The sequence below is a fragment of the Balaenoptera physalus genome, assembly GCF_965194825.1.
Source record: "Balaenoptera physalus genome assembly, chromosome: X".
Lineage (NCBI taxonomy): Eukaryota > Metazoa > Chordata > Mammalia > Artiodactyla > Balaenopteridae > Balaenoptera > Balaenoptera physalus.
In genome coordinates, this window is record NC_138903.1 from 125,847,822 (window position 1) to 125,919,910 (window position 72,089).

Sequence of the window (72,089 nt, forward strand, 5' to 3'; positions counted from 1 at the left end):
GGTATTCCTTATAATCCTCAAGGACAGGGCATTGTTGAACGTGCAAATCAAGCTCTGAAGCTCACTCTTTCTAAAATACAAAAGGGGGAATATACTAAGACACCCCATGCCTTATTAAATCATGCCTTGTTTATTTTAAATTTTTTGACAGTTGATCGAGCAGGTAACACAGCTTTTGAACGTCTGATGGCCGCTTCCACAGCTCAAGGAGCTTCGGCACAGGTGCTGTGGAAGGACCCTCTGACAAATATATGGAATGGACCTGATCCAGTTTTAATCTGGGGTCGAGGTCATGTTTGTGTTTTTCCTAGAAGTGCTGACTCCCCTCGGTGGCTTCCTGAATGTCTTGTTAGACAGATAGATGACAAGAAAGACCCCGCAGATGGTTCGGAAGATGCGGCGCCTCTCGCTGAATGCGAAGACTGTTCGAGGGATGGATTCCAAGAGAAGAGGTCGGAAAAGGAAGCGTCCAGCACGAAGGACTCGGCAAAGTGATCCTCCGACTTGGGGTCAATTGAAGAAATTGGTGGCTCAAGCTCAGGAATTAGTGACTGCTCAAAGGACTCCTTTTACCCCTATGACAATGGTTTTGGCTATGTTGGCTGTTCTTTCTACCTCTTCTGTTCAAGCTGATGATTTATACGGGGCTTATGTTCCTGACCCCCCTTTGCTACAACCTGTTTCCTGGATGGATGCCGATTTCCCTGTATTTTATTTTATTTTATTTTATTTTTAAATTTATTTTTATTTATTTATGGCTGTGTTGGGTCTTCGTTTCTGTGCGAGGGCTTTCTCCAGTTGTGGCAAGTGGGGGCCACTCTTCATCGCAGTGCGTGGGCCTCTCACTATCGCGGCCTCTCTTGTTGCGGAGCACAGGCTCCAGACGCGCAGGCTCAGTAGTTGTGGCTCACAGGCCCAGCTGCTCCGCGGCATGTGGGATTTTCTGGGACCAGGGCTCGAACCCGTGTCCCCTGCATTGGCAGGCGGATTCTTAACCACTGCGCCACCAGGGAAGCCCCTGTATTTTATAATGATACCATTTTGGGGGATTTTATTGGAAATATTAAGATGGCAAATATGTCTGTGAATTATTCCAATTGGTTTAGTTATTTTCCTATATGTTTAAGTCCGCTAAATTTGAAATCAGGATGTGTTAAAGCTATAGCTTTCGAACATACTGTGCAATATGCTGGAAAGGCAGAATCACAATATGCAACTAATAACAGAGTTGCGTATCGCTTTACTGGTTCTTCTCTTACTTTATATTGTAGGCAGATAGTAAAACGAGGAGATTCATCTACATTTGTGTATTGGTATAAAGATCATCAATTAATTAACATTCAGGAACGTATTACCCGAGTTAACCCTAAAGATCCTTTTAATCATTCTATACTTATTAAGAATTTACAAAAAAAAAACAACAACAACAAAAAAAGAATTTACAACCTTCTGAGTCTGGACATTATCTATGTGTAGAAACTTCTACAGGAGGGCAAGGCACCTTACTGGTGGGTCATCAAGTGACCGTGTTTTCCCGGCATTCGCCGGGTCTTTTGCCTTGATTTATCCCTACTGCTTTTCCTCAGTCAAGTTTTGAGGTTTGTAATTCTACTTGGATGTATGTAACGGCGCATAAGTACAATGAATCTGACTGGGATTGGGAAAGAATCAAAATGCATATTCTTAGTGTATGGTCTGACAGCAAGATTAGTTTAGATATACGTAAATTAAATGCAGAAATTCAAGCTATACAACAATCACATCTAGATGAAAATCATCCAACAGAAATTATAAAAGGGTTGGTTAGTCAACTACATTGGCTCAATCCCCAAAACTGGATTCAGGGTGGCTTATCTCTAGCCATTATGTGTTTTCTTATGTTGGCAATTATCCCATGCTTTGTAAAATTTGTTCTGCAAAGATATGTTCATCTCAGTACTGAGCTCCATGGTTTGCGTTTACAACAACATGCTTTAAAAAAGAAAAAAGGGGGACCTGTGGGAGGCATGCAGTCTTAGCTGGAGGTAGCTCCTGGTGGAGACAGTATGTCTCTCACAAAAAGCAAAGTCACTTACGGGCTTTGCCCCCTTGACTTGGAGTGCACTCTTTGTTCCAGGCCTGAGGGATGTAAAAGAGATTAGTGAAGCTATCTCAAGCCAGGAGACCTCAGGGAACTGAGAGTCCTGGTTGTTCCTTATGGCTGGGGGCTGTGCGTGCCTGGTTAAGGGAAGTTATTGTTCAGGAATGATCATTGTAAACTTGCTGACATCCGTGGTGGTGATTGAACTGAGACGATAAGCAATTTTATGGGTTCATTGTCGGATAATGGGTTCCTCTTCTGTCTATATAAGATTCAGTAGATTCTAAATAAAGTGCCTTGCAACCATCAGTTGTCTTGGTCCTTCTGATCCCATACTCGCGGTGCTATTCAGTCCCTTGCCCCTCTCCGTCGGGACCTGGAAGACCCTCTGCGGTGGCTGGACCATCGCAGTGGGTTAGGTCTGGCCCTTGGGCCAGGTGTGTCTTCTGTCTACTACCCAGTCTTCTGTCCATTATACATGGCACTAGCCTATGTTCCTATGTGTAGTGAATCACTTTTCAAGGGCTCAGAGGATACACGCTTCTCTGAGGTTAACCAGCAGGTAATATAAGAAGACACTAAGTACCTTCAAATCAAAGGAAGTGAGGTATTAATTTTCCTCTCTTTCCCTAAACTCTTCTGGTAGATTAGAAGAAAAATTCTTGGAATCATGTAGCATATACTCTTCAGTATGGCTCCTTTCCTGAACATAATGTGTGTTTTATATCACTGTTGTCCACAGCTGTAGATTGTTCATTCTCATTGGTATACAGTATTACATCATGTGGGTGTTTTGTAATATATCCATCCATTATGAGTATTGGGGTTTTTTACAGCTTTGACTAATTATGAATAATGTTCCTATGAATGATCTTGTATATACCTTTTGAATGGACATTTAATTTCCTTTCTCTTGGGCCTGTACCTAAGAATGGCTTTTCTAAGTCATAGGGTTTTTGTATGTTGAGCTCAGTAGATCCTGCCAAATGGTTTCTCACAGTGATTGATTCCCATCAGTATTCCAACCAGCAGTGTGTGAGAGTTCTTCTGCTCCATATCCTTGCCAACACTTGCTATTTTCCATCTTTCTCATTTTTTTTTTGTTCTTGTAGGCACGTGGTGGAATATTTTGTGGTTTAAAGTTTAATTTCTCTGAAATCTTAAGTCTCTTTACATCCAAATACCCTCCTCTTCTTTTAATTTCCATTTATTTACTTCAACTGGATCTTTTTCATGTGAAAGTTTGCATTCTGGATTATGCTGATTGTATCTCTACTGTGCTGTTTGTTCTGTTCCTCTGGCCCATCCTACTTCCTTTAAATTGGTAATTACTGTACATATAGAGGCTTGCTCAGATTCAGATTTGTGGAAAGAGTACCTGAGAAGTGGTGTTGTACTTCCTATAGCCCTACGTCAGGAGCCTCATCATGTCAGGCTGTCTTTCCTCCTGTGCCCTTGAGACTGATCACTGGGTCCAGGTGTTATCATCCTGGTCCACCCATTATGAAATTTCCCATCTGCCTTTTTTTTTTTTTTAAATTGTTTTTTGTGTTTTTTTAAATTAATTAATTTATTTATTTATTTTTGGCTGTGTTGGGTCTTCGTTTCTGTGCGAGGGCTTTCTCTAGTTGTGGCGAGCGGGGGCCGCTCTTCATCGCGGTGCGCGGGCCTTTCACTGTCGCGGCCTCTCTTATTGCGGGGCACAGGCTCCAGACGCGCAGGCTCAGTAGCTGTGGCTCACGGGCCTAGTTGCTCCGCGGCATGTGGGATCTTCCCAGACCAGGACTCGAACCCATGTTCCCTGCATTGGCAGGCAGATTCTTAACCACTGCACCACCAGGGAAGCCCCCCATCTGCCTTTTGACTCATGGCTTTTGTAGCCCCTTAAAGATTATGGCCTAGATCTACATTTCATTAGTGGTTGTAAAGGATGATGTTTTAATTTAATAATTTATTAGCTAGAATTCTTCTGTAAAACAAAAGTAGTAAAATAAAGAAAAGAAAGAAAGAAAGAAGAGAGCGAGCAAACCAAATTCACCAATGATAACAAGTGCTAAAAACTATAGAAAAAAAAATGGACAGACATAACCCTAGGACAAATTGTAAAAGCAAAGCTATACAGAGAAAGTCACACAAAGAAGCATACACTTACACACTCACAAAAAGTGAAAAAGGGAAGAAATATATATATATATAAAAGGAAGAGAGCAACCAAATCAATAAACAAATCTACCAATGATAATAAGCTCTAAATACTAAACTAAGATAAACATAAAACCAGAAACAAGTTAGATGCAGAAAGGAAACCTCAAGTCTACAGTTGCTCCCAAAGTCCACCACCTCAATTTTGGGATGATTCGTTGTCTATTCAGGTATTCCACAGATGCAGGGCACATCAAGTTGATTGTGGAGATTTAATCCACTGCTTCTGAGGCTGCTGGGAGAGATTTCCCTTTCTCTTCTTTGTTTGCACAGCTCCTGGGGTTCAGCTTTGGATTTGGCCCCGCCTCTGCGTGTAGGTTGCCTGAGGGCATCTGTTCCCTGCCCAGACAGGACAGGGTTAAAGTAGCAGCTGATTAGGAGACTCTGGCTCACTCAAGCCAGGGGGAAGGAGTGGTACAGTATGTGGGGCGAGCCTCTGACAGCAGAGGCTCGGGTGACTTTGCACCAGCCTGAGGCACGCAGTGTGTTCTCCAGTGGAAGTTGTCCCTGGATCATGGGACCCTGGCAGTAGCGGGCTGCACAGGCTCACAGAAGGGGAGGTGTGGATGGTGACCTGTGCTTGCACACAGCCTTCTTAGTGGCTGCAGCAGCAGCATTAGCATTTCATGCCTGTCTCTGCTGTCCGCGCTGATAGCCGTGACTCGTGCCCATCTCTTAAGCTTGTTTAGGCGGTGCTCTGAATCCCCTCTCCTCGCACACCCGGAAACAATGGTCTCTTGCCTCTTAGGCAGGTCCAGACTTTTTCCTGAACTCCCTCCCAGCTAGCTGTGGTGCACTAGCCCCCTTCAGGCTGTGTTCACGCTGCCAACCCCAGTCCTCTCCCTGGGATCCGACCTCCATATCCCGAGCCTCAGCTCCCAGCCCCCGCCCGCCCTGGCGGGTGAGCAGGCAAGCCTCTCAGTCTGGGAGTGCTGGTTGGCACTGATCCTCTGTACGGGAATCTCTCCACTTTGCCCTCTGCACCTCTGTTGCTGTGCTCTTCTCCATGGCTCCGAAGCTTCCCCCCCCGCCCACCCCCCATCTCCACCATTGAAGGGGCTTCCTAGTATGTGGAAACTTTTCCTCTTTCACAGCTCCCTCCCAGAGATGCAAGTCCTGTCCCTATTCCTTTGTCTCTGTTTTTCCTTTTTTCTGTTGCCCTACCCAGGTACGTGGGGATTTTCTTGCCTTTTGGGAAGTCTGAGGTCTTCTGCCTGCGTTCAGTAGGTGTTCTGTCGGAGTTGTTCCACATGTAGATGTATTTTTTTATGCATTTGTCAGGAGGAATGTGATCTCTATGTGTTCTCCACAATCTTGAAGGTCCCCCCTGAGTTCTTTATATATTTTAATATAAGTCCCTTATCAGATATATAATCTGCAAATATTTTCTCCCATTCTGTATGTTGACTTTTAATTTTGTTGATGGTTTCTTTGCTGTGCAGAAGCTTTTTAATTTGATGTATTCCTACGTGTTAATTTTGCTTTTGTTGTCAAAGCCAAAAATCTTTGATAACAACATTGTTAAGGATATTATTCCCTATGTTTTCTTCCAGGAGTCTTACAGTTTCAGGTCTCACATTCAAGTACTTAATCCATTTTGAGTTGATTTTTGTGTATGGTGTAAGACAGAGGTCCAGTTTCATTATATTGCCTGAGGTTATCCAGTTTTCCCAACACCAGTTACAGAAGAGACTTTCCTTTCCTCATTGTACATTATTGGTTCCTTTGTCATAAATTAATTGACATATATACATGGGTTTATTTCTGGGGTCTCTAGTCTGTTCCATTGATCTATGTGTCAGTTTTTAATGCCAATACCTTACTATTTTTATTACTATAGATTTGTAATGGTGTTTGAAATCAGGAAATGTGATGCCTCCAGCTCTATTCTTTCTCAAGATTGCTTTGGCTATTTGGGGTCTTTTGTGGTTTCATACAAATTTTAGGGTTGTTTTTTCTATTTCTGTAAAAAATGCCATTGGAATTTTGGTAGGGATTGCATTGAATCTGTGGGTCATTTTGTATAGTGTGGACATTTTAACAAAGTTAATTCTTCCTATCCTTGAGCACAGAATGTATTTTCAGTTATTTGTGTCTTCAAATTCTTTCAACAAATTTTTATAGTTTTGGTGTCCTGATCTTTCACCTTCTTGGTTAAATTTATTCCTATATATTTTATTCTTTTTGATGCTATTATAAATAGAATTGTTTTCTTAATTTCTTTTTCTGATCGTTTTTTGTTAGTGTATAGAAATGTAAGTGATTTTTGTATTTTAATTTTGTATCCTGAGGTTTTACTGAATTTTTTTATTAGGTCCAACAGTGTTTTGGTGGAGTCTTATGGTTTTCTGTATAAAATATCATGTCTTCTGCAAATAGAGACAATTAAAATTTTACTTTCCAATTTGGATGCCTTTTATTTCTTTTTCTTGCCTAATTACCCTGGCTAGGGCTTCAAGTACTATGTTGAATAAAGTGGTGATACTGGGCATCCTTGTCTTATTTCTGATCTTAGAAGGAAAAGTTTCATCTTTTTACCATTCAGTATGATGTGAGCTATGGGCTTATAATATAGAGCCTTTATTATGTTGAGGTATGTATCCTCTATACTAAGTTTCTTGAGAGCTTTTATCATGAAAGGGTTTTGAATTTTGTCAAATGCTTTTCTGTATCATTGAGATAATCATATGATTTTTTTCCTTCCTTTTGTTAATGTGGTATGTCACCTTTGATTGATTTGCAGATGTTGAACTATCTTTGCATCCCTGTAATAAATCCCATTTCATCTTGGTGTATGACCCTTTAATGTATTGTTGAATTCAGTTTGTTAATATTTTGTTGAGGATTTTTGCGTCTATGTTCATCAGTGATATTGGCCTATAATTCTTTTCTTGCAGTGTCTTATCTGGCTTTGGTGTCAAGGTAATGCTTGCCTTATAAAATGAGTTTGGAAGTGTTCATTACTCTTCTATTTTTTTGGAAGAGTTTGAGGATTGGTATTAATTCTTCTGTAAGTCTTTGGAAGAACTCACCAGTGAAGTCTTCTGGTCCTGGATTTTCCTTGTTGGGAGGTTTTTGATAAATTATTTAATCTCCTTACTAGTAATTGGTCTGCTCAGATATTCTGTTTCTTCATGATTCGGTCTTGGTAGGTTGTATGTTTCTGGAATGTATCTCTTTTTTCTCGGCTATCCAGTTTGTTGGCATGTAACTGTTTATAGTAATCTCATGATCCTTTGTATTTCTGTGGTATCATGTGTTGCATCTCCTATCTGATTTCTGATTTTATTTATTTCAGTCCTTGATACTAACATAAAATTGTGGAATTCCAACTTACACCAACCCTAATAAAAATGTGATATGTCATGTACTAGCATCATTGCAATTTTATGTGTGACGAAGGGCAATTTATATGAAACTTATGAGCTTATTTCCTCATATACCTCAGCAGTGGTTAATTCATCCAGGGAGTTGTAGCCGAGGACTCAGACCCTCCTGGGTCAGCCTTGATTATATGCATAGCTGCATTCCTAGCCCAGGTGCCACTATTCAGAGACTTTATTAGGGGCCTTAACCGAGGCACTTTCCAGGTGCCTTAGAAAAGACCTAATGATTTTGGGGCCTTGGCTGAGGCACTTTTCTCCATCTTGACTCAGTAGTTTTCCATTTTCAGTCCTTCCCTTTTCTCCAAGGCCCTGGGTTTGTAAAGAGGCAGGAACCCTTAATTTGCAGCGCCTGAGCAGTGAGACAATCCCCCTGTGTACCCCTCATGTCATCTGACCCTCACCTGGTGCCATTCTGTGGGGGGGAAATGGAAAACTGAGGAGCTGGTGCCTCTTTCTACTTCTTGCTTGTACTGTCATGGTAAGTGAACAGAGATTTGGTTGTTTCTTTCAGTTTGGCTCATTGTCCTAATTGAATACCTTGATATGTGGCAACTTAACAATATTTTTGTGTGCATGTATGTGTATAAAACTGTTGTAGTCATCATTCATAATGGTAAAATCTTGGAATCTTTCCATTTAAGATAAATAATAAGACAAAGATCTGTGCTACCAACACTTCTATCAAAGGAATTACTGGTGCAATTAGGTAAGAAATTAAAATAAAACATATGAAAGTGGAAATGGAAGATGATATGATTGTGTATTTAGAAAATGCAAAAAACTTGCATAAGAACTATTAGAATTAATAAGTGAATTTATCATATTTACTGTATATAAAGTCAGTATGTGAAAGTTTGTCTTGGTTCTATATACTTACAACAAATGATTTAAAAATGAATTTAAAAGAAATACAATTTATGATAGCATCAAAAATATCAAACACTTAGAAATAACTCTAATGAAAGATGCATAAGACCTCTAGATAGGATGCTGTAAAACATGACTGCAGTAAATGAAAGACCTAAATAAATGGAGGAAGAAACTTTGTTCATGGTTTTAAATTCTCAATATTGTAAAGATATTCTTTCTATATTGATATATAGAGCTAATGCAATTCGAAGTATAATCTGAACGTGTTTCTTTGTGGATATTGACAAACTAATTCTAAAACATACATGGCAATGCAGATGCTAAGAACAGGCAAGACAATCATGAAGATCAAATTTAGAGAACTTCTACTACCAGATATAAGACTTACACAACTAAAGTAATACAATTTTTGATTTTGGTGTAAAGATAAACTTATAGACCAATGGAAAAGAATAGATGTACCAAAAGGAGATCCATACACAAAAATCACCTGATTTATGACAAAAGTGCCACTGCAATGCAGTGAAGATTAGATGATCTTTTCAGTAAGTGGTACCAGATCAATTGAACACACATATGGAAAGCAGTGAAGCTTGAGCCCTTCCTCATAGGATACACAAAATCAAATCTATATGATTCATAAGCCTAAATGTAAAAGGTGAAAAAATGATCTTTCTTTAAGGAAAATATAGGAAAGCATACTTTTGATCTTTGAGTAGGCAAAGATTTTTTAAAGTGGTCCCAAAAAGAACTAACTATACAATAAAATTTAAATTGAACTGTGGTAAAATTATGAATTGTTTATCAAACGACATCAAGAGCAAGAAGTAAGTGACAGAGTGAGAGAAGATGTTTGCAATACATATATTGGACAAGGGCCTCATATCCAGAATATATAAAACATTTGTGCACAGCATTAAGACAGATACAACACCATGAGCCAAATACTTGAACAGGTACTTGAGTCAAAAGAATATACAAATGGACAATAAATATATGAAAAAGTGCTCAACCACATTTGTCAAAAAAGAAATGCAAATTAAGCACTTGATATAGTACCACTATACAGATACCAGACAGGTTAAACAAAATAACAGTACTGAATGTTGATGAAGATACACAGCAACAAGACAATTCATGAGTTATATGACTATGTATCATTACAATAAATATGTAAATTTACTTTGAAATATCTATGAATGCTGAACATATGCATTCCTCATGACTCAATAATTCTAGTGTTATGTATATATCCTAAAGAAATGTGTACATATGCACTTAAAGACATGTTCAAGAATGCAGAAGCATTATTTATAACAGTCAAAGATTGGAAACAACTCATATATATGCAACAATAGTAGAATGAATACATAAATTGTAAGATAGTCATATAATGGAATATAACATAACTAAGAGAAAAGAACTGCTACATGCAGCAACATGGGTAAATATCAAAATCGTGTGATGTAGAACAAACGAAGCTAGACAAAAAAGAGTACAAGAATAGAGGAAGGTGTTGAATTTATTCAAAATGCAGACTACTATACAACAGTTAAAATGAACTAACAAGAGCAACATCAGGGATAGAAACATTTACAAACATTATATTATCTAACCCTTACAATACTCTTACAAATTAGATATGTTACCCAGTGTACAGGCGAGGAAACTAAAACTTAAAAACTTTAAGTTGCCTGGAGTTGTAACCTGAAGCCAGGATTTGAATTCTGATCCAGAGCTATATGAATTTCAAGTTCATATTCTCTACACTACTGTATAGGACTTTCAGGATTTGTCCTCAGTCACGATGGAGCAAGTGGAATGATGAAATATTTTTCCTTCTTACCAGTCCCTAATTCCATTTGTCATTGAAAGGCTATTCTGTTCTGCAGGTCTAGCATGACTAAAATGGAAGATAGATTTCTAGTTTGTGATATATAATGTAGACATCAATATTTTTTTCCGCAGACTTGGGTCTAGTTTTAATTATACTGATACACCTAAAGATGCATACTTTATTCTTCAGTGTAGATCAATACTAAGAATGATATTGATTCTTTCCATAATCTCATCCCCAAACTTTTGAACACAGCAGTTCCATATCGTATTGATTGATGAATGTCTGCTCCAACCTGCAATGATGGCAATATCATCAGTACATTCTATGCTTTTCCGATTGAACTTTTTTCCAAAGCTCTAAATGTAGGCATTTAAATAAATAATAATAATCTTTCTTATTTATAGATGCTCCATAATTAACATTGATAAAAATTTAGCCTTGGGTATGTAAAATGTGTAGATTCAGTTGCATAACAATACCAATACTTGCCAGAGTTTGGATTGGTTGTCTTACCAAGAAACCCTCTCTATTCTGTAAGTCAGTAGTCCACTCCCCTGCATTTCCTTTGTTAAAATTATTTCTCTGAGATAGGGTCCTCCTGAAAGAGCAAAACAAGTAGAATATTTTCCATATATGTATCCTGTACATAGGATGTATGCTATGTATACTATTATGACTTACACACACAGAGATACTTATAAATTTATATATTGGCATATTTGTGGAAAACCAAACATACATCGAAAAATGTAAAAATATCACATATTTCTAGAACAAAGCCATAAGAAAACTAATATTTCTCAAATTTGGACTATGGACTAAATTCATTTTATCTGAATGCCTAAACATAAAATAATTTTACATGTGCAAAACCCAAATACATATAATTGTATGGAAACTAAGTGGGAAGGAAAAACACTTATGAAGAACTCTACAAAATCAGCAAGTAAAGACAAAGGCACTCCAATTAGAAAATGGTCAAGAGCACTGAAAGACTTGAACAAAAACTTGGCCAAAGAAGTTACAGCAATGGCAAATAAGCACATGAAAAGATGATGAGCGTCATTAGCCATTAGGGAAATGCAAATTAAAACTACACCGAGTTCTAATCTCTCCACATCTATCAGAATGGCTAAATTTTTTAAAAAAGTGACAACACAATAAGCTGGCAAGGATGCACAGAAACTGGATCATTCATACATTGCTGGTGAGAATATAAAATGGTACAGTTATCCTGGCAAACAGTTTGGCACTTTCTTATACAACATGCTCTAAACATGCAACTACAATTTGACAAGTTGTACTCTTGGGTATTTATTCTAGAGAAATGAAAGTTTATGCACATAAAAACTTTTACATGAATTTTCATAGAAACTTTATTTGTAATAACCAAAATGTAAACAAGCTAGATGTCCTTCAATGGGTGAATGAATGGTTAAACTGTGGTATATCCATACCAGTAACACTACTCATCAATAAAATGGAAGCAAATATTAATACACATAACAACGTGGATGAATCTCAAGTGCATGCCAAAGTTAAAAAAAAAGGCCAATCTCAAAAAGGTTCATACTTTATGATTCCATGTATATATCATTCTCAAAATGACAAAATTATAAACATAGAAAACAAATCAGTAGTTGTAAAGGGATGGGGGAAAGGAATGCAATTACAAGGTTGTGGTGTTAGGGAATTCCTTTATGGTTATAGAATAGTTCTATATCTTGATGTGGTTATGCAAATATATGTGCTATATAGGTCACATATATGATAAAGTACTATATCCAGAATATATATGAGAACTCTCAAAAGTCATTAATAAGAGAACAAATAACCAATAAAAATGTGGCAAAATATTTGAATAGCAATTGATTGACATAAGATATACAGACGACTAGTAAACACATAAAATGGATTAAAATAATGTCATTAGGAATATGCAAGTTAAGTACACAATTGTATCTTCACATTTTTTAAGAAAGGTTAAAACAAACAAAGTGACAACACTAACTACACTCAAGAAAAGAAAGAAACTTGAACTCTCATAAATTGCTCATGAGAATGCAAAATGGTAAAGTCACTTTGGGAAACTTTTTCATTGCTTATAAATATCTACATACCATAAAACTCTGTAATCCCATTCCTAAATAATTCCCAAGTAAAATGTAAATTTCTGTTCACACAAAACCATGCATGCCAATGTTTATGGTGGCTCTACTAATAAAAGCCCCAAACTGGAAACAGCCCAAATGTCATTCACCTGGTAAACCAATATACAAATGGTACATCCATACAGTGTAATACTACTCAGCAATAAAAGGGAACAGACTATTGGTGAATACAAGAACTTGGATGTTTTCCAAATTAAGTAAAAGAACCAGATCAGAAAGGCTACTTACAGTATCAGTCCATTTATATGACACTCTAGAAAAGGCAAAATTATAAGGACAGAAGACAGACTGGTGGTTGCAAGTGACTAGGAAAGAAAGGGAATGGTCAACCACAAAGGGACAGGGGAAGGTTGGAGAGTAATAGAACTGTTCTTTATCTTGACTGTGGTGTGGTGATGGTTACATAATTATATGCATTAGTTACAACCCACAGCACTGTACTCAAAAAAGGGTGAATTTTACTCTATGTAAATTATATCTTAGTAAAACATTCAAATTAAAATTAACACCTTAAAACAAAAATTAATAATGTTTTGAAGGCTTTCTATACATGTCTTAGTAAAAGATATGAAAAGAATAGCACAATGAATGGAGAGAATGAAAGTATATTTTGTAAGCTTGTTACAATATAGGAAAAAGATATTAGTTGCATCTAGAATTAATAATTTTTAAATGCGTAAATGTTTTGCTAATTCTTATACTTATATCAATAACCAATAAATATTATCACTCACCATGCCTTGGTGGCTCTGTAAGAGCTTTTATGAAATGAGCTGTGTCCTATTAGGGCACCAGAGCTGAATCATTGCCTGATTCTGCCCTTGAACACCTGAGGAATAGTTACAAAAACTACTTAATCCTTTTAAGTCTCAGACACTTAATTTAATGAAGACCCATGAAAATAGTATGTTGTGTAATAAAAGATATTTACAAGTGAAAGCATAAACCCACATCAATTTTATTGAGTTAGGAAGCCATGTCTGATTTGTTAATCTTTGCTTTTCAGATAATATTTAGCATAAAAGAGCCAGTAGTCTTTATTTTATTCCTCTTAAGAGGTATTTGCTGAGAGTTTAATGTCAGTGGAGTTTAGCAGCTTTAGACATTTCAGAAACATGATACCATGATATCCTGAACTCATTGGCTCACTTTCTTAATCTGTTCTGGCTGCTCTAACAAGGTACCATAGACTGAGTGACTTATAAACAACAGAAATTTATTTCTTACAGTTCTGAAGGCTGAAAGTCCAAGGTCAGGGTGTTAGCATAGTCAGCTTCTTTTTTTTTAATTTAAAAAATTTTATTAAAGTATAGTTGATTTACATTGCTGTGTTAATTTCTGCTGTACAGCAAAGTCACTCAGTTATACATATATATATATTCTTTTTCATATTCTTTTCCATGCTGGTTTATCACAGGACATTGAATATAGTTCCCTGTGCTCTACAGTAGGACCTTGTTGTTTATCCATTCTATACATAATAGTTTGCATCTGCTAATCCCAAACTCCCAATCCATCCCTCCTCCAACCCCTCTCCCTTGGCAACCACAAGTCTGTCTCTATGTCTGTGAGTCTGTTTCTGTTTTGTAGTTATATTCATTTGTGTCTTATTTTATTTGATTTTATTTCATTTCATTTAACATGGTCAGCTTCCGGTGAGGGCCCTCTTCCAGGTTGCAAACTGCTGTCTTCTCATTGTGTCCTCACATGGTGGAAAGAGGGTGAAAGTGCTCTCCTTTATAAGGGCACTAATCCCATTCATGAAGGATTCATGACCTAATTAGCTCACAGAGGCCCCACTTCCTAATACCATCACATTGGAGGATAGGATTTCAATATATGGATTTGGGTGGGGGGCTGAAACATCCACTCCATAACACTCACTGTAGCCACAAAATGATGTCCATACTCATTATCAAGTCCATGGGACCTGTTACAAGTTCATTTCAACCTCCTCCTGCAGTGTCATCTCCTGTCACCCCATCCATGTACTATACTCCAGCCACACTCACCTCTTAAGAAATCAAAGCTCTCTCAAACTACATTCATTGCATATGTTGTTCCCTTGGCTAACACTACTCAGTTTATCCTTCCAGGAACAACTAAAATAGCACATCTTCTATGAAGGCTTCCTCAAACATCCTCATCCCATTTTTCTCTCTCCTCCAGCTCACATGGCTCTTTATACTTACTTCTTTTGGTGTATTTATTACAGTGTATTATGCTTTTTATACCTGGTAAATTGTGAATCTCTCAAGGAAGAGAATATACCTATCTATGTTTTGATTTTTAGGTCCCAGTATAGTACATGGCACATGGTAATCACAGAGTTACTGGATGAATGACTCAAGGATGAGTGAGGTCCAGTCATTATTGCTATCTTTAAAGAAACACACAACCCAAACCCTCCAAGTCACATCCTCTTTCAGAGGGTAACTAAGACATGTTGACCTACATGCAACCTGTGAGCAGGACCGTGTTTAGAGAAGAGAGTGGTGAGGGACAGAGCTGGGGTGTCTAAAAGTTTGCTGTCAGGTATTCATATACATGTGGCATCTGAAGTCAGAATAATCCCAAGATCAGAAATTTACAGGTGAAAAAAAAGAAAAAAGGTAGTCTTGTGAGATGATAGATATGTTAATTAACTTGATTGTGAGAATCGTTTCACAATCTATACATATATAAAATCATTGTGTTGTATGTTTTAAATGTATTACAATTTTATTTGTCCATTATACCTCAATAAAGCTGGAAAAAAGAAATTGACAGATGAAAAGCTAATAAGAGTTTTAGAAATTTTCTTTAGGTATTGTTCAAAAATATGCTTTGTCTCCAATATTGATAAACAGCTTTTGAAATTTTCTCTGGTGAGGAAATATAGAACTAGTTATATTATCCATTGCCAAAATCACCACCTTGACTCATCATAAATGGCATTCCTTTTGATGTAATCATAATAGTATTAATAGCCATTACCTATTAACATCAGCTATACACCATAATTGTGATAGTTGCTTTGCATATATTATTCCAAATCTTAATACAAACTCTACAGTCATTTTATAGATGAGTAAATTGAGGCCCAGAAAGCTGTAGCAAATTGTTCAAGATTAGTTAAGTAGAAGAGCCAGGATGTAAGTACAAATACAACTTATCCAGAGTTCATAATCTGTCCTCTATGTATGTCATGAAGCAGTTTTGCTCCATAGGTGTTAAAAGGAGCTAGAGTTAGACAAGAAAACTACGTGTGTGTGTGTGTGTGTGTGTGTGTGTGTGTGTGTGTGTGTGTGTAAAATCAATAAAGGTGAATTGGGAATACAAGTTGTTTCAAAAATAATTATAAATTTGGTGACCATGTAATTGTACTAGATTCCTTTAAGAAATAGTACAATAGTTATTCTAGCAATAGATAGTAGCTATAGTTAATGCTCAGTACATTTATCTATTGCATATTAATAGCCTGTAGTCTGCATATAAGAATACTTGAGAAGATATAAGCCTGCAGTGTTGGGTATTAACGTTTAAAGAGATCTGAAAATTGGATAATATGCTTTAAAAAGTGTATCTCTATTAAATAGGACAACCTAAACATTGACGAATAAAGTTGACAGTGGTTTCAGAATGGAAAATAGAAAACTGAGGAGAGCTACGTGAACACTGAGAAAAGGAGGTGGGATGGAAATGGTTCCTCGTAGGTGGCCCAGAAGTAAATGGTCTTCAAAGTGCATAAGAGCACCTTGTAGGAGGAAAGTGGAAGGACTATCATTTCCACAGACACTTAAATACAGCCTCATTACCATGGAGGGATTTTAGGCAAGACATACAAAAACTAGGTAATGGTGAAAGATGGGAGCGGACAGAAAGAACCCCCGAATCGTGTGGCAGTGGGGCAAGGTTTTGAGGAGACACCTTCTCCCTGCCATGTGACCCATCAGAACTGACATGGGGAGATGAGGATGGTAGGTGAGTTTGGAGGGCTCTTTAGGGGTGCTAAAAATGCCCCCTTTCTCCCACCAGAACATCTGGCTTGCTCCCCATCCTCCCCTAGAGGTGTCAGGATGGGGCTTTGTGATGTCAAGGCCCACCCAGAGCCACCATTGGCTGGGGGAGTGACTTGCTGACCTCATAAAGCTGAAGGACGTGGCCCCGCATCACAATGGGGAGGGGTATATAAGGGTGGTCAGGGGCTCTGGGGCAGACTGCTGGGAGTCTTCGGAATGACCAGGGTGACTAGGAAGCCACGAGGCCCTAGGGCAGTTATGGACTCCGAGCTGACTCGAAGCACCAAAGGGATCAAGAAGGAGAAGACTCCCCATCAACAGAGACCCAAAAGCAGTGTCAAGGTGAGCTGAACCCACCCAAGCGCCTCTTGCCCATTGACACCCCCCATAAGAACCCCTCCCCTGTCCTTGCCTGGCACATACCCTGTCTCAGCCCATATCCCTTCTCCTGAAGCCCCCATTCCCATCCATACCCCACCCTCTTCCCCAAACAAGTGCCCTTCTGTGCTCACCCGCTTGTCTTTCTAGGTGGCCAAGGCAACCAAGAGATTAAAGAGGCGCCTTCCAGGGAGTCGGACCAAAAAAGCCTCTCCAAAAGCTCGCGCCCCATCAGAGAAGCGTAAGAAAGTCAAATTGTTGGTGCTTTGCAACCACTCTTCCAAGGTGAATGAAGAGCTGGATCAAGAGGAACCCACGCAGGTCCCAGAGATGGTGGAGGAGGCCGCTGTTCCAAGTGAAACAGTGGACAGCCAGTAACTTCAGAGCAGGGCCAGAGACCTCAGAAATCTCCAGGGGTCTCACCACTGAGAAATGGCCAACTGTATAGACCCTGAATCTTACACCGACAGGGTTCATTAATTGTGAAAATTAAATAAAATCCACCTGATTTGAAAATGTGTGTGTCAGAGTTCTCTGACGGTGGGGAGCAGAGAAGGAAGGGAAGAAGCAAGTATGTGAAGAGGGAGGGAGATGGGTGCTGCAGCGTTGGGGGTCGGACCAGAAGGTCCAGTTAGCCAGAAAGTGGGGAGAAGGACTCGGTCAGCACTGAGCCCCAAAGATACACTTCCCATGGGACAAGAAGACAAGGACTTAGTGTTTCTGTGTGAGTGTGCAGGAGAGGGGACTTTTAGCTGGGGAGTGGTGTTATGTGTGGAGTGGCAGTGCCATCTCCTAAAAAGGCATACAAAGTAGTTACCCCCAGGGCACCTACCTCATAGTAGTGTTTGTTGCATCTCACCATATGATGTCAGCAACGAACAGCCCTCAAAAAACCCAAACATCTTGCCTTACTAAAAGTTAGTCCAAAGGACTAAAATAATGGTGGTTTTAACCAAAATATTCATACATTTTAACTTTCTTTTTTAAATATTATATATTCACATCAGGTTCAGAGATCTGGTTCTATAATTTTAGCAGTAATATTTTTTTCTTCAAACCTGATTTAAATGAATTTTGAAACACCCTAAATAGGAGACAAGTTCAAGTTAACACCTAACTATTTTCACCATTCTGTTCCTTTAATTGTAATTCATTTGACTATTTAGAAAAAAAAAATCACTTATCTCCCTAATTGTTCCGTCAGCCCACCCATGTATTGTAGGACTTAGAGCAAAACAAGTGGCAGAGAAATTTTTTCTGATTCACAAGGCCATACTTGAATATATTTCTGGCATTCTCATAATAATGAGTCCAAATAAGAGACTAATTTGAAAGACTCCCTCAATGTTTAATGTGAAACAATGTGCTCTGAGAAAGTACGCTCTTCATATAAATACTACATGAGGAAGGGCGACCCTCCAGAATGAAATTAATGACTTATTTGCCAATCCCTTCTTGAAAACACTTTTTAAAATGTCAATTGCTGTCACAATTTTTCTTATTTGTAAAGGCTGTACTGGATGCCAAACAAGACTCACATGCTATGAAGACAGGCCCCGAAAGCACTTTAAGGCAAATGTCAGTGCGTCTTTTGAAAAGTCCTATGTAATAAGTTTTTAAAATAGATATTCACATATATCCCAGGGACTAGAGGGTGGGGGAAATAGCTACACAGATCATTCCATCCCAGCTGAGGTGTGGACTTACTATCCATAATATACCTTTACAAAATACAATCTTGAATTGAGCTTCTCCTGCTCAGTGGCTGTGTGAGCTTGGGCCAGTCTCTATGTCCTTAGAGCTCAGTTTCCTCTTTGGCATCAGAACACCTCTGACGTTTGACCAGATGTATAAAATATTCTTTCTGAACCTCAGTTTCTTTTCCATACAATCAAAATAATGCTAATATCTCCATTCCGAAGCTGTTGTGAGGGTTACAATAAATGTGACAGCGTATGTGAAAGCACTTTGTAAACTATTACATACTACATAAATGCTCAAAAGAATGTCTATCCGGCTTACCTTAAAAGGTTGTGAGAAAAGTGTGGTTAATTTATATAAATGAATGAGTGGGTAACAATAAAGATAACTTTTCCTACCCCTCTCATTCTTACTTGTAGCTTTTTTATGGTGCTGGCTATAGTCTGCCTCACAATGCAGGCACTTTCGTTTCTGTCTTGCCCACTAGATTCTGGGTACTTAAAGTGCTTAAACCAGTTTTTAATTTATCTCTGTGTTTCCTGTAATGCCTACTGTTCTAAGAACTTTACAGATATTAATTCATTTAATCCTCAAATGCCCAACTAAGAATGATGAAAGCTTAGATGAATTTGATGACAGTGAGGATACAATATAACAATGAATGTAAGAGAATGAGTAAACAGGCCTTTTAACAGTTTTAAAAAATCTGCTATTGAATTCAAGGCAATAGTTTAGGTATTACTTTATCCAGGAGACCTTTGAGAATTTATCATCTTTGAGAATTTTACTTCTGTCCTCCGTGACATGCTTCCACCCTATCAAACAAAACGCCGGATACAGGTTCCCAAGTCCTCTGGTTTTTAATTCAATGCTTCTCAGTCTTCAGAGACATTCTATGTTAGGACAAAATACATTCCAGTTTCAGTTCCATGTGTTTGTTAGTGAACTTTGGACAAATCATTTTCTCATGTTTTTCTATTTATTCTAAGTTGTAGGAAATTATAATGGCTATTGCCCTCTCAGGATAAAACACAAATAATTCACAGCCATATTAGCAACCTCCTTGGAGCAAAGCTACTACATAAAGTATGACTATTTTATGGTGCTCATGTAATCAGAAAGTCTGGTTTCTATATGACCTTAGCATCAAGAAATGCATTTTTCAGGTTGCAAGTGCAAATCTGAATATTAAAGGATAATCAGACAGAAAGAACTAACAAGCAATTCAGCATGCTATCAAGAGTTTCATTAGCTAGTTAATATCCATTTTCAAAATTACCTATAGGACAACAGACCCCATGGATTCTGTGAGCAAAAAGTGCCCTTTCCATACCGAAGTTTTGAGATCAAGGAAGTTGCTTATACTATAATCCCTGAATTGGCATCAAGAGAAAGGATGACTCTGTTTACTTCACTTACTCTCCCCATGGGATTCCTGGGTACCTTGGAGAAGGAACCATGGCAACAATAACTGCCTTAGAAATACATTAAGTTTAGCCTCAGGATGTCCTTGTAGTTGAAACTCCTAGAACAGTCATCTTTTCATTATACTATGCTCCTGGGTTTGGCAGAATTCCAGGGCTTCATTCTATTTGTTCTGTTTTGTTTTGCCCTGATATATTTCTTGGTATATTTGCCCTGATATATTTCTTGGTATATTTCTGTTTTGCCCAATATATTTCTTGGTATATTGCACCCAAGAAATTGGTTGAAAATTGGAAAAATTCAAACAAAGTCGTTATCTCACATTCCTGGCCATTTTACTGAAGTCAATCCATTAGTTAGCGAGTTTTGCTAATTTTTCCTTGATTATCTGCATAGAAAAATCTGCCTGTGGACCTCATGGTAGCGCTGCTACAATGGTAGCCTGCTAATGTGGTAACTATCATAAAGAGAGGGCAAAGAATATAAAAGATTGCTCATGTTTTTCAGTTGTATTGGAACAGAACTGATGTTAAATATTTCTTCACTCATAATAGACCAACTCCATGTTATTACATCTATTCCTATTCCCTATGCATTATTTATAGAGCAGTGGATAACTTCTGATTTGCCTTATAAAACATAACATACATTTGAATAAATTCAAATTCTGAAAAATCTTGGAATAGAAATTAAACTCTGGATATACGAAGTGTGACTTAAAAATAAGGTGATTGATTTTATTTTATTTTATTTTTTTCAACATCTTTATTGGAGCATAATTGCTTTACAATGTTGTGTTAGTTTCTGCTGTATAACAGTGAATCAGCTATACATATACATATATCCCCGTATCCCCTCCCTCTTGCGTGATTGATTTCATAATGTGAAGATTTGAACTCATCCATCCAAATAAGTGTCATCCCCTTCTAAGGAGTCCACATGGGAGAACGTAACCTTATTTCAGTGATGAAGCTACTGCTCAAATAATTCATGAAGCTTCATTCTTGGAGATATTTTGGAGCCTGTGTCTCATTCATTTGCCCATGAAACATTAATTTAGCATCTTCCATGTACCAGTCACCATTTTTGTATTACTCCCATCATTTGCAGGACTAAAAAGTAATATGAAATTACTCTCATAAGTGTGAGATTGACAAGTATTTTGGTCTAAAACAGGTGTAATAATTACTTAGGTAAGTTTCTCAAGTGGCTTTCAGCTGGCTTCTAAGAAAATTCAAAATGGTGAATTTCAAACCTGTTCTGAACACTAGCAATAGTATTGGAATAAGTGTTATTTTGAAGCAACACCTTCATTGGATATATAAGGCTTTACTATATATTAAAATCAGTATCTTTACTTGGTAAAGAATGTGTAAATTCTTATATGTATACATATAAGGGTTAAATTATTTTACATTTTGTGATTATATTTTAGAATGGGCTTTTGTTTCATAAAATGAAATCAATATCTACCATTTCTGTCATCTATTCATGGTATTAATGTAAACCAAATTCTAGAGATTTTTCATCACAGTTATAGTACACAGTGCAATCATTTGTTGAAGACTCCTAGCCTATAAAATCCTCGCCAAGTCTCTCTGTCAAACTAAACTATAACCTTGGCAAGCCAAACTAATGTGATAAGTAAAGCTTCAGAATTATGCCTTTAATTTCACAAATTTAGGATTGATGCTTCGTTCTGGGATGATAAAATATTCTTAACTGGAGCATCTTATTTTATTGCCAGTATCTACTGCTAACTTATGACTGGATTGTTTTTGTTGGGTACATTCTCACCAGCATAGTTGTTAATCCTCTGAAACTTTAAATTATGTTAACATTATTTTCTCCCATGAGCCTCTGAAAGATGTAATTTGGTTGTCTTTGATTATATTTTTCTTTTCCACATATCAAATCATTTGTCAATATGTCAGCGCTAAAGCGATTAATGCTGTTTGTTGCAACATCAGGAGTATTAATAGTCCTATTAAAATGAGGAGGGTTATAAATATTCTCAGCTGATCAATGCAGCATATCATTATGGAAAGAAATCCAGCTGACTGAAGAAATGATGCATATTCTTTTCATACATTGAGTGTAGCAGAATGACTGAGGTTGATTTCACTCACAGCTGAAGCTGTGCATTTCCAATGGTAAGAATAAATACATTCTTCAAAAAACAAAAGTTCCAACAGAGTGTAGAACACAGATATTCTGTGAGTAAATGGCAGGCATCCTGTATTTTTTTTCCCTTGTCAATTAGAATAATCTGGATACAAAGCCCTGTGGACTTCCTAGTGCAATCCACAAAGTCCATCAAATCTAAAGAAAGGATGAAAATCAAAGAAGAAAGGCTAAACTCCATCCCTGAACAAACGTTCTGAAGATTTCTTACCAGATTAAAGAGGAAAGGATGGTGTAGCCCTTAAATTCACAGGCTGTAGAGTCAGACTGCCTGAATTTGAAAACTAGCTCTGCCATTAACTAGCTGTGTGACCTTGAGCAGATTTATTTCACCCCTCTGCACCTCAGTTTCATCATCTATAAAACGGGAAGAATAATAATACCTTCATCCTGAATTACACGAGTTCATACATCTAAGGTGCTTAGAACAGTACTTGGCATATAGTGAGTTCTCTTATTACTACGCATCGTTGAGATGGTTGGTTTGTTTTTAGCTAAACTTTAAAAAGTGATAATTTTCCCTCCCATGGCTACTATTGGAAAATGTCCTTCATTTTATGTTTTGCTGGTAGTGGTTTGGGTCATATATGTTATGACTAGGGATTATTTTAAAAATTTAAATTTTAAGTTTGGTTAGTTGACCTGTAAGATTTCTTCAAACTCTGAGATGCAATACTTCTGTGAAATGTGCGTCTATCAAAATATCATGTGTGTCCCAAGAGGAATTAACGTTATTAAAGATAATGACAATAATCAATAAAAATGCCAATTCTGAAAATAGGTTCATAAACTACCTACAAATATCAGATACTTTAGCAATTATGGTAAGATAGAGCTTGTTTTTTTATACTGCAAATCAACATAAAATTTGAAAGGACAGACATATTTCATTATGTACAAAAAAGCTAACTGTTGAAGAATTAGAACAATTGGAAACTTGTAAATATTTAGGTCTCCTTGAAAGAATTGGACATCCCATAACTAAAGGAAAAAAAAAACCAGATAACAACAGAAAAGTAAAATAAAAACCAAAAAATGCATTTATTTTGGTATAAAAATTATAAAACTATTTAATTCCATGAAACATAATTAAGATAATATTTAGATCAGGGTTGGTATAGCCGCTCACGTGCTCTCCCTTCTTCCTTCCAGCACCCAGGAAGGAGCTCCGGCGGGGGCGGCATGGCACGGGAACCTCATGGCACAGGGCAAGCAGAAAAGCAAATGTGACGGAGGGGCAAGATGGCAGAAGAGTAAGACACGGAGATCACCTTCCTTTCCACAGATACAGTAGAAATACATCTACGCGTGGAACTGCTCCTACAGAACACCCAGTGAATGCTGGCAGAAGACGTCAGACCTCCCAAAAGGCAAGAAACTCCCCACGTACTTGGCTGTGTGGATGAAAGGCTCTTGGTGCTCCAGCCAGGCATCAGGGCTGTGCCTCTGAGGTGGGAGAGCCAACTTCAGGACACTGGTCCACAAGAGACCTCCCAGCTCCACGTAATACCAAACGGCGAAAATCTCTCAGAGATCTCCATCTCAACATCAGGACCCAGCTTCACTCAACGACCAGCAAGCTACAGTGCTGGACACCCTATGCCAAACAACTAGCAAGACAGGAACACAGCCCCATCCATTAGCAGAGAGGCTAACTAAAATCATAATAAGGCCACAGACACCCCAAAACACACCACCAGACGTGGACGTGCCCACCAGAAAGACAAGATCCAACCTCATCCACCAGAACACAGGCACTAGTCCCCTCCACCAGGAAGCTTACACGACCCACTGAACCAACCTTAGCCACTGGGGACAGATGCCAAAAACAACGGGAACTACGAACCTGCAGCCTGTGAAAAGGAGACCCCAAACACAGTAAGATAAGCAAAATGAGAAGACAAAAAAACACACAGCAGGTGAAGGAGCAGGGTCAAAACACACCAGACCTAACAAATGAAGAGGAAATAGGCAGTCTACCTGAAAAAGAATTCAGAATAATGATAGTAAAGATGATCCAAAATCTTGGAAATAGAATAGACAAAATGCAAGAAACATTTAACAAGGATGTAGAAGAACTAAAGAGGAACCAAGCAATGATGAAAAACACAATAAATGAAATTAAAAATACTCTAGACGGGATCAATAGCAGAATAACTGAGGCAGAAGAACGGATAAGTGACCTGGAAGATAAAATAGTGGAAATAACTACTGCAGAGCAGAATAAAGAGAAAAGAATGAAAAGAACTGAGGACAGTCTCAGAGACCTCTGGGACAACATTAAACGCACCCACATTCGAATTATAGGGGTCCCAGAAGAAGAAGAGAAAAAGAAAGGGACTGAGAAAATATTTGAAGAGATTAGAGTTGAAAACTTCCCTAATATGGGAAAGGAAATAGTTAATCAAGTCCTGGAAGCACAGAGAGTCCCATACAGGATAAATCCAAGGAGAAACACGCCAAGACACATATTAATCAAACTATCAAAAATTAAATATAAAGAAAACATATTAAAAGCAGCAAGGGAAAAACAACAAATAAGACACAAGGGAATCCCCATAAGGTTAACAGCTGACCTTTCAGCAGAAACTCTGCAAGCCAGAAGGGAGTGGCAGGATATACTTAAAGTCATGAAGGAGAAAAACCTACAACCAAGGTTACTCTACCCAGCAAGGATCTCATTCAGATTTGATGGAGAAATTAAAACCTTTACAGACAAGCAAAGGCTGAGAGAGTTCAGCACCACCAAACCAGCTTTACAACAAATGCTAAAGGAACTTCTCTAGGCAAGAAACCTAAGAGAAGGAAAACACCTACAATAACAAACCCAAAACATTTAAGAAAATGGGAATAGGAACATACATGTCAATAATTACCTTAAATGTAAATGGATTAAATGCTCCCACCAAAAGACACAGGCTGGCTGAATGGATACAAAAACAAGACCCATATATACGCTGTCTACAAGAGACCCACTTCAGACCTAGAGACACATACAGACTGAAAGTGAGGGGATGGAAAAAGATATTCCATGCAAATGGAAATCAAAAGAAAGCTGGAGTAGCAATTCTCATATCAGACAAAATAGACTTTAAAATAAAGACTATTACAAGAAACAAAGAAGGACACTATATAATGATCAAGGGATTGATCCAAGAGGAAGGTATAACAATTGTAAATATTTATGCACCCAACATAGGAGCACCTCAATACATAAGGCAAATACTAACAGCCATAAAAGGGGAAATCGACAGTAACACAATCATAGTAGGGGACTTTAACACCCCACTTTCACCAATGGACAGATCATCCAAAATGAAAATAAATAAAGAAACACAAGCTTTAAATGATACATTAAACAAGATGGACTTAATTGATATTTATAGGACATTCCACCCAAAAACAACAGAATACACATTTTTCTCAAGTGCTCATGGAACATTCTCCAGGATAGATCATATCTTGGGTCACAAATCAAGCCTTGGTAAATTTAAAAAAATTGAAATCGTATCAAGTATCTTTTCCAACCACAACACTATGAGACTAGATATCAATTACAGGAAAAGATCTGTAAAAAATACAAACACATGGAGGCTACACAATACACTGCTTAATAACGAAGTGATCACTGAAGAAATCAAAGGGGAAATCAAAAAATACCTAGAAACAAATGACAATGGAGACACGACGACCCAAAACCTATGGAATGCAGCAAAAGCAGTTCTAAGAGGGAAGTTTATAGCAATACAAGCCTACCTCAAGAAACAGGAAACATCTCGAATAAACAACCTAACCTTGCACCTAAAGCAATTAGAGAAAGAAGAGCAAACAAACCCCAAAGCTAGCAGAAGGAAAGAAATCATAAAGATCAGATCAGAAATAAAAGAAAAAGAAATGAAGGAAACAATAGCAAAAATCAATGAAACTAAAAGCTGGTTCTTCGAGAAGATAAACAAAATTGATAAACCATTAGCCAGACTCATCAAGAGAAAAAGGGAGAAGACTCAAATCAATAGAATTAGAAATGAAAAAGGAGAAGTAACCACTGACACTGCAGAAATACAAACGATCATGAGAGATTACTACAAGCAACTCTATGCCAATAAAATGGACAACTTGGAAGAAATGGACAGATTCTTAGAAATGCACAACCTACCGAGACTGAACCAGGAAGAAATAGAAAATATGAACAGACCAATCACAGCACTGAAATTGAAACTGTGATTAAAAATCTTCCAACAAACAAAAGCCCAGGACCAGATGGCTTCACTGGCGAATTCTATCAAACATTTAGAGAAGAGCTAACACCTATCCTTCTCAAACTCTTCCAAAATATTGCAGAGGAAGGAACACTCCCCAACTCATTCTACGAGGCCACCATCACCCTGATACCAAAACCAGACAAAGATGTCACAAAGAAAGAAAACTACAGGCCAATATCACTGATGAACATAGATGCAAAAATCCTCAACAAAATACTAGCAAACAGAATCCAACAGCACACTAAATGTATCATACACCATGATCAAGTGGGGTTTATTCCAGGAATGCAAGGATTCTTCAATATACGCAAATCAATCAACGTGATACACCATATTAACAAATTGAAGGAGAAAAACCATATGATCATCTCAATAGATGCAGAGAAAGCTTTTGACAAAATTCAACACCCATTTATGATAAAAGCCCTGCAGAAAGTAGGCATAGAGGGAACTTTCCTCAACATAATAAAGGCCATATATGACAAACCCACAGCCAACATTGTCCTCAATGGTGAAAAACTGAAACCATTTCCACTAAGATCAGGAACAAGACAAGGTTGCCCACTCTCAGCACTGTTATTCAACATACTTTTGGAAGTGTTAGCCACAGCAATCAGAGAAGACATAGAAATAAAAGGAATCCAAATCGGAAAAGAAGAAGTAAAGCTGTCACTGTTTGCAGATGACATGATACTATACATAGAGAATCCTAAAACTGCCACCAGAAAACTACTAGAGCTAATCAATGAATTTGGTAAAGTAGCAGGATACAAAATTAATGCACAGAAATCTCTTGCATTCCTATATACCAATGATGAAAAATCTGAAAGTGAAATTAAGAAAACACTCCCGTTTACCATTGCAACAAAAAGAATAAAATATCTAGGAATAAACCTACCTAAGGAGACAAAAGACCTGTATGCAGAAAATTATAGGACACTGATAAAAGAAATTAAAGATGATACAAATAGATGGAGAGATATACCATGTTCTTGGATTGGAAGAATCAACATTGTGAAAATGACTCTACTACCCAAAGCAATCTACAGATTCAATGCAATCCCTATCAAACTACCACTGGCATTTTTCACAGAACTAGAACAAAAAATTTCACAATTTGTATGGAGACACAAAAGACCCCGAATAGGCAAAGCAATCTTGAGAACTAAAAATGGAGCTGGAGGAATCAGGCTCCCTGACTTCACACTATACTATAAAGCTACAGTAATCAAGACAGTTTGGTACTGGCACAAAAACAGAAATATAGATCAATGGAACAGGATAGAAAGCCCAGAGATAAACCCACGCACATATGGTCACCTTATCTTTGATAAAGGAGGCAAGCATATACAGTGGAGAAAAGACAGTCTCTTCAATAAGTGGTGCTGGGAAAATTGGACAGGTACATGTAAAAGTATGAAATTAGAACACTCCCTGACACCATACACAAAAATAAACTCAAAATGGATTAAAGACCTAAGTGTAAAGCCAGACACTATCAAACTCTTAGAGGAAAACATAGGCAGAACACTCTATGACATAAATCGCAGCAAGATCCTTTTTATTTTTACTCTCTATTTTTCTAACATTTAAAATATGTGCTTAATTTTAAACTGGGACAAATATACTTTTAAAAAACAAAGGAAAATGGAACAAGAGAAAATTTATATATGTAAAAATTATCCACATTATTAGATCATCAATCTTCCTTACATTAAGGACAAATAGTACCATTCAACATTCAAAAACAAAAGCGAGATACATTTTTGCCCTGGAGATACTGCAATTTTCAAATAGGACGAAAAGAGTTAGTGAGTATTTGCTAGTGGGCTCCCTCATTGATTTTCATCTGGAGACTAACAGATAAGTTCTTGTCCACTCTACTAGTACTTATATAGTTGGACATAGACTGAACACTGTCATGGAGCATGGAAAAAACATTCATCTAATCCTATGGATTAGAAGGTACACACCAAAGCACACAAACAGAGAAGTTAAATGGCATGCTGATTCAAATAACAAAGGGCAACATTATTTCTGAGTTAAGATAGCAGTATAAGCATGAGCATAATTACACAACTCCCTACTCCTGAAATGATCGTTGATCAACTACATAAATATACAAATAGGAAAAACAAACTTCATCAACAATGAAAACCGAGTAGGTATTCCACAGTAGAAGGTCCTATTAGAGAGCCATGGAATACATGGAAGGAACCCAGAGAAGTAACCTATTTTGATAGAAAGTGATATTTCCAGGAACTAAGTTGTAGGAGTCCCTTTCAGAACTGACACCAGTATTCTGTAACTTATAGTTATGGCTGACACTATATGTGACTGAATAAAAAGGCAGACCAAGGAGCTGTTAGGAGATGCAACAACTGGGTTTCTTCTCACCTCTGGATATGGGTATCTTTGCGATTCCATACTGATGTAAGGCAACATCTAGGTGTTCTTCTAAATCAAAGAAATAGACCAAGTCTTGGAGAACAAGACTTAGTTGTGGAAAAACTGGGGAGGGTCTTGCCCTACATAACCTTACCCTATTGGTGGCTCAGAGCAGAAGCTTTGAGGTAGTGATACCAATTGTTGACCTGGTATCACTGATTTTGTTTAGTTTTCTTTGATGAGGTCACAGGCACAGGCTGGGAGAGAGAAGGCGTTATACTCAGAGTAGGGACCATGGGCTTTTGGTTCACTTCTCTTTATGTAACTGACTTGTACCTTCGTGACCTGCTCAGACACAATCACATAAATTCCACTTCCATTTGATAATGGAGTGCTGCTGTGTCCGCCCAGATTTATAGCTTGGTGGGTCCGAGAGCATACAGTTTTGTGCAGCTCAGGCTGCCTGGTAAATTGGTGTCCCAGTGTCAAGAATTCAGTCTCTACTTAGGCCCAGTAGCAAACCAAGAGCTGTTTCTCAAAAGGAGTTACCTGTGGATGATGCTAGGGCCTTGTTGTAAGATTCTAAAGGCCTGCACTGTGACTGACCTTTAGGGGCCTGTCAAAGGCTCCAAACAACATCCCTCTCTGCACTGATACTTCAAGGGCCATTGCATCTTCTGGATCATGTGGCCCAAGTGGCAGAGCAGTCCGGACCTGGTGCAGAACCTTCTCTTGCTCTGGGCCCTACTCAAAATGAGCAGCTCTTCTGGCCCTACTGTAATAGGCTGGAACGGCACACCCACGAGAGGAAAATGTCGCCTCCAAGCCCAAGGAGGCTCACGAGGCATTGTGCCTCCTCTTTGGTTGCATGAGGGGCCAGATGCGACAACTTATCTTTCACCTTAGAAGGGATTTCTCACATGGTCCACACCACTGGCTCCTTAGAAATTTCACTGAAGTAGAAGGCCCCTGAATTTCAGCCAGATTTATCCTCCACTCTCTGACATGCAACTATCTTAACAGTAAGTCTAGTGTAGTTGCATTTCTTGCCCACAAGTTCCAGTTGGCATAATGTCATCAATGTAATGGTCCAGTATGATACTGTCTAGAGAAGAAAGGTGATCAAGATCTCTAGGAACCAGGGAGTGATGTCACCAAGATGGTGGAGTAGGAGACCCCAGCCTCCATCCACCCACAAAGATCAACACTAGACAGCTATCCCGTGAAAGAAAATACACGTGGGAGAGATCAGGAGTGAATTTAAGCAACAAAGTGGAACAATTCAGCAACAAAGTGGAACAAAAAAATCTGAGAAGAACTGCACAATAAGGGTAAGAACAGCTTCATTTTGCCTGCATCTTCCTATTTCCCAGGTCAGCAGTGCCCAGCACCAAGAATGAACCCCCGGGCTCAACAGTTCCCCTGCTGGGAAAAGGACAGCGGGTGAGTGACCCACTTCCCCAGCCTTTCATGGCACTGGTCAAAGGACTCACTTCAGTGTCCCCTCACCCAGAGACCAGCAAAGCTGAGACATTTAGGAACAAGGAAGAAGGGCGGGGGTAACCTGTATCAGCCAGGCAGTGGGAGGGTGGTTCCCAATGCCCTGCTCTGCAGACGACCCCGGCAGCCTGTGCTGCTACGCACCTCGACAGCCCTTGTGGACGTTGCAGACCCACTCAGCCTTCATCACTGAGGACCTCACCACAGACCCCAGCCGACCGTTCTGCAGAAGACGCCAGCAGCCTTCACCACTGTAGAAACCAATGGCCAGCACAGCAGCCGTGGAACCCCTGCCGATTAGCCACTGAGGTTTTCACCGCACCAACCGGATTGGCATTTGCAGAACCAGCTGCCGGAAGCCCTCCCGCTCCCTTCCCTCCCCTTCCGCTGGAGCCCGGGATCCACGCCGGCAGCCAGGTGCAGCCTCCACAGCAATGAGTGTGCAAAAGGTCAGCCTAGCCCCCGGGCTGAGAGCCAAGGTCACAGAGCTGCTTGTGGACCTGGGTCCCGCCCTGGGTCCCATCCCTGGCCTGCACCGTTGGGCTCACCTGAAGCCAGCAGCTGCGGCTGTGCACCTGCGCTCTGCCGGCCGCCTGCATCACTGCAGAGGGACCCAGCCCTGCCACTAGCCACAGCCCTCACCACTTGGTGGGTATACACACTGTGCGTGTGTGTGTGCGTGTGTGTGTGGGTGCAGCCTGCCCTCCCGCTACACAGGAGCCTGCAGCTGCCCCCACCCCAACCCCTGCTCCCCACCAGCTCTGGCCACCACTTAGCCTTGGGACCTGGAGGTACTGCGGTGGACCCCTGCCTCCCCGGCAGCAGCTGAGAACCCCCCACAGAGCTTGCCAAGGATCACGCAGTAGGTGATGCCATGGGCCCCAGCGGCCTGAGCTGATGAGACATCAGGACCATGTGGACATGGAGCCGCCGCACGCCGGTGTATTTGGTGCCCTGCACTACTGGCCTTGGGGTCACGGCTCGCTCCAGACAGCCTCCACCCGCGGGCGAAGGTCTTTCCTTACCGAAGTCAAATATTATTTGAATATAATTTTAAGGTATAATTGGAAGGGAAGATTAATCATGGGGACACATTTTAAACCCTAGGGCAACAACTCAGTAGTGTATGGCTTGGCAAACTTTCTTTAAAAGGCCAGATACTAAATATTTTAGACTTCCGGGCCATATAATTCTGTTCAACTACATACTCTGCCTTTGTAGTGTTATATATGTAAAGGAACGGGCTTAACTGTGTTCCAATAAAACCTTATTTATGTAGAAACAGACAGCTGGTCCATGGGTCACAGCTTGTTGACCTCTGCTTAAAGGTGGAGATTAAATAGAATAAAAAATACTCAGTCCAAAAGAAAGCATAAAGAGAGTAAAAATAATACATAGAGTAGGTGTAATAAAAAGACAGCTGCTAGCAAGATGGTAGATTTTAATCCAACCATAATGATAATGTCATTAAGTATAAAGCTCCTAAAACACAAAGTAAAATATAGGCTAGATTTCAAAAGGCAAGACACAGATATATGTTCTATACAAGAAATCCTTTTCAAATAAAGATAGATACATTAAAAGTAAAAGGATGGAAAATATATAGCACTAAAAATCTAAAGAATGATGCAGTAGCTATATTAATATCAGACAAAGTAGACTTCAGAATGAGGAATATTACCAGAGATAAAAAGGGATATTAACCTATTTATAAAAGGATTAGTTCTCCAAGACGTCATTCTACGTGTGTGTGCTTCAAATAATAGATCCGATAGAAGAAATAGGCAGATCCACAATTTTATTTGGAGACTTCAACATTCCTTTTCTAGTTATAGATGCAACAGTTAGAAGGAAAATCAGTAAGGATGTAGACGACCTGAATGACACTCAACCACTTTTCTCTAATTGACATTTATAGAACACTTCAGCCAACGACATCAGAACATACATTTACTCACGTGTACACAGAACATTTGCCAGTATAGATAATATTCTGGGCCATAAGAAAAGCTCAATGAATTTAAAAGAATTCAAGTCATGCGAAATATTATTACTGACAACAAAAGAATGAAAATAGAATTCCGAAATGGACAAAAATCAAGAAAATACTCAGATACTTGGAAAAATAAGCGACACACCTCAAAATAACCAGAGTCAAAGAATAAATCAAAAGGAAAATTAGAAAGCATTTTGGGAATGAATGAAAAGGAAAACACAACATAACATTTGTGAGCGATTCACCCAAGGCAGTAATTAATTTAAAATTTTAAAGCATTAAAGTCCTACATAAAAATATCTGAAAACTTGATCAAAAGTTCCACCTTAAGAAACTACAAAAGTAAGAACAAATTAAACCCAGATAAGCAGAAGGCAGTAAATAATAAAAATAAGAGCATAAATCAACAAAATTGCAAAATTTGCAACTCAAAATATTAACTCCATATAGCAAAATAATTTGTATGGCACATATTAATTTGTACTTATATGTATGCCAGATGCCTGCAATGATTTCTGTTAGACTCCTAGTTCTCCAAAACCAGCCCCTGTCATCTGAGAAGAGGTGACTATAACTGAAGTCAATCTTGCTAAATGGTGCTCAAAAAATTCATTTAATCATCCTGCTTCACTCAAAATCCTCACACACAGGTGCAATCTAACTCCTGCTTCAGTATTCAGAAGAAAAATATGGACAAACTCCGTCACTAGCAACTGACCTCTGCAGAACTCAACTTCTCCATTCATAAAACAGTTATTTGCCAGAGTGCAATTATTGGCTTGTCAAGTCAATACTATAAATTGTTAAAAAGTAAACTAATTATTTAAATAAAATATATGTTCAGGGGCAATGCTGGAACACTGTTTGGCTTCTGAGATTTAGAAGAATGGTTGAAGTATAATTAACAAAAGACTATTTCTTAAGAATATTTCTCCCCAGGATTACTTTCTCATGGATTTGCATGAAAGGACATTTATGGCAAAAAAAAAAAATTATTAAAAATATATTATTAAAGCAAATCCAAATATTATGGAAATTGCCAAATTTTCTAAAGTATTGAATTCCATAAGTGCAACTGTGAAATCAGAACAAATTGTTCTAGAATTCCAGGTGTATGTTTTGTTTTCAGGGAGAGAACGAATGCCCTTAAAACTCTAATAAATTCAAAACTGCTGTTACATCTCTTTTATTTATTTATTTTTATTTATTTATTTATTTATTTGGTTGGTTGGTTGGTTGGTTGCACCGGGTCTTAATTGCAGCACGCATGTGGGATCTAGTTCCCCTGCCAGGGATCGAACCCAGGCCCCCTGCATTGGGACCATGGAGTCTTAACCACTGTGCCACCAGGGAAGTCCCCATCTCTTTTAATTAATGTTTTAATTTACACAACTGTCAGTGAAGGAGAAAATAGAAATCATGCTAATGAAATCAAATGAGTATATTTCAATAATAAAAGAGAAAACATTAATATTTGTGACTTTAATCCATTACAAACTACAATTAGTTGATTCTCCTCTAAACTATGCTGAATATTGCATACAAATTAAACCATTTACAGATTATGCCTACAGCAAGTAAGCACACTTAGGTTAACATGTTTGACAAACTATCTCAAATGTAATAGTTTGCAAGATTGTTTCATGTGATTTTTAAGAGTTTGCAAATCACAATATATAACATTTGCTAGCATAAAAATAAAGTTTTTATTAATTACCAAAAATAAATACTAAGTGAAAGCAAACTTGCAAAGCTTTGTCTTGAAAACACCAGAGGAAGATTATTATTATTATTATTGAAATATATTCATTTGCTTTGGCTCCTCCTGACTGCTTATAGCAAAAATTGAGAAAAGAGAAATGACTTAAAGATAGAATTGTTAAACAAAAAGGAAGCAGAATTTCACCTCACACAAGTCAGAATGGCTATCATCAAAAAACCTACAAGTAATAAATATTGGAGAGGATGTGGAGAAAAGGGAACCCTGCTGCACTGTTGGTGAGAATGGAAATTGGTGTGGCCACTGTGGAGAACAGTATGGAGGTTCCTTTAAAAACCTGAAAATGTGAGCCAGCAATCCCACTCCTGGGTATATATCTAGAAAAAATGAAAACTCTAATTCAAAAAGATACATGCACCCCAGTGTTCATAGCAGCACTATTTACAATAGCCAAGATATGGAAGCAACCCAAGTGCCCATCAACAGACGACTGGCTTAAGAAGATGTAGTGTACACACACACACACACACACACACACACACACACACACACAATGGAATATTACTCAGCCATAAAAAGATGAAAGACTGCCATTTGCAGCAACACGGATAGACCTAGAGAATATTATACTTAGTGATGTATGTCAGACAGAGAAAGACAAATACTGTATGATATCACTTATATAAGGAATCTAAAAATAATACAAATGAATCTATATATAAAACAAAATAGACTCACAGACATAGAAAACACACTTATGGTTACCAAAAGGGAGAGGGAGTGGCAGCAGACAAATTAGGGGTATGGGATTAACAGATAAAAACGACTATACATAAAATAGATAAGCAACAAGGATTTACTGTATAACACAGGGAATTATATTCAGTACCTTGTAATAACCTGTAATGGTTTTTATAATCAGAAAAAAATAACTGAATCTCTTTGCTGTACACCTGAAACTAACACAATATTGTAAATCAACTATACGTCAATTTTTTTAAAAAGGAAGCAGAATGTAAAGATTTGGAAAATTCTCAGCCTATCCATGTTGCAAAAAATGAGAACACTAAGGGTGTGGCCAAGTGACCATTTGACAGGAAAATCAGTCTGAGTATAAATTGCATACTTTATCAGCTACCCCAGGAGGAAATCTGCCATTTTTGAACTGAAAGGGAAGGAGATGAGAAGGAATGAAGGAAGACTGTTGAACTTCTTGGCTTTTACAGGATAGGACCATAGAGCTATATGGCTGAACATGTGTGCTATTCTTCAAAAAAAGAGAATGACCCTGAAAATGATTCAGAGATCATTAGGTCTGCCTCCTCAGTTTCAAAAGGGGGGAAGGGGCATTGCTTTGCTTATACGAAAAAGGCAAAACAACTGTTCCAGTGTGCCCAGAAGGCAGGATTGCTGCCCCAGTGGGCCTGAAGGGCAAAGCATGGAGCCAAAGAAAATTATTCTAGAGCCTTAAGATCTCATGGAGTTTGTCTTGCTAGATTTTGGACTTGCTTAGGACCCATCACTCCTTCCTTCTTTCTTATTTCTCCCTTTTGAGATGGGACTGTCTATCTTATGCCTGCCCCGGCATTGTATTTTGGAAACATATAATTTGTTTGGTTTCTTATATTCACAGCTGGAGAGGAATTTTGTCTCAGGATGACTCTTACCTTGAATCTCACCCATATCTGATTTAAATGACATTTTGATGGGCCTTTGAACTTCAGACTTTAGAGTTGATACTGGAACAAGTTAAGACTTTTGGGGGTTGGGGGGTGGAATCAATGTATTTTGCATGCCACAAGCACATGAATTTGGGGAGGACAGGGGCAGAATGTTACAAACTGAATGTTTGAGTGTCCTCCAACTCATATGTTGAAACACTACACCCCAGTGTAATAGCATTAGGAGGTGAGGCCTTTGGGAGGTAATTAGTATTAGATGAGGGCAGAGCCCTCATGAATGGGATTAGTGCCCTTTAAAAGAGTTACTAGAGTTTGCTTCCCCTCTCTGCTCTCCACCAGGTGAAGATTCAGTAAGTCAGCAGTCTGCAACCCGGAACAGGACCTTCACTCAAACCTAGCCATGCTGGCACTCTGATCTCAGACTTCCGGCCTCCAGAACTATAAGAAATAAATTTTCTGTTGTTTACAAGCTACCTAGTCCATGGCATTTTTCTTACAGCAGCCCAAATGGACCTGTATTTACAGCAAGAAGAAAGTTGGACAAACTGAAAATCAATGATTTTTCTCTTGGATCCATCAGAAAACTGAGGTGAGAGTCATCCAGAAGTCTGGAAAGACAGGCGAATCCAGAGTCACAGCCAATATCTGCTTACTTAGAATAGAAACCACTGTGACCATAAACTGGTAAGAACACTAAAATGGTCATTTTGATGAATTTCTGTTGGCTTGCCACTAACAAATGATCCATAAATGGCAACTAAATTTAGTGTCTATTTTTTTTAATGCTGTATACATTCATATTATAGATACATACAGATTATATTAAACCAGTCCCAATTATTTGCTTCAAATATTTCAGTATTGAAGAAAGACTGCAGTGATCATCCCTGCACATAATTTTTGGACACATGAATAGTTATCTTCTTTAAAAACATCTGTAAGTGAAATATTTAATTCAAAGAGTATTCATTTTTTTGACATATAATTCATACACCATGAAATTCATCCTTTTACAATGTATAATTCAGTGGGTTTCAGTATGGTCACATGGTTGTGATACCATCCCACTATTTAATTCTGGAACACTTTCATCTCTACAAAAAAGAAACCCCATTCCCACTAGCAGTCATTTTTTGTGATAGTCAAATACTCATATTTTCATCTTTTCATTTTGGGGCCCCCAAATAGAAGCAACCCAAATATCCATTAACAGGTTTTCATATATCCCTACAGTGGAATTCTCAGCAGACAAAAGAGTAAACTATTGATACACACAACAATATGGATGAATTACATAAGTAATTATGTCAAGTGAAAGAAGCCAGACAAAAATAGTAAATACTATCTGATTCATTGACATAAAGTTTCATAAAATAAAAACTATTACATGGTGACAGAAAGCAGATCAGTGGATGCTTAAAGATAGAGTTGGAGAGAGAGGCAGAAGAGGATTACCAGGAGGCATGAGGAAACTTCTGAGTTTTTTTTTTCCTGAGCAAAACAAAATCAAATTTAATGGTCTTCAGTGCAAAAGTAAAAACAAAAAACACAAAAAAGCAAATGAAAATTAAGAGAACAACCCTAAACATCAAGGCAGTTACGAGGAGAACTTTGAGCGTTAATCTTTAAAACTACAAATCAAAGATTTTTGTTACTAGATAATTGGAAAAAAGTAGTTTTCTGCTGAGTGTTCATATGAAAGCAAAATTTCAAACAAAATCTGATCAACATAGAAAAAATTGGGGCACTCACAAAATGGGATATGAGAAAAACAATTCTCAAATACTTATGTGTTACTAAAAAAAATAGAAAAATCTTACACATTCAGGCAACGTTAAATGCTCTTGAAAACTGGAGAACTGATAGTGAACCACAGTATCAGGTGTGTGTAGCACCACACATGCAAGGTGTGGACAGAAATTCGGGATGTGAGAGTAGCAACTCTTCTCCAGGTGTGCCTGGAGCTTAGATATGACTTGGAATACACTGGACTTTCCCTGAAACTCTCTCTGGTCCTTTCCCAGTGGCACCTGCACTTGTGAAACACCCAGATATGTTCACTATCTGGATTTTGGTGAAGGTTTCACAGGTGAATACATAGGTCAAAACTAATCAAATTGTATACTTTGTGCAGTTTATTGTATGCCAGTTGTATTTTAATAAAGCTGGTTTTAAAATATTTTGGAGGAGGAGATTATTTCATCACTGGCATTACTTAGAAATGCTGGAGTATGGTAATGATAAAGAAGACTGGTTTTTACTTGGTTTTAGTCTTGCTTTAAAATTCTCTACAATGCTCTCCTTTATTGCCTGCATGGAGGGGGGTGGACCACTCCCACTCCTCACCCTTGGGAGGCCACCACTCTCCTCCAAAGTTTCTTAGCAAGAAAGCAGTCTTATCAATGCCAGGTTTGTGGCATCTGGTTTAGTTTCCTATGCACAGGAAAGAATATGCATCAAATAAATTAGAATGACTGCCTAGGAGAATGGGGCTGAGGAGTGGAAATAAAGGGCAACAGATAGTGAAGAAACAGGAGAGGGTCCTGAACAATTAACTCGAGGAACATGATTAACTCAATCCTCAATCCAGATATGAGTCAAAACAAAACCCCTTCAAAGTGCGGAACAACCAACCACAGGTGGGGAACAACCAGCCCCAAGGACTCAAGAAATGGAGAGGATGACCCCCTGTCAATCCAAGTGCAGAGACAGTGCCAAGGTCAGATGACCCCACCCATGCTCCTCCTCTTCCTCATGGATCCCCCGCCCCAGACGCCTACGCTATCCATGCAGAAGGCAGCCAAGCGGGTACACTTGATATTAAAACCCCTTCACCACCATCCCCCAAAAGTAAAGACTTGGGGGAAGAAGAGTATTTAGTAACTGACATTATTTATAAATGTCATGGTATGGAGGTGATGATAAAAACAGGACCAGCTTTTACTTGGTTTAATTCTTATATTAAAATTCTTTGCAGACTGTTCCCCGGCTCCAGGGGCAAACCACTCTGCCCTTTCCTGGGAGGCTACTGATCACCCCAGGTATCTTAGCAAGAAAGTGGCCCCATCAGTGTTGGGTTTGTGGTCTCCAAATACCTTTAGTCAATGAGGATGCTGTGCCGTTGGTAACTTTCAGTGGGATGAGTTTTTTAGTCCTTGCTTACAGCACAGGGTGGGAAGCAACAAATACCACTATGAGGTAGATGGCCTGGAGACAATGTGACATTTGTGGGTGGGAATGCCACGCACACACATCACAGTCTTCTTTATCTGGGTTCTGGCAATCTGAACTCTGATGCCTTCCCAAACCTCCATCCCATTCCATATTTGCGCCTCCTCCCACACACATACACTCATTCATGCAAACTCCAAATCCTTTTCTCCCTGCCCATGGGATAAAGTGTCCGGGAGGAATCTGTCTGCAGTTTTCAGTCCTCACCTCATCTTTATCCCCCATGTCTGGCTAACTGTGGGCCTGCAGGTCTGGCCCCTGACTCGGCAGGACCCTTCTCCCAGCCCTCAGACACACCTGCCCCTCCCTTCCCTCCCCCCTCCCCACCAAAACAGAGAACTGGCACACGTACACGTACACACACACACACACACACACACACACACACACACACACATCTCTTTTTCAGATCTTGTTGATGTTATTTCAACCATCGCCACCTGTGTACGCTGTTGGCGCACACTCTGGTGTCTGCAGGGGTGGCCGCTTCTCCGCGGGCTCCTCTGGGGACGCAGCAGACGGCTGCCGGTGTCCAGGCCTCTCTACACACACGGCGGCTCTGGGACGGTGTCCAGGCGTCTCTACACACAGGGCGGCTCTGGGCCGGGCCGGGCTGTCCGCGGCGTCTCGGTTCTGCTCCGGCTGGAGCTGTGCTCTCTGATTTTGATTCCTCTGCTCATCAGCTGGAGGTAACAGTCGGATGTCGTTGCCCTTGTTTCTCTCGTGCGCTTTCTCGAACAGGTGATAGATGGTGCAGGGGATCTGGGGACTGCACACTCTTGCAGGGACATTTCTACCCACCTGGCTACCTTCCGCACTGGGCGGGGGGCGGGGGGCAACAGGTGAGCACGGAGCACAGCAGTAGTTTGGGGGAAGAAGATGGAGTCTGGGTGCGGAGGGGGCTTCACATGGAGTGCAGGCTGAGGAGGGGGTTTGTGCCTGGCACGGACAGCGTAGGCGTCTGGGGTAGGGGATGCAAGGAAGAGGAGGAACATAGGTAGGGTCATCTGACCTTGGCACTTTCTCTGCACTTGGAATGACAGGGGATCATCCTCTCCTTCACCTCTTGAGGGCTTGTGGCTGGTTGTTCTCCACTTGTGGTTGGTTGTTCCATGCTAGGGGCTGGTTGTTTTGAGCTTGCACTTAGTTGTTTCACACATGTGGTTGGTTGGTTGTTCCATGCTAGAGGCTGGTTGTTCTGTGCTTGTGGTTGGCTGTTCAGTATCTGTGCTAGGTTCCTCCAATTTGCAACACACCTCATCCATGTTGAAGGCAAGCAGTGATCTATCCCAGGGCTCCTATCTTTCCTATATATACCCCTCCCAAGTCAAAGAGGATCAATTACCCTTACCCTTTGTTTGGTCATCAAGTCATTGCTCCAGCCAGTGGTAGCCCTGGGGTGGCTAGACATCTCAAAGCACTGCTCCCAACACCTCCATGGTGCTGGTGGTGGAGGGGTTGAGGTGTCGGGGAAGCCAAAATGCTCTGGTTGGATGGAGAGGGCGTTTCTTTAGCACCCTCTAAAGATGCATCCCAAAGCGACTTGCCATCTCTTCTTATCTCCCCTGGTTCCATTCTGGTAGTGCACATGGCAGGGAGAGAATGTTTCCCCCATGCCTTTCCCCACTGGCCACCTCCACTAGTGGTTCATGCTGTTCTCTCCCACCCTTCACCATTGTCTATTATTTTGGATGTCTTATCTAAAATCCCTCTAAGACAAAGTGGCCATATTTAAGTGGAAATTTGAATCACCCTACTTCCCTTCTATGACTCCCTTTTATACACCTTGAAGAACTTACACTTCTCAGCTCCTACCAGGGAACTTTTCTGTCCCACCTCCTTTTCCCTCTGTTCACGTAGTTCTCCCCAGTTTTCTATTTCCAGACTGAAATCTCTTTAGGTTATCAAAGTTCTTAGTGAATAAACTGGTTCTACTGGGTATCCTCATCTTGTTTCAAATCTAGGGGATTGAGTTCATCTCAGAGGTGTAATACTGAGACTTGGATTTTACCACTATAGGTGAGTAGAGGAAAATATGCCCATGTTGGAAGTTGTACTGGGTGTTTTCTTACAGGAAACTACAACGTAAGACTTAGGAACAAACCCAGGGAAGGGCTTGGCTTAACCAGAGGCATGGGAGCCTTCTGTGAAAAGCACGTCTCAGTATGGTTCCTCAGCCACCAGACACACTTCCCACCTTATTTTACTGCTGGTACTGTGAACACACTACCTCCCTCTTCTCCTGGAGAAACAGAGCCTATCTCACTCTTGTGAGGAGGGACACTGGGGGGTCATTTTCATGAATAGCTATACAACAAACTTCCAGCTTCTTGGAAGACAGTTTGTGAATAAGTCCTATCCATTTAGCTCACTAGGTAAAGGGTCTCTCATTCCAGATTTTGGCCTAGGTTCCTAACTCTAATAGAGGGCTGCCTAGTTTATGCTCTTCACCTTAGCACGTGTCCTTTTGCCTTAGTGGGTTTTTCCTAGGTTTCTTATGGACCGGTAACTTCCTGGAAGTTACTAGTGGCTTACTCACGCAAGGTACATTGATATATTATACTACTTTAAAAATTTAAGGCATAACACAACATAACAAACTCAAACTCAGAGATAACTGACAAACTTGGAAAAATATTTGTAGCATATATCCTAAATAATAGGCTAATATCACTAATACATAAAGACTTTAAAAAATGGTGGGACAAAAGACCCCAAATCTGATAGAAAAATGTGAAAAATACATGGACAGAAAATTTACAAGACAGATATAGAACTGACCATTAACCATCTGAAATGATGTTTAATCTCACTAAATAGAAATTCAAGTTAATAAATGATATGGAGACCAACTCAGAACTGACACAAGTATTTGAGTTAATAGCCAAGGATATGCAAATCAGAACAATGAAGTACTACTTCATTCCCACTAGGGTGGCTATAAAAAAGAACAGAAAATAACCAATACTGACAAGGACAGAGAGAAATGGGACCCCTAGTTCACTGGTGGTGAGAATATAAAATGGTTCAGCTGCTGTGGAAAACAGTTTGGCAGTTTCTCAAAAAGTTAAACATAGAATATACCATACGACCCTGAAATCCACTCAAAAGAACTGAAAACAGAAAACTCAATTATATCTACATGTATGTTCATAGCAGCACTGTCCTTAATAGCCAAGAAGTAGAAACAGCCCAGATAGCCATCAGATGAATAAACAAAACTATATCTGTACAATGGATATTTTTCAGCCATTAAAAGCAGGTATTGATACATGCTATATAGGTAGATGAACCTTGAAAAGATTTTGCTAAGTGAAACACGCCAGATGCAAAAGATCACATGCTTTGTGATTCCATTTATATGAAATATCCAGAATAGATAAATCCATAGAAACAGAATGCAGATTAGTGGTTGCCAGGGGCTAGGAGGAATTGGGAGAAACTGCTTAAAGGGTAAGGGGCTTTACTTTGGAGTGATGGAAATGTTTTCGAACTAAACAGAGATAGTGGTTGCACATCCTGAATGTACTAAATGCCACTGAATTGTTCACTTTAAAATGGTTCATTTTATGTTATGTGACATTCACCTCATTAAAATATTTTTTTAAACTTTTTAAATGAAATATTTAAGTTCTAACCCCTGGTACCTGCGAATGTGACGTTATTTGGAAATAGGGTCTTTAAAGATGTAACCAAGTTAAAATGAGGTCATGCTAGCTTGTGTGAGCCCTAACCAATGGTTGGTGTCCTTATAAAAGGAGAGAAATTTGGATATAGACACAAGAAGAAGGCCATGTTACAAGTGAGGCAGAGATCAGAGTAGCTCAAGTGGCAAGCCAGGAAATGCCAAAAATTGCTGAAAACCACCAGAAGCCATAAAGAGGCTAAAAAGGATTCTTCTCTAGAGTCTTCAGAGGAAGGATGGGTGGCTGCACCTTGATTTCAGGCTTCCAGCCTCCAGAACTGTGACAGGATAAACTTCTATTGTTTAAGCCACCTAGTTTGTGGTAATTTATTATGGTAGCCCTAAGAGATGAATACAGACCTGGAGCAGCCATCATGGACCACAAGATAGAAGCCTCATGTTGAGAATGACAGAATGATAAGCTATAAGGGGCTGGGCATAAGCTTTTACTATGGAAATAAACTAAATCTGTGTTCAAAGAATATGGCTTAAGACATCTTCAGAATCAAACCATTTTAAGAAATATGACTGGTGTACAGAAGAGATGCGTGATGGAAAACTTGGTGAACTGGAAAAAGGGACTGCAATTTAAACTTTCTTTAATGCAACTAAAATAAATAATGCCTCTGTGAAAGGCTGTTAAGTGAAAAAATAAAATCACAGGCATCAAAACATACAGATGGCAAGTTTACGAAGGAGTACCTATCAAGCGTAGTGGAAATTATGTCTTCAACAAAAATAAGCTGTTGCAAATTTCAGTTTCACCAGTAACACTGCTGCTCAGCATGTTAAATAACATGACTGAGAACTTATAGGAAAGGTATATGAAATGTTAAATGATGTGTGAGGTCTTCCATTTCCAGATATAAATGTGGATGTGAAGACTAAATTTTTTAATTCTCTAATTTCAAACTTCATGAAAATGAATTTATATTGTTCAGTTTAATATTTTCAATTCATATTGATAGTATGAATCAGATACATACAAGTTGTTGAAGTTCATTATAGTACTATCCTGTAAATTAAAAAGACAATTAGAATAGATGAAGTCTACAAATATCTCAGAACTAGTAACCCTAAATATAAAAAATATGCAGATGCTATCCATGTTTGAAAGAACTTACGCATTTGTAAAAGGATGAGCTCAATGTCATCAAGCTGCCATTTTTCTGTGTCTTCCTCGAGGTATTGATAATACACCCAGGCCGCTACAACACCCTCAGTGGCTCCAAAGTTGCCTTCTTTCCCAATTCTTCCTTTATATCACCTCATTGCAATGACTTCTGTTAGAGTAGGGGTTCTTTACCTGGTGTTTATGAATTTAGACAGGAACAATTCCATCTTTCTTTTCATTAAACTTTAACTGAAATTCAGTCTTTCCTTACATTATAAATGGAGTAGCTGTGACTTTGTCACCAACAGGAATCACAGGTATTTAAGATCACATTACAGTTGTTGAAAATGGCTTCAAATGTCTTTCAGATTTAAACAAGCTGCTAAATCTTGTTATGTAATTCACAGGAAAAAAATACACTTATAGTACTCTATCAAGCATTTGTTTTCTCTGCTTAGATATTTCAGGGCCCCATAAGACCCCATAAGATTTCCTCAGTGGCTATTTCACTCACCATGAGAGTGAAAAAAGTCTCTTATATCCAAATAGCATTTTTCCACATGTCTCATAAAATTTGACATTACCTTGAATATAGTATATCAATATCAATAATATGGTCATCATTACATAAGAGACAATACAGAATAAAATAACTTCTTCAGTGAAAAATGACACAGCTTGAACAAATTTCCCTCACAGCTGTTCAATCTGTAAAATTGGGATGTCTGGCAGGCTACCTGTGATAATTCAATGGGATGACGTACACCCGGGATGGTATTTGGCATACAGTACAAATATGGCAGCTATTTAAGAGAATTGTTATATCATGCATGTGTTGCAAATTAACAGTAATTCATGACTTCTCCTTAAATATATCTAACTATGTTTCTTTAAATTTCCCAATCCAAAGTGAATTTCTAAACATGAAAGGCCACATCTGTAATGTTTCAATTTAGTTCATAATTAAACTACCAATATTTTGGAAGCAAAAGTACCAAAAGATTTGATAAAGACAATATTGGGAGAGCAACACATTTTGGTTTGTAATAATTAAAATTCTGGGCCTCTAAAATTTGGATTCTGGATTAGTCTCCAGTTGAAGAAATGCTCACAATCTTGTTTGAGAAAGAAAGATTGTTCTGAAACTTTCAAGTACATTTTCAGGATTTCCATGGTCATGTATGATTTCATTTGGTAAGAACTTTTAAGTGAAGCTGGAAAACTAAGATTTTGGTGATGTCAACTGTTAAAAATAAATTCTGGCTTCCAAAGACAATATTGGAAAGGAATGTCTTTAAACTTTCACAAGACCCAGTTCCCTATTGGCAGGGATCCAATTTATTCATCTTTGTATTCTCAGCATCTACAATGAAATATGGCCCAGAGTACTTCATACATGTGCACTGAACAAATACTGTTGATTGCTAGAGAACAGGGAAAATTGTTGTAAGTTCCCTCAAGAAAATAACATTTAAAACACAGATACAGCTAAATGGGTAGTTTGAGAAAATTCAGGTCATGGCAAGAGTTCACCAAAGGAAAATGTATTTCAGTTCAGATATATCATACCCTTGTTGCAATCTCTCACCACATTAGCCTGGGAATGAAGAGGCAGGGAATAACAGGAGGCACTGCTAGATGGCCAGTGAAGGGAGGGAGAGTAGTGAAGAAAAAGAGAACTAGTAAGTTTTGAGTTCTTTCTTTGCAAGAGGCACTACACTTTGGATGCTGTCTTTTTTTTTTTTTTTCTTTTTTGGGATTTGCAAAATATTTTGATATTACATTTCCCAATTTTATCATTCTCATTATCATTTTAAAAAAAGACCACATGGATGCTGTCTTATGGATTCTTCAAGTAACTCAGTTGGCACAATAAAGAAAGAAAAACAAGGAAGGGAGGGGAGAAGCAAAATCTGCACATGGCAAAGTAGCACATTACATGTATCCTATGTTGTGGCATTTGCCAGCCCCACCTGTGCAGCTTTTAGTCTCTGCAAAACCAAGGAGAGCTTCTCCTTCCTGATACATTAAACCATGACGTGGCTATTCTTACAACAATCTCAATGGTGAACTACAGACTATACTTTGAGTCCCCAAGTTGTGATAAAGGGCAGTGATAAAGGCTTTGATAAAGAGCTGTGACTGTTATCATCTATACAACTTAATCTTTGTGACTTAATTATTTGGATACTGCTTAAACTTCTGAATTCTTGGGTAACATGACCGCTACATTTCTGTTTCTTTTCAGGTTTCACCCCATATATACTGCAATTTCCTGGGAACCAGAAGGGGTTCCTTTAGAAGTTACTGCTATCCTGCTTATACCTATTGTGTTAACTTCATGTGTCAACTTGAATGGACCATAGGGTGCTCAGATATTTGGTCAAATATTATTTCTGGGTGTGCCTATGAGGGTGTTTTTTGGACAAAATCAACATTTAAATTGATAAACTGAGTAAAGCAGATTGCCCTCCCTCATGTGGGTGGGCATCATCCAATCAGTTAAAGGTCTGAGTAGAACAAAAAGGCTAACCCTCCCCCAAGTAAGTGAGAATTCTTCCTATGTGACTTCCATTGAACTGGGACATCTACTGTTTCCTGCCTTGGATTCAAAGTGAAATATTGGCGCTCCTTGTTTCTCAAGCCTGCAACCTTCTGATTGGAACTACACCATTGACTCTTCTGATTCTCAGGCATTTGGACTTGGAACAGATCTACATCATTGTTTTTCTAGGGTCTCCAGCTTGCCAACTCACTCTGCAGATGTCAGGACTTCTCAGCCTCCACAATCATATGAGCCATGATATATATATATGTATATATACATATACCTCCTTTTGGTTCTGTTTCTCCAGAAAACTGACTAATACACCTGTCTTCTCCACACTTTGACAGTGGGTGTGTTGGCCTACAAATAACCTGGCCTTTTCCTTAGGTTCCCTCAGACTATTAAGATCTCTACTTTCCCCCATCCCTGGGGGCTTCAATGTCAGGGACCTGACATAAATTGTCTGAATAAAATAATAGCATTTCAATGTCAAGAAATCCTGCATATCCTTCCTTACTTCAGTAAAGCTGGGTTTTTCAGCTTCTGCTTCTGTGTCACTACCTTTTTCCTGCACAGGCCCTGAAACAGTAGGGGTCACATTATTGTGAAAAGGAAAATTAGAATTCAATGTCAAAGCAGTGAATGAGCAAATATATTAATGAAAAGATAAAAACCATGAATCTTTTACACAGTTGAATTTGATTGCACTGAAATATGTAAGACAAAATTATGTCAAAAATATGAGAAATTGATGAAAACCTAACTATGGTATAAGACTTTAACATATCTATCTCAGTCATTTTCTGACCAATTAGGCAAAAAAAAAAATTATAGAAGATACAAGAAATAAAGTTAATAAGGTTAATTTAATAGCTGCATAGAACACTGCCAAATAAATAGAAAATATAGCTTCTTTCCCAAACCCTCATGGATCATTTATAAAAAAAGATCAACATTAAGCTAGAAAAATACCTCACTTCAATAAATACCTAAATTCAGAAACTGTATAGGTCATATTATCTGACCACAATATAATACAAATAGAAATTAATAAAGATTCAAGCAAATAAACAACACAAAACTTCCTGAGTTTTAAAGATACAATTGAAAACATGTCAGAGTTAATGAAAGCTACAATTATGTAATATTTAAAAATATGTGAAAATACTTTATATTAAAATTGATGGAATTTAATGTTTTTCTTATTAATTAAGAGAAACTGGATGAAAATAAATAAGCATTTAACTAAGGTGAGAAAAAAGGAGTCTATATCTAAGATGAGAATGAGTAAATAATAAGGTTTAAAAAAAGCCAAAATTAGTGGCTATGAAAATACAAAATTGAATAATAAATAAGTGCAAGAGCTATTTATTGAAAACCACAACAACAGAAAAATTTCTAGCTAGTCTAATCATCAAAGGAGAGGGAAAAAAGCAAAGATGCCTGCTCTTAAGTCTTAAATCTTATCTTCACGAGCTATTTACATTGTTTTGCTTCAGTTTTAACAGGTTATGTTTTCTAAACACACATATAAATACACGTACATACAATGACTTATGAAAAGATTGCACACTTGGAAAAACAAATGTAATCTAAAAACATGTATATCAAAGCAATTTTCCCTTATGAAATAACTGTAAAAGGCATTATCACATCCTTTTCAGAAAGCTAGCTGTTGCAGGTTACTATGAATTGCTTGCTCTGGTGTTCACATAGGGAGCTGCTGAGGCCTGTCATGCTCTGCCCCACTGATGAGGAGTAACTGTTATTTAACTGGTGGGGAGTAAACCAAATGTCCCTGTTTGTCACCTTTCTCTGGCTTGAAGTCAGTAAAAAAAAAAAAAAATCACTTACATTATACCCCAAAACAGAGTGGCCAAAGGACGTTTAAGAACAGCGATGTTTAAATACACCATGTTAGGTTGTTTGCTTTGTTACAATTGAAACATCTTGTGACTTCCCCAGATGTCTAGGAAAATCTGCTAAATCACACAAAAGCTCTGTGTGGAAATTACAGGACTAAATTCCACATCTGGGATGTCCCAGTATAGATCAAAGACAGAAAAAGGGGTATGGTAAGATGGTCTTGAAGCAGAACCAACTCAGTAATAAGGAGGAATACAAAGTCAGGGGAAACCACAGACATCTTCGGGAAACCATGGGTCTTTTCACTAGGTATATATAGACTGTTGTTCAAGCCTATCCTGAGATGATTGTAAGGATCAGTGATAAACAACTAATCCTTGGGCTATCTATCAAAGTGTTAGAGATTATCTATCTATCATCCATCTATTTATTTTCATCCTATATCCCAAAGTGTATATCACAGATGGGAGTGCTTCAGGGAAATTAATCTCTTTAGTACTCTACTTACTCACCAAACTTATATTCTATAGACAATATCCCAGCTATCTATCCTGAAAATTACTGATATTGGATGAAGGGAGTTCCTTAGTTCTACTACAAATTAAGTCAAGGGTGCCCAAATTGTTCATAACTATATATTCAAACCCAAGCCTACAGCTTTATTTAACTAAAAATGAGAATATATATTTCCCCTCTGTGCCATGTGGCTCATTTTTCAAAATAATGGTAAAATATCCTCTATACAATGTTGGAGCTTTCTTAAAAAACTAAAAATAGAGCTACCATATGATCCAGTAATCCCGCTCCTGGGCATATATCTGGAGAAAACCATGGTTCGAAAGGATACATGCACCCCAATGTTCGATGCAGCGCTGTTTACAATAGCCAAGACATTGAAGCAACCTAAATGTCCATCGACAGATGAATGGATGAAGAAGATGTGGTACATGTATACAATGGAATACTACTCAGCCATAAAAAAGAATGAAATAATGCCATTTGCAGCAACATGGATGGACCTAGAGATTATTATACTAAGTAAGGCAGACAGAGAAAGACAAATATCATATGATATCACTTATATGTGGAATCTAAAACATGATACAAGTGAACTTATTTACAAAACAGAAACAGACTCACAGACTTAGAAAACAAACTTTTGGTTACCAAAGGGGAAAGGTGTGGGGGAGGGATAAATTAGGAGGTCGGGATTAATATATACACACTACTCTACATAAAATAGATAATCAACAAGGACCTATTGTATAGCACAGGGAACTCTACTCAATATTCTGTAATAACCTATATGGGAAAAGAATCTGAAAAAGAATAGATATATGTGTATGTATAACTGAATCACTTTGCTGTATACCTGAAACTAACACAACATTATAAATCAACCCTACTCCAATATAAAATAAAAATTTTTAAAAAAAGATTGATCATACATCTGCCATTTCCCACAAGTTTCTCCATCCACTTTCTTTCTGTTAAGGCAGTTTCATGACATTCAAAGTGCCAGAGATTATGTTAGGATTTTATTTAAAAATCCCAATCATAACTACCTTAGTGTTTTTCAGGAAAACAATGACCTACCTTCTTACACAGCACTTTTGACGTTACATTAATTTTTCCCATTAAATTTACCCATTCAAAAATGGACAATGCAAGGCTCCTGTAAGTGCCATCTTTCCTAAATTGTCACCATTATCTGAGAGCCTAGGGTATGGGCATCACTATAGTGACACTAAAGATGTTTACTAGTGGCTTAAATTCTAAATGGTACTTAATTGCTTGACATAACCTTGATTATCTAAGTGCTATGGGCTTAAATATTTTCTAAATTATTTTGTTTCTTAAAATGAAGAAAACTAGGCAGTCTTCTACACTCTTTGTCTTGCAAGGTTTACTTTGACAATGCATCACATGGAGACAAGTTGCAAAAGATGAAAAAGAACAAATAATTGTTCTTTCATTAGAGCTAATTCAAAATTCATATTAGCATTAGCATACCAGATATATTTCAGTGAATTATGTAGTAGCTTAAACATATTCAGCATTCAGTATTTCCATGACACATAGGTTATAGTGATTTATCAAAATCTGTTGGATGATCAATTTGTAACAACTGAAGATGCTGTGTTTGTTTGCCTGCTGCAGTGGTATTAAATCACTTCACACATGGAGCAGGGAGGCCATGTGAAATAAAGTTCAAAGAGCCTTTTCCTTCCACACGAATGTGAACTACCTGTATTCACCAGCTCGTCATGGGTAAGGAAAGTGGATTCTTATTTGGATGGGCTTCTCAGAGTAATCCAGTCCTCCTACCCAGCACTTTTAGATGTTTTAAAACCTTTTGATATGGGATGCTACCAAAATAAGAGAGTGAGAAGAAACAAATATTTGAATTTGTTGAAAAATGAGGGGCAATCATAGCTAGTGCATTATGTCAAGTTGACATCACTATGTTTGTGCTATTTACATTCCAAACAGATTTTGACATGTCCTTACTCCTAGGCATTTAGTATTTATTGGCAACTCAGAAAGTGTATGGATATGAGAAGACACCAACTGCAGGAGATGATTATAAAATGTTAAATAAAAACTTTGCCTCAGAGATTCAATGTTATTGGAATTGTTAATGTCACAAAGCAGATACTGAAGTGAGACAAGATGCAGAACCCTACTTTCCATGAATAAGATTAAAATAGCATGTTAATGGCGACAGGGAACTTAGCATTCTAGTCTAAGCCTTGTGCCAACACCACACACACACACACACACACACACACACACACACACACACTTTTCTGTGTTGTTTAATTGTTGTTAAGTAGGAAAAATAGCGACTCTGAGAGGGATTACGTGTGTTAGATGAAGAGCACATATAGTTTTATTCCCTGCCATATCCTTTTTCCTGTTGCTTACTTTAGACAACCAAAGTTGTGGACTTGATTCCAAGCAGTACCATTTATCCTTGTTTATTACAGATATTTACACTCATCAGTATTTACTACAGCACAATGTAGCCTCTTCCAAGGGAAGAAGTCAATGCATTACATTTGCCATTTTCCGGGGCAATAATATATTGAGTTAGAAAATAAAATAATAAATTTTCCAAGATGATAAGGATAAAAGTGAAATTTCACTTAATAAAAAAATAGTGAACACTTAATATGTGCTTTTACTGTCATTTGGGAGATAGTCATTTAAATTTCACACTATTTGATTGAATGCCAATCATGGCTGTATCAAAGGGCTAGTTCTCAAATGTACAGATATGTTTGACTTGGCTGTTGTCCTCTATTAGGTCCCAAACTATCAGACTACATAGCCCACACACAAATGACTGAGAACATTGAGATAAGTGCTCCAAGAGATATGTAAACAAATTACTATAGAATGAAGGTTAATTATGATGGGGAGATCTGCAAGGATTCTTAGAGCAACTACGATCAAAGTTCATGTGGAAAGGATGAATAGAATTCAATACGTGGAAGTGGGGAGAGTGGTGGTACTCTTGTTAAAGAACTTTAGCAAAGATCCAGGGATCACGGAGTGAAGGACACATTCTGGAAAGTAAGGAAAAATAAGAAGGGAGGTAATAGAGTATGATAGGTGTATGTGTGTGTTTCGGAAGTAAGTGTATTGTACAGATATAGGAAAGAAAAATACAAAGGTTGGCTGGGTTTTTGAGAATGGTGGTAAAGGGCATTATCAGAGCAAACCAAGAATTATCTCTACTTGAGTCAGATCATCCTAGGCCTATGGATAGATACTCTCTCTAACCCCAAGTTCTAGCTCTCTCCTCGATAGTCATAACTGGATGGAAAAGAAGGAATCAAATGTCCATGATCCCCAAAGCACAAACCTCTCCAGTGCCCCAAATGGTTGGTAGAGCTTACCCAAATTAGATATACCAAATAGTCAAATGATATAGTCAGATGATAATTCTCTGGGGAATTAGAGCAGAGAAGGATCAATGGTTGGCTGTGATCAGTGAGGAAAAGGCAGAGATCAAAGGAAACTCCTAACAGAGGGAACAGGAAGATAGTGATGACACAAATGTACTGGAAACCAATTCTTACTAACGTGGTTCCCATCTCATCAAATGGCACGAACATCAACCATTGGCACTGTCACCATGGGCGCTGTCACCATGGGAACAGTCACCATGGGCACTATCACCATGGGTACTGTCACCATGAGCACTATCACCATGGGCACTATCACCATGGGCTATGACACCATGAGCACTGTCAACATGAACACTGTCACCATGAACATTGTCACCGTGGGCACTATCACCATGAGCACTGTCACCAAGGCCACTGTCACCATGAGCACTATCACCATGGGCACTGTCACCGTAAGCACCATCACCATGGGCACTATCACCATGGGGACTATCACCATGGGCACTGTCACCGTGAGCACTATCACCGTGAGCACTATCACCATGGGCACTGTCACCATGGGCACTGTCACCGTGAGCACTATCACCGAGAGCACTATCACCATGGGCACTGTCACCATGGGCACTGTCACCGTGGGAACTGTCACCATGGGCACTGTCACCATGGGCACTGTCACCATGGGCACTGTCACCAAGGGTAATATCACTGTGAGCACTATAACCATGGGTACTGTCACCGTGAGCACTGTCACCATGGGCACTGTCACCGTGAGCACTGTCACCATGGGCACTGTCACCGTGAGCACTGCCACCATGAGTACTGTCACCATGAGCACTATCACCATGAGCACTGTCACCATGGGTAGTGTCACCGTGAGCAATGTCACCATGGGCACTGTCACCATGAGCACTATCACCGTGGGCACTGCCACCATGGGCACTGCCACCATGGGCACCGTCACCATGGGCACTGTCACCATGAGCACTATCACCATGGGCACTGTCACCATGAACACTTTCACCATGGGCACTATCACCATGGGAACTGTCACCGTGAGCACTGTCTCCATGGGAACTGTCACCGTGAGCACTGTCACTGTGAGCACTATCACCATTAGCACTGTCACCGTGAGCACTATCACCATGGGCACTGTCACCATGGGCACTATCACCGTGGGCACTGCCATCATGGGCACTGTCACCATGGGCACTGTCACCATGGGTACTGTCACCATGAGCACTATCACCATGGGCACTATCACCATGGGCTATGACACCATGAGCACTGTCACCATGATCACTGTCACCATGAACATTGTCACCGTGGGCACTATCACCATGAGCACTGTCACCAAGGCCACTGTCACCATGAGCACTATCACCATGGGCACTGTCACCGTAAGCACCATCACCATGGGCACTATCACCATGGGTACTATCACTATGGGCACTGTCACCGTGAGCACTGTCACCATGGGCACTGTCACCGTGAGCACTATCACCGTGAGCACTATCACCATGGGCACTGTCACCATGGGCACTGTCACCGTGAGCACTATCACCGTGAGCACTATCACCATGGGCACTGTAACCATGGGCACTGTCACCGTGGGAACTGTCACCATGGGCACTGTCACCATGGGCACTGTCACCATGGGCTATGACACCGTGAGCACTATCACCATGGAAACTATCACCATACGCACTGTCACCATGGGCACTGTCACCATGGGCACTGTCACCAAGGGTAATATCACCGTGAGCACTATAACCATGGGTACTGTCACCGTGAGCACTATAACCATGGGTACTGTCACCGTGAGCACTGTCACCATGGGCATTGTCACCGTGAGCACTGTCACCATGGGCAATGTCACCGTGAGCACTGCCACCATGAGCACTGTCACCATGGGCACTGTCACCGTGGGCACTGTCACCGTGGGCACTGTCACCATGGGAACTGTCACCGTGAGCACTGTCACATTGAGCAGTATCACCATGGGCACTGTCACCATAGGCACTGTCACCATGGGCACTGTCACCATGGGCACTGTCACCATGAGCACTATCACCATGGGCAGTGTCACCGTGAGCACTGTCACCATGGGCACTGTCACCATGAGCACTTTCACCATGGGCACTATCACCATGGGAACTGTCACCGTGAGTACGGTCACCGTGAGCACTATCACCGTGGGCACTGTCACCGTGGGCACTGTCACCGTGGGCACTGCCACCGTGGGCACTGTCACCATGGGCACTGCCACAATGAGCACTGTCACCGTGAACACTATCACCATGGGCACTGTCACCGTGAGCACTTTCACCATGGGCACTGTCATCGTGAGCACTATCACCATAGCCACTGTCACCATGAGCACTGTCACCATAGGGACTGTCACTGTGAGCACTGTCACCATGAGCACTGTCACCATGAGCAATGTCACCATGGGCACTGTCACCATGGGCACTATCCCCATGGGCACTGTCACCATGAGCACTTTCACCATGGACACTATCACCATGGGAACTGTCACCGTGAGCACTATCACCATGGGCACTGTCACCATGAGCACTATCACCATAGGCACTGTCACCATGGGAACTGTCACCGTGAGCACTATCACCGTGGGCACTATCACCATGGGCACTGTCACCGTGGGCACTGTCACCATGGGCACTGTCACCATGACCACTTTCACCATGGGCACTATCACCATGGGAACTGTCACCGTGAGTACGGTCACCGTGAGCACTATCACCGTGGGCACTGTCACTGTGGGCACTGTCACCGTGAGCACTTTCACCGTGAGCACTATCACCATGGGCATTGTCACCATGGGAACTGTCGCCGTGAGCACTGTCACCATGGGAACTGTCACCGTGAGCACTGTCACTGTGAGCACTATCACCGTGGGCACTGTCACCATGGGAACTGTCACCGTGGGCACTGTCACCGTGGGCACTGTCACCATGGGAACTGTCACCGTGAGCACTGTCACTGTGAGCACTATCACCGTGGGCACTGTCACCATGGGCACTGTCACCGTGGGCACTGTCACCATGGGCACTGTCACCATGAGCACTATCACCATGGGCACTGTCACCATGAGCACTTTCACCATGGGCACTATCACCATGGGAACTGTCACCGTGAGCACTGTCACCATGGGCACTGTCACCATGAGCACTATCACCATAGGCACTGTCACCATGGGCACTGTCACCGTGGGCACCGTCACCGTGGGCACTGTCACCATGGGAACTGTCACCGTGAGCACTGTCACTGTGAGCACTATCACCGTGGGCACTGTCACCATGGGCACTGTCACCATGGGCACTGTCACCATGGGCACTGTCACCATGAGCACTATCACCATGGGGACTGTCACCATGAGCACTTTCACCATGGGCACTATCACCATGGGAACTGTCACCGTGAGCACTGTCACCATGGGCACTGTCACCATGAGCACTATCACCATAGGCACTGTAACGATGGGAAGTGTCACTGTGAGCACTATCACCGTGGGCACTGCCACCATGAGCACTGTCACCGTGAACACTATCACCATGGGCACTGTCACCGTGAGCACTTTCACCATGGGCACTGTCATCGTGAGCACTATCACCATGGCCACTGTCACCATGAGCACTGTCACCATAGGCACTGTCACTGTGAGCACTGTCACCATGAGCACTGTCACCGTGAGCAATGTCACCATGGGCAGTGTCACCATGGGCACTATCACCGTGGGCACTGCCACCATGGGCACTGTCACCATGGGCACTGTCACCATGGGCACTATCACCATGGGAACTGTCACCATAGGCACTGTCACCATGGGCACTGTCACCATGGGCACTGTCACCGTGAGCACTATCACCATGGGCAATGTCACCGTGAGCACTGTCACCATGGGCACTGTCACCATGAGCACTATCACCATGGGCACTGTAACCATGAGCACTTTCACCATGGTCACTATCACCATGGGAACTGTCACCGTGAGCACTGTCACCTTGAGCAGTATTACAATGGGCACTGTCACCATAGGCACTGTCACCATGGGCACTGTCACCATGGGCACTGTCACCGTGAGCACTATCACCATGGGCAGTGTCACCGTGAGCACTGTCACCATGGGCAGTGTCACCGTGAGCACTGTCACCATGGGCACTGTCACCGTGAGCACTATCACCATGGGCACTGTCACCATGAGCACTTTCACCATGGGCACTATCACCATGGAAACTGTCACTGTGAGTACGGTCACGGTGAGCACTATCACCGTGGGCACTGTCACCGTGGGCACTGCCACCATGGGCACTGTCACCATGGGCACAGCCACCATGAGCACTGTCACCGTGAACACTATCACCATGGGCACTGTCGCCGTGAGCACTGTCACCTTGAGCAGTATCACCATGGGCACTGTCACCATAGGCACTGTCACCGTGGGCACGGTCAACGTGGGCACTGTCACCATGAGCACTTTCACCGTGAGCACTATCACCATGGGCACTGTCACCATGGGAACTGTCGCCGTGAGCACTGTCACCATGGGAACTGTCACCGTGAGCACTGTCACTGTGAGCACTATCACCGTGGGCACTGTCACCATGGGCACTGTCACTGTGAGCACTATCACCATGGCCACTGTCACCATGAGCACTGTCACCATAGGCACTGTCACCGTGAGCACTGTCACCATGAGCACTGTCACCGTGAGCAATGTCACCATGGGCACTGTCACCATGGGCACTATCAACGTGGGCACTGCCACCATGGGCACTGTCACCATGGGCACTGTCACCATGGGCACTATCACCATGGGAACTGTCACCATAGGCACAGTCACCATGGGCACTGTCACCATGGGCACTGTCACCGTGAGCACTATCACCATGGGCAGTGTCACCGTGAGCACTGTCACCATGGGCACTGTCACCATGAGCACTTTCACCATGGGCAATATCACCATGGGAACTGTCACCGTGAGTACGGTCACCGTGAGCACTATCACCGTGGGCACTGTCACCGTGGGCATTGTCACCGTGGGCACTGCCACCGTGGGCACTGTCACCATGGGCACTGCCACCATGAGCACTGTCACCGTGAACACTATCACCATGGGCACTGTCACCATGAGCACTATCACCATAGGCACTATCACCATGGGCACTGTCACTGTGAGCACTATCACCATGGCCACTGTCACCATGAGCACTGTCAACATAGGCACTGTCACTGTGAGCACTGTCACCATGAGCACTGTCACCGTGAGCAATGTCACCATGGGCACTGTCACCCTGGGCACTATCACCATGAGCACTTTCACCATGAGCACTTTCACCATGAGCACTATCACCATGGGCACTGTCACCGTGAGCAATGTCACCATGGGCACTCTCACCGTGGGCACTATCACCATGAGCACTTTCACCATGAGCACTTTCACCATGAGCACTATCACCATGGGCACTCTCACCATGGGCACTGTCACCGTGAGCACTATCACCATGGGCACTGTCACCGTGAGCACTATCACCATGGTCACTATCACCATACGCACTGTCACCATGGGCACTGTCACCATGAGCACTGTCACCAAGGGTAATATCACCGTGAGCACTATAACCATGGGTACTGTCACCGTGAGCACTGTCACCATGGGCACTGTCACCGTGAGCACTATCACCAGGGGTACTATCACTATGAGCACTGTCACCGTGGGCACTATCACCATGGGCACTGTCACCGTGAGCACTGTCACCTTCAGCAGTATCACCATGGGCACTGTCACCGTAGGCACTGTCACCGTGGGCACTATCACCATGGCCACTGCCACCATGGGCACTGTCACCGTGAGCACTATCACCATGGGCACTGTCACCGTGAGAACTATCACCATGGGCACTATCACCATGGGCACTGTCACCATGGGCACTGTCACCGTGGGCACTGTCACCGTGGGCACTATCACCATGGGTACTGTCACCATGAGCACTGTCACCGTGGGCACTATCACCATGGGCACTGTCACCGTGAGCACTGTCACCTTGAGCAGTATCACCATGGGCACTGTCACCATAGGCACTGTCACCATGGGCACTGTCACCATGGGCACTGTCACCGTGAGCACTATCACCATGGGCAGTGTCACCGTGAGCACTGTCAGCATGGGCACTGTCACCATGAGCACTGTCACCATGGGCACTGTCACCATGAGCACTTTCACCATGGGCACTATCACCATGGGCACTGTCACCGTGAGCACTGTCACCATGAGCGGTATCACCATGGGCACTGTCACCATGGGCACTGTCACCATGGGCACTGTCACCATGGGAACTGTCACCATGAGTACGGTCACCGTGAGCACTATCACCGTGGGCACTGTCACCGAGGGCACTGCCACCGTGGGCACTGTCACCATGAGCACTGCCACCATGAGCACTGTCACCGTGAACACTATCACCATGGGCACTGTCACCGTGAGCACTTTCACCATGGGCACTGTCACCAAGAGCACTATCACCATGGGCACTGTCACCATGAGCACTATCACCATAGGCACTATCACCATGGGCACTGTCACCGTGAGCACTATCACCATGGCCACTGTCACCGTGAGCACTGTCACCATGGGAAGTGTCACCGTGACCACTATCATCATGGGCACTGTCACCGTGAGCACTGTCACCATAGGCACTGTCACTGTGAGCACTGTCACCGTGAGCGCTATCACCATGGGTACTGTCACCATGAGCACTGTCACCGTGGGCACTATCACCATGGGCACTGTCACCGTGAGCACTGTCACCTTGAGCAGTATCACCATGGGCACTGTCACCATAGGCACTGTCACCGTGGGCACGGTCACCGTGGGCACTGTCACCGTGAGCACTATCACCATGGGCACTGTCACCATGAGCACTATCACCATAGGCACTATCACCATGGGCACTGTCACCATGGGCACTGTCACCATGGGCACTATCACCGTGGGCACTGCCACCATGGGCACTGTCACCATGGGCACTGTCACCATGGGCACTGTCACCATAGGCACTGTCACCGTGAGCACTATCACCATGGGCACTATCACCGTGGACACTGTCACCGTGGGCACTATCACCATGGGTACTGTCACCATGAGCACTGTCACCGTGGGCACTATCACCATGGGCACTGTCACCGTGAGCACTGTCACCTTGAGCAGTATCACCATGGGCACTGTCACCATGGGCACTGTCACCATGGGCACTATCACCATAGGCACTGTCTCCGTGAGCACTATCACCATGGGCACTGTCACCGTGGGCACTGTCACCGTGAGCACTATCACCATGGGTACTGTCACCATGAGCACTGTCATCGTGGGCACTATCACCATGGGCACTGTCACCGTGAGCACTGTCACCTTGAGCACTATCAACATGGGCACTGTCACCATAGGCACTGTCACCGTGGGCACGGTCACCGTGGGCACTGTCACCGTGAGCACTATCAGCATGGGCACTGTCACCGTGAGCACTATCACCATGGGAACTGTCACCGTGAGCACTGTCACCATGGGAACTGTCACCGTGAGCACTGTCACTGTGAGCACTATCACCGTGGGCACTGTCACCATGGGCATTGTCACCGTAAGACCTATCACCCTGGGCCCTGTCACCATGGGCACTGTCACCATGAGCACTGTCACCATGAGCACTATCACCATGGGCACTGTCACCATGAGCACTGTCACCATGGGAACTGTCACCGTGAGCACGGTCACCGTGTGCACTCTCACCATGGCCACTGTCACCATGAGCACTGTCACCATGGGCACTGTCACCATGGGCACTGTAACCGTAAGCCCTATCACCCTGGGCCCTGTCACCATGGGCACTGTCACCATGAGCACTGTCACCATGAGCACTATCACCATGGGCACTGTCACCATGAGAATGTCACCATAGGCACTATCACCATGGGCACTGTCACCGTGAGCACTATCACCATGGCCACTGTCACCGTGAGCACTGTCACCATGGGAACTGTCACCGTGAGCACTATCATCATGGGCACTGTCACCGTGAGCACTGTCACCATAGGCACTGTCACTGTGAGCACTGTCACCATGAACACTGTCACCGTGAGCAATGTCACCATGGGCACTGTCACCATGGGCACTATCACCGTGGGCACTGCCACCGTGGGCACTGCCACCATGGGCACTGCCACCATGGGCACTGTCACCATGGGCACTGTCACCATAGGCACTGTCACCGTGAGCACTATCACCATGGGCACTGTCACCATGGGCACTGTGACCGTGAGCACTATCACCATGGGTACTGTCACCATGAGCACTGTCACCGTGGGCACTATCACCATGGGCACTGTCACCGTGAGCACTGTCACCTTGAGCAGTATCACCATGGGCACTGTCACCATAGGCACTGTCACCGTGGGCACGGTCACCGTGGGCACTGTCACCGTGAGCACTATCACCATGGGCACTGTCACCATGAGCACTATCACCATAGGCACTATCACCATGGGCACTGTCACCGTGAGCACTATCACCATGGGCACTGTCACCATGGGAACTGTCACCGTGAGCACTGTCACCGTGAGCAATGTCACCATGGGCACTGTCACCATGAGCACTATCACCATAGGCACTATCACCATGGGCACTGTCACCGTGAGCACTATCAACATGGGCACTATCACCGTGGGCACTGTCACCGTGAGCACTATCACCATAGGCACTATCACCATGGTCACTGTCACCGTGAGCACTATCACCATGGCCACTGTCACCATGAGCACTGTCACCATAGGCACTGTCACTGTGAGCACTGTCACCATAGGCACTGTCACTGTGAGCACTGTCACCGTGAACAATGTCACCATGGGCACTGTCACCATGGGCACTATCACCGTGGGCACTGCCACCATGGGCACGGCCACCATGGGCACTGTCACCATGGGCAATGTGACCATAGGCACTGTCACAGTGAGCACTATCACCATGGGCACTGTCACCGTGGGCACTGTCACCGTGAGCAGTATCACCATGGGTACTGTCACCATGAGCACTGTCATCGTGGGCACTATCACCATGGGCACTGTCACCGTGAGCATTGTCACCTTGAGCAGTATCACCATGGGCACTGTCACCATAGGCACTGTCACCGTGGGCACGGTCACCGTGGGTACTGTCACCGTGAGCACTATCACCATGGGCACTGTCACCATGAGCACTATCACCATAGGCACTATCACCATGGGCACTGTCACCGTGAGCACTATCACCATGGGCACTGTCACCATGGGAACTGTCACCGTGAGCAATGTCACCATGGGCACTGTCACCGTGGGCACTGTCACCGTGGGCACTATCACCATGGGTACTGTCACCATGAGCACTGTCACCGTGGGCACTATCACCATGGGCACTGTCACCGTGAGCACTGTCACCTTGAGCAGTATCACCATGGGCACTGTCACCATAGGCACTGTCACCATGGGCACATTCACCATGGGCACTGTCACCGTGAGCACTATCACCGTGGGCACTGTCACCGTGGGCACTGCCACCGTGGGCACTGTCACCATGGGCACTGCCACCATGAGCACTGTCACCGTGAACACTATCACCATGGGCACTGTCACCGTGAGCACTTTCACCATGAGCACTGTCATCGTGAGCACTATCACCATGGCCACTGTCACCATGAGCACTGTCACCATAGGCACTGTCACTGTGAGCACTGTCACCATGAGCACTGTCACCGTGAGCAATGTCACCATGGGCACTGTCACCATGGGCACTATCACCGTGGGCACTGCCACCATGGGCACTGTCACCATGGGCACTGTCACCATGGGCACTATCACCATTGGAACTGTCACCATAGGCACTGTCACCATGGGCACTGTCACCATGGGCACTCTCACCGTGAGCACTATCACCATGGGCACTGTCACCGTGAGCACTGTCACCATGGGCACTGTCACCATGAGCACTATCACCATGGGCACTGTCACCATGAGCACTTTCACCATGGGCACTATCACCATGGGAACTGTCACCGTGAGCACTGTCACCTTGAGCAGTATCACCATGGGCACTGTCACCATAGGCACTGTAACCATGGGCACTGTCACCATGGGCACTGTCACCGTGAGCACTATCACCATGGGCAGTGTCACCATGAGCACTGTCACCATGGGCACTGTCACCATGAACAGTATCACCATGGGCACTGTCACCATGAGCACTTTCACCATGGGCACTGTCACCGTGAGCACTGTCACCTTGAACAGTATCACCATGGGCACTGTCACCATAGGCACTGTCACCATGGGCACTGTCACCATGGGCACTGTCACCGTGAGCACTATCACCATGGGCAGTGTCACCGTGAGCACTGTCACCATGGGCACTGTCACCATGAGCACTATCACCATGGGCACTGTCACCATGAGCACTGTCACCGTGGGCACTATCACCATGGGAACTGTCACCGTGAGCACTGTCACCTTGAGCAGTATCACCATGGGCACTGTCACCATGGGCACTGTCACCATGGGCACTATCACCATGGGCACTGTCACCGTGAGCACTGTCACCTTGAGCAGTATCACCATGGGCACTGTCACCATAGGCACTGTCACCGTGGGCACGGTCACCGTGGGCACGGTCACAGTGAGCACTATCACCATGGGCACTGTCACCATGAGCACTATCACCATAGGCACTATCACCATGGGCACTGTCACCGTGAGCACTATCACCATGGGCACTGTCACCATGGGAATTGTCACCGTGAGCACTGCCACCATGGGAACTGTCACCGTGAGCACTGTCACTGTGAGCACTATCACCGTGGGCACTGTCACCATGGGCACTGTCACCATGGGCACTGTCACCGTGGGCACTATGACCAGGGGTACTGTCACCATGAGCACTGTCACCGTGGGCACTATCACCATGGGCACTGTCACCGTGAGCACTGTCACCTTGAGCAGTATCACCATGGGCACTGTCACCATAGGCACTGTCACCATGGGCACTTTCACCATGGGCACTGTCACCGTGAGCACTATCACCATGGGCAGTGTCACCGTGAGCACTGTCACCATGGGCATTGTCACCATGAGCACTATCACCATGGGCACTGTCACCATGAGCACTTTCACCATGGGCACTATCACCATGGGAACTGTCACCGTGAGTACGGTCACGGTGAGCACTATCACCGTGGGCACTGTCACCATGGGCACTGCCACCGTGGGCACTGTCACCATGGGCATAGCCACCATGAGCACTGTCACCGTGAACACTATCACCATGGGCACTGTCACCGTGAGCACTGTCTCCTTGAGCAGTATCACCATGGGCACTGTCACCATAGGCACTGTCACCGTGGGCACGGTCAACGTGGGCACTGTCACCGTGAGCACTTTCACCGTGAGCACTATCACCATGGGCATTGTCACCATGGGAACTGTCGCCGTGAGCACTGTCACCATGGGAACTGTCACCGTAAGCACTGTCACTGTGAGCACTATCACCGTGGGCACTGTCACCATGGGCACTGTCACCGTGGGCACTGTCACCGTGGGCACTGTCACCATGGGAACTGTCACCGTGAGCACTGTCACTGTGAGCACTATCACCGTGGGCACTGTCACCATGGGCACTGTCACCGTGGGCACTGTCACCATGGGCACTGTCACCATGAGCACTATCACCATGGGCACTGTCACCATGAGCACTTTCACCATGGGCACTATCACCATGGGAACTGTCACCGTGAGCACTGTCACCATGGGCACTGTCACCATGAGCACTATCACCATAGGCACTGTCACCATGGGCACTGTCACCGTGGGCACTGTCACCGTGGGCACTGTCACCGTGGGCACTGCCACCGTGGGCACGGTCACCATGGACACTGCCACCATGAGCACTGTCACCGTGAACACTATCACCATGGGCACTGTCACCGTGAGCACTTTCACCATGGGCACTGTCATCGTGAGCACTATCACCATGGCCACTGTCACCATGAGCACTGTCACCATAGGCACTGTCACTGTGAGCACTGTCACCATGAGCACTGTCACCGTCAGCAATGTCACCATGGGCACTGTCACCATGGGCACTATCACCATGGGAACTGTCACCATAGGCACTGTCACCATGGGCACTGTCACCGTGAGCACTATCACCATGGGCAGTGTCACCGTGAGCACTGTCACCATGGGCACTGTCACCATGAGCACTATCACCATGGGCACTGTCACCATGAGCACTTTCACCATGGGCACTATCACCATGGGAACTGTCACCGTGAGCACTGTCACCTTGAGCAGTATCACCATGGGCACTGTCACCATAGTCACTGTCACCATGGGCACTGTCACCATGGGCACTGTCACCGTGTGCACAATCACCACGGGCAGTGTCACCGTGAGCACTGTCACCATGGGCACTGTCACCATGAGCACTATCACTATGGGCACTGTCACCATGAGCACTTTCACCATGGGCACTATCACCATGGAAACTCTCACCGTGAATACGGTCACCGTGAGCACTATCACCGTGGGCACTGTCACCGTGGGCACTGCCACCGTTGGCACTGTCACCATGGGCACTGCCACCATGAGCACTGTCACCGTGAACACTATCACCATGGGCACTGTCACCGTGAGCACTTTCACCATGGGCACTGTCACCAAGAGCACTATCACCATGGGCACTGTCACCATGAGCACTATCACCATAGGCACTATCACCATGGGCACTATCACCATGGCCACTGTCACCATGAGCACTGTCACCATAGGCACTGTCACTGTGAGCACTGTCACCATAGGCACTGTCACTGTGAGCACTGTCACCGTCAGCAATGTCACCATGGGCACTGTCACCATGGGCACTATCACCGTGGGCACTGCCACCATGGGCACTGTCACCATGGGCACTGTCACCATGGGCACTATCACCATGGGAACTGTCACCATAGGCACTGTCACCATGGGCACTGTCACCATGGGCACTGTCACCGTGAGCACTATCACCATGGGCAGTGTCACCGTGAGCACAGTCACCATGGGCACTGTCACCATGAGCACTATCACCATGGGCACTGTCACCATGAGCACTTTCACCATGGGCACTATCACCATGGGAACTGTCACCGTGAGCACTGTCACCTTGAGCAGTATCACCATGGGCACTGTCACCATAGGCACTGTCACCATGGGCACTGTCACCATGGGCACTGTCACCGTGAGCACTATCACCATGGGCAGTGTCACCGTGAGCACTGTCACCATGGGCACTGTCACCATGAGCACTATCACTATGGGCACTGTCACCATGAGCACTTTCACCATGGGCACTATCACCATGGGAACTCTCACCGTGAGTACTGTCACCGTGAGCACTATCACCGTGGGCACTGTCACCGTGAGCACTTTCACCAAGGGCACTGTCACCAAGAGCACTATCACCATGGACACTGTCACCATGAGCACTATCACCATAGGCACTATCACCATAGGCACTGTCACCGTGAGCACTATCACCATGGCCACTGTCACCATGAGCACTGTCACCATAGGCACTGTCACTGTGAGCACTGTCACCATAGGCACTGTCACCATGGGCACTATCACCGTGGGCACTGCCACCTTGGGCACTGCCACCATGGGCACTGTCACCATGGGCACTGTCACCATAGGCACTGTCACCGTCAGCACTATCACCATGGGCACTGTCACCGTGAGCACTTTCACCATGGGCACTGTCACCATAGGCACTGTCACCGTCAGCACTATCACCATGAGCAATGTCACCGTGAGCAATGTCACCATGGGCACAGTCACCATGGGCACTATCACCGTGGGCACTGCCACCTTGGGCACTGCCACCATGGGCACTGTCACCATGGGCACTGTCACTGTGAGCACTATCACCATGGCCAATGTCACCATGAGCACTGTCACCATAGGCACTGTCACCGTGAGCACTGTCACCATCAGCACTGTCACCGTGAGCAATGTCACCATGGGCACTGTCACCATGGGCACTATCACCGTGGGCACTGCCACCATGGGCACTGTCACTGTGAGCACTATCACCATGGCCACTGTCAACATGAGCACTATCACCATGGGCACTGTCACCATGAGCACTTTCACCATGGGCACTATAACCATGGGCACTGTCACCGTGAGCACTGTCACCTTGAGCAGTATCACCATGGGCACTGTCACCAAAGGCACTGTCACCATGGGCACTGTCAACATGGGCACTGTCACCGTGAGCACTATCACCATGGGCAGAGTCACCGTGAGCACTGTTACCATGGGCACTGTCACCATGAGCACTATCACCATGGGCACTGTCACCATGCGCACTTTCACCATGGGCACTATCACCATGGGAACTGTCACCGTTAGTACGGTCACCGTGAGCACTATCACCGTGGGCACTGTCACCGTGGGCACTGCCACCGTGGGCACTGTCACCATGGGCACTGCCACCATGAGCACTGTCACCGTGAACACTATCACCATGGGCACTGTCACCGTGAGCACTTTCACCATGGGCACTGTCACCAAGAGCACTATCACCATGGGGACTGTCACCATGAGCACTATCACCATAGGCACTATCACCATGGGTACTGTCACCGTGAGTACGGTCACTGTGAGCACTATCACCGTGGGCAATGTCACCGTGGGCACTGCCACCGTGGGCACTGTCACCATGGGCACGGCCACCATGAGCACTGTCACCGTGAACACTATCACCATGGGCACTGTCACCATGAGCACTATCACCATAGGCACTATCACCATGGGCACTGTCACTGTGAGCACTATCACCATGGCCACTGTCACCATGAGCACTGTCACCATAGGCACTGTCACTGTGAGCACTGTCACCATGAGCACTGTCACCGTGAGCAATGTCACCATGGGCACTGTCACCATGGGCACTATCACCGTGGGCACTGCCACAATGGGCACTGTCACCATGGGCACTGTCACCGTGAGCACTATCACCATGGGCAGTGTCACCGTGAGCACTGTCACCATGGGCACTGTCACTGTGAGCACTGTCACCATGAGCACTGTCACCGTGAGCAATGTCACCATGGGCACTGTCACCATGGGCACTATCACCGTGGGCACTGCCACCATTGGCACTGTAACCATGGGCACTGTCACCGTGAGCACTTTCACCATGGGCACTGTCATCGTGAGCACTATCACCATAGCCACTGTCACCATGAGCACTGTCAGCATAGGCACTGTCACTGTGAGCACTGTCACCATGAGCACTGTCACCATGAGTAATGTCACCATGGGCACTGTCACCATGGGCACTATCACCGTGGGCACTGCCACCATGGGCACTGTCACCATGGGCACTGTCACCATGAGCACTATCACCATGGGCAGTGTTACCGTGAGCACTGTCACCATGGGCACTGTCACCATGAGCACTATCACCATGGGCACTGTCACCATGAGCACTTTCACCATGGGCACTATCACCATGGGAACTGTCACCGTGAGCACTGTCTCCATGGGAACTGTCACCGTGAGCACTGTCACTGTGAGCACTATCACCGTGGGCACTGTCACCATGGGCACTGTCACCGTGGGCACTGTCACCGTGGGCACTGTCACCATGGGAACTGTCACCGTGAGCACTGTCACTGTGAGCACTATCACCGTGGGCACTGTCACCATGGGCACTGTCACAATAGACACTGTCACCATGGGCACTGTCACCGTGAGCACTATCACCATGGGCAGTGTCACCGTGAGCACTGTCACCATGGGCACTGTCACCATGAGCACTATCACCATGGGCACTGTCACCTTGAGCACTTTCACCATGGGCACTATCACCATGGGAACTGTCACCGTGAGCACTCTCTCCATGGGAACTGTCACCGTGAGCACTGTCACTGTGAGCACTATCACCGTGGGCACTGTCACCGTGGGCACTGTCACCGTGGGCACTGTCACCATGGGAACTGTCACCGTGAGCACTGTCACTGTGAGCACTATCACCGTGGGCACTGTCACCATGGGCACTGTCACCGTGGGCACTGTCACCGTGGGCACTATCACCGTGGGTACTGTCACCATGAGCACTGTCACCGTGTGCACTATCACCATGGGCACTGTCACCGTGAGCACTGTCACATTGAGCAGTATCACCATGGGCACTGTCACCATAGGCACTGTCACCATGGGCACTGTCACCATGGGCACTGTCACCGTGAGCACAATCACCATGGGCAGTGTCACCGTGAGCACTGTCACCATGGGCACTGTCACCATGAGCACTATCACCATGGGCACTGTCACCATGAGCACTTTCACCATGGGCACTATCACCATGGGAACTTTCACTGTGAGTATGGTCACCGTGAGCACTATCACCGTGGGCACTGTCACCGTGGACACTGTCACCGTGGGCACTGCCACCGTGGGCACTGTCACCATGGGCACTGCCACCATGAGCACTGTCACCGTGAACACTATCACCATGGGCACTGTCACCGTGAGCACTGTCACCATAGGCACTGTCACTGTGAGCACTGTCACCATGAGCACTGTCACCATGAGCAATGTCACCATGGGCACTGTCACCATGGGCACTATCACCGTGGGCACTGCCACCATGGGCACTGTCACCATGGGCACTGTCACCATGGGCACTATCACCATGGGAACTGTCACAATAGACACTGTCACCATGGGCACTGTCACCGTGAGCACTATCACCATGGGCAGTGTCACCGTGAGCACTGTCACCATGGGCACTGTCACCATGAGCACTATCACCATGAGCACTGTCACCATGAGCACTTTCACCATGGGCAGTATCACCATGGGAACTGTCACCGTGAGCACTGTCTCCATGGGAACTGTCACCGTGAGCACTGTCACCATGAGCAATGTCACCATGGGCACTGTCACCATGGGCACTATCACCGTGGGCACTGCCACCATTGGCACTGTAACCATGGGCACTGTCACCGTGAGCACTTTCACCATGGGCACTGTCATCGTGAGCACTATCACCATAGCCACTGTCACCATGAGCACTGTCACCATAGGCACTGTCACTGTGAGCACTGTCACCATGAGCACTGTCACCATGAGTAATGTCACCATGGGCACTGTCACCATGGGCACTATCACCGTGGGCACTGCCACCATGGGCACTGTCACCATGGGCACTGTCACCATGGGCACTATCACCATGGGAACTGTCACCATAGACACTGTCACCATGGGCACTGTCACCATGAGCACTATCACCATGGGCAGTGTTACCGTGAGCACTGTCACCATGGGCACTGTCACCATGAGCACTATCACCATGGGCACTGTCACCATGAGCACTTTCACCATGGGCACTGTCACCATGGGAACTGTCACCGTGAACACTGTCTCCATGGGAACTGTCACCGTGAGCACTGTCACTGTGAGCACTATCACCGTGGGCACTGTCACCATGGGCACTGTCACCGTGGGCACTGTCACCGTGGGCACTGTCACCATGGGAACTGTCACCGTGAGCACTGTCACTGTGAGCACTATCACCGTGGGCACTGTCACCATGGGCACTGTCACAATAGACACTGTCACCATGGGCACTGTCACCGTGAGCACTATCACCATGGGCAGTGTCACCGTGAGCACTGTCACCATGGGCACTGTCACCATGAGCACTATCACCATGGGCACTGTCACCTTGAGCACTTTCACCATGGGCACTATCACCATGGGAACTGTCACCGTGAGCACTCTCTCCATGGGAACTGTCACCGTGAGCACTGTCACTGTGAGCACTATCACCGTGGGCACTGTCACCGTGGGCACTGTCACCGTGGGCACTGTCACCATGGGAACTGTCACCGTGAGCACTGTCACTGTGAGCACTATCACCGTGGGCACTGTCACCATGGGCACTGTCACCGTGGGCACTGTCACCGTGGGCACTATCACCGTGGGTACTGTCACCATGAGCACTGTCACCGTGGGCACTATCACCATGGGCACTGTCACCGTGAGCACTGTCACATTGAGCAGTATCACCATGGGCACTGTCACCATAGGCACTGTCACCATGGGCACTGTCACCATGGGCACTGTCACCGTGAGCACTATCACCATGGGCAGTGTCACCGTGAGCACTGTCACCATGGGCACTGTCACCATGAGCACTATCACCATGGGCACTGTCACCATGAGCACTTTCACCATGGGCACTATCACCATGGGAACTTTCACTGTGAGTATGGTCACCGTGAGCACTATCACCGTGGGCACTGTCACCGTGGGCACTGTCACCCTGGGCACTGCCACCGTGGGCACTGTCACCATGGGCACTGCCACCATGAGCACTGTCACCGTGAACACTATCACCATGGGCACTGTCACCGTGAGCACTGTCACCATAGGCACTGTCACTGTGAGCACTGTCACCATGAGCACTGTCACCATGAGCAATGTCACCATGGGCACTGTCACCATGGGCACTATCACCGTGGGCACTGCCACCATGGGCACTGTCACCATGGGCACTGTCACCATGGGCACTATCACCATGGGAACTGTCACAATAGACACTGTCACCATGGGCACTGTCACCGTGAGCACTATCACCATGGGCAGTGTCACCGTGAGCACTGTCACCATGGGCACTGTCACCATGAGCACTATCACCATGAGCACTGTCACCATGAGCACTTTCACCATGGGCACTATCACCATGGGAACTGTCACCGTGAGCACTGTCACTGTGAGCACTATCACCGTGGGCACTGTCACCATGGGCACTGTCACCGTGGGCACTGTCACCGTGGGCACTGTCACCATGGGAACTGTCACCGTGAGCACTGTCACTGTGAGCACTATCACCGTGGGCACTGTCACCATGGGCACTGTCACCATGGGCACTGTCACCATGGGCACTGTCACCATGAGCACTATCACCATGGGCACTGTCACCATGAGCACTTTCACCATGGACACTATCACCATGGGAACTGTCACCGTGAGCACTGTCACCATGGGCACTGTCACCATGAGCACTATCACCATAGGCACTGTCACCATGGGAACTGTCACCGTGAGCACTATCACCATGGGAACTGTCACCGTGAGCACTGTCACCATGGGCACTGTCACCATGAGCACTATCACCATAGGCACTGTCACCATGGGAACTGTCACCGTGAGCACTATCACCGTGGGCACTATCACCGTGGGCACTGTCACTGTGGGAACTGTCACCGTGGGCACTGCCACCGTGGGCACTGTCACCATGGACTCTGCCACCATGAGCACTGTCACCATAGGCACTGTCACTGTGAGCACTGTCACCATGAGCACTATCACCCTGGGCACTGTCACCATGAGCACTTTCACCTTGGGCACTATCACCATGGGAACTGTCACCATGAGTACGGTCACCGTGAGCACTATCACCGTGGGCACTGTCACCGTGGGCACTGTCACAGTGGGCACTGCCACCGTGGGCACTGTCACCATGGGCACTGTCACTGTGAGCACTGTCACCATGAGCACTATCACCATAGGCACTATCACCATGAGCACTGTCACCGTGAGCACTTTCACCATGGGCCCTGTCATCGTGAGCACTATCACCATGGCCACTGTCACCATGAGCACTGTCACCATAGGCACTGTCACTGTGAGCACTGTCACCATAAGCACTGTCACCGTCAGCAATGTCACCATGGGCACTGTCACCATGGGCACTATCACCATGGGCAGTGTCACCATGGGCACTGTCACCATGGGCACTGTCACCGTGAGCACTATCACCATGGGCAGTGTCACCGTGAGCACTGTCATCATGGGC